The sequence below is a fragment of the Buteo buteo genome, chromosome 10 (genome assembly GCF_964188355.1).
Source record: "Buteo buteo chromosome 10, bButBut1.hap1.1, whole genome shotgun sequence".
NCBI lineage: Eukaryota > Metazoa > Chordata > Aves > Accipitriformes > Accipitridae > Buteo > Buteo buteo.
In genome coordinates this window covers 4,002,730-4,072,609 of record NC_134180.1, presented here as the reverse complement: position 1 = coordinate 4,072,609, position 69,880 = coordinate 4,002,730, and the positions used below count along the sequence as shown (strand labels likewise).

General features: G+C 47.3%; 4 protein-coding genes and 1 non-coding gene across 5 annotated transcripts; 2 read left to right on the top strand and 3 right to left on the bottom strand.

Moving 5' to 3' along the window:
- The first annotated feature begins 14,027 nt into the window (after window positions 1–14,027).
- ATCAY (ATCAY kinesin light chain interacting caytaxin) lies at window positions 14,028–24,944 on the top strand. Its single transcript, XM_075037415.1, has 11 exons — window positions 14,028–14,104; window positions 18,687–18,751; window positions 19,108–19,329; window positions 20,127–20,312; window positions 20,989–21,091; window positions 21,645–21,776; window positions 22,200–22,286; window positions 22,779–22,877; window positions 23,152–23,187; window positions 24,051–24,086; window positions 24,836–24,944. The coding sequence occupies exons 1-11, from the start codon at window positions 14,028–14,030 to the stop codon at window positions 24,942–24,944; spliced, it is 1,152 nt and encodes a 383-aa protein (XP_074893516.1).
- A 16,866-nt stretch (window positions 24,945–41,810) lies between these two features.
- NMRK2 (nicotinamide riboside kinase 2) lies at window positions 41,811–48,714 on the top strand. The gene is made up of 8 exons (XM_075038111.1): window positions 41,811–42,005; window positions 43,445–43,535; window positions 44,935–44,983; window positions 45,179–45,350; window positions 47,021–47,092; window positions 47,616–47,722; window positions 48,138–48,223; window positions 48,329–48,714. The coding sequence occupies exons 1-7, from the start codon at window positions 41,980–41,982 to the stop codon at window positions 48,221–48,223; spliced, it is 603 nt and encodes a 200-aa protein (XP_074894212.1). The 5' UTR covers window positions 41,811–41,979; the 3' UTR covers window positions 48,329–48,714.
- A 4,977-nt stretch (window positions 48,715–53,691) lies between these two features.
- Window positions 53,692–59,880, bottom strand: DAPK3 (death associated protein kinase 3). Its single transcript, XM_075038110.1, has 9 exons — window positions 59,789–59,880; window positions 58,901–59,044; window positions 56,828–57,188; window positions 56,490–56,619; window positions 56,261–56,309; window positions 56,077–56,103; window positions 55,823–55,975; window positions 55,136–55,181; window positions 53,692–54,912 (listed from the first exon to the last, which is right to left on the bottom strand). Exons 2-9 carry the CDS (start codon window positions 58,960–58,962, stop codon window positions 54,370–54,372), a joined length of 1,371 nt encoding a protein of 456 aa, XP_074894211.1. The 5' UTR covers window positions 58,963–59,044; window positions 59,789–59,880; the 3' UTR covers window positions 53,692–54,369.
- Window positions 59,881–60,278: 398 nt separating this feature from the next.
- EEF2 (eukaryotic translation elongation factor 2) lies at window positions 60,279–69,561 on the bottom strand. Its single transcript, XM_075038109.1, has 15 exons — window positions 69,441–69,561; window positions 68,425–68,639; window positions 67,537–67,718; window positions 67,241–67,452; window positions 66,242–66,420; window positions 65,749–65,854; window positions 65,319–65,432; window positions 64,982–65,120; window positions 64,354–64,549; window positions 63,906–64,164; window positions 63,468–63,575; window positions 63,010–63,363; window positions 61,858–62,040; window positions 61,639–61,771; window positions 60,279–60,695 (listed from the first exon to the last, which is right to left on the bottom strand). The coding sequence occupies exons 1-15, from the start codon at window positions 69,441–69,443 to the stop codon at window positions 60,502–60,504; spliced, it is 2,577 nt and encodes an 858-aa protein (XP_074894210.1). The 5' UTR covers window positions 69,444–69,561; the 3' UTR covers window positions 60,279–60,501.
- Window positions 65,622–65,690, bottom strand: LOC142036179 (small nucleolar RNA SNORD37). Its single transcript, XR_012652110.1, has one exon. It is a non-coding gene; the product is annotated as a small nucleolar RNA SNORD37 (small nucleolar RNA).
- Window positions 69,562–69,880: the final 319 nt, after the last annotated feature.

Here is a 69,880-nt window from a genome sequence, read left to right as displayed (position 1 = left end):
TGGAGATAATCAAAACCCGACTGGACAGAGCCCTCAGCAACGCCCTCTGGCTGCTCCTGCTTTGAGCAGGGGGTTGGATTAGACGATCTCCAGAGGTGCCTTCCAGCCTCAACCATCCTCGTTCTGTGCAATTTTATCACCAACACAAAAAGGAAGCATCCAGGCCCTGCAGTCTCCTCCCTGGGGATTCCCAGGGATACGCCAACCCCGTTAAACCACCACAAGCTGCGGCATCACCAGCCCTGCCTAGTCCAAGAGTCGCACAGAGCTTCGTGGTATTTTCAGGCTCCAGTTCCTGGGATTTTTGCAATTGAGTTGATGCTGTGAAAAGCCGAAATCAGGACTCAATACTCAGAAGACTATTAAGCAGGTATCCTTTATTGTAGCGCTGGACACACAGGGGATCTCTCTTCCTATTGTGTGAGTCCAATCAGGTTAATTGTATAGTTTATATGCAGGTTCTATATACATATTCATTAGATTCCCGATAAAAGTTTTGCATATTCATTAACTCGTTATCATATGTAAATGTCCCTCGCGCAGGCATATTCGAGGTCTTTGGTGGTCTTCAGGAGTCTTCTGTAGTCTTCTTCATTTGTCTGTTGTTTGACCCTTCTCGGATGATTCTGCACAGTGTGATCTTCTACATGTTTTGATACACCTTATCCTAAAGAATGCTCGTTAGTCTCTGTATTATCTATGTCTATATTAATGACGTAGTTCTCTAGACACTGCAAGGCCATCTGAAAGCAGTTTTTTCTTTGGTATCTTGTACATTGTGTAGCATACAGAACTCTTATCTATTACCGGTCAGCAAATAATTGGGTAAAGAAATAGCAAGACCATTGTGTTCAGAAAAACATCTTGTATCAGAGTGTTTAACATAAAATGCACATTTCTTACCCTCATAAATGAAGAGAAAACCTGTAACCTCTACCTGACCTGTAAGGGTGGGGGGAAACAGAAGACAGTTTTGTAAAAGAGAAAACCACAGGCATTTAAAGGAGCCATCCTGTGAACAGCTAATCTGAACAAGCCAGATTTCTGCAGACCTTACACCTCCTGCTTGGATTCTCCAGTGTCCAGGAAGGTATAAACTCTGAAAAGCTTCTCCCAGAGTTGAGTATTCAAAATGTCCTGTGCTTCTGTGGATTCTCTGGAGTTTAGTAAGAGGTTTAGCTCATGCTGGAGCATTGCACTCATTAGGGCACTCATTCCTTTCCTGGCCATCTCATTAGACCTCAACAACCCCACAAGCTTGAGCCCACTGTCAGCTTGCACTGAAACTGCTCACCATCAGCACCCAGCATTTGCTGGGCACCATCAGTGGTGTCAGCACCACGCAAGAGGTTTAATAAAAATGCCAGTGACTTTGGGAAAATTTGGGAAATGCCCAAGCTTGTCAAAAGGGGGTGGAAAGAAGAGTAAACAGTCTATGGATATTTTTCATTTGGGCTTTCGGAGAGCGTCAGGGTCTGTCGTCATCTCCACCTAAAGACCTCTGATGGGGTCAGGAAACAACAGTGTGAATGAAGAAAGGAGAATATGGAAATCTCAGTCTCTGTTCATTCCCTGGACCTCCCTCTCTGGGATGCTTTACCAGATGCAAACATTTTAATGTCCTGGCCATTAAGACATTTAAAATGCCCTAAGTTTCGACCAGACTCCTAGAAACCACACAGACGTGCATGCAAGCGTTGCAAACGTGCAGGCACACCAACAAGCCGCAGCCCTGCGGTGGGCACGCTGCAGTGAGCTCTCGGCTCCAGCAGCCTGTCCCTTGCAGAATTTGGGGGAGTGGGGGTTGACTTTAGCTGCCAGTAAAGTCCCACATCCCCAGTTTGCCCAGTGAGCATCTCTTAGCCCTTTCCTTTGCAAAGGTCCTTGGTCCAGCGGCGGAACCTTTTGGAAAAGCATCTCAACCCGCGTTTAAAAAGCCATAAGACTCAGCCTGGGGCCAAACCTACTGTTTCTGCTTTCCCCTCGGAGAAAGCCACCGGGACACTTTCACGTCTCAGCCCCAGCCATCTCCTGGTGCAAAGTGACCTCTACAGCCCGCTCCGTGGATCTCTCCCCACAGCCCGCAGCGATGTTTCCCGCAGGCTGCCGGGGATTCACCGCCCTCCCGTGGCAGATCCCAAACCAGGGTTCTGTCTTTTACTTCCACCAGTGTCCAAGAAACAGCTGGATTGGCCGTCATCATTGTGAACATCAGCACTTTCGAACAAGCCAATAATTTCTATCACAGGTTCATACAGGTAGGAAAGTAATCTGGAGCCTCTGGGTTGCTGCTGACCTGCAGGATTGCAGAAAGTCCCCATCAGCATGAGTTCTCACTGCTTAAAAATGAACATCGGACTCAGGGAAATAAAAGGAAGCTGTTCACATGATAGTCAGTGTCTTTCCAAAAGTAACATACCGTCCTTTTCTCCCCCTCGTGTGAGTATTTGGCTCACAGATTGAAAAAAACATGCTATCAAGTAGCATAAAAACACGCTATTCCCAGTAAGAGGAGCATGTGGAGATACAAGACAGACCGGAACAGGGTAAAAAAAGCTGCTCGGGAAAACACCCAGCACCAGGAAGGACCTGATCCTGCACAACCCATTCCCTTGCTTTGCTATTGCCTTCTCCAAATTGGCAAGGCTCTGCAGGAGTTGGGCTCAGCACAGGAGAATTCCTGGAGGAATTGCAGTGCTGACAAATCAGCTTGGTGCAGTATTCACTTTATTCATCCCAGCATACCTAAAGAAAATGGAGTCCCAACAAAACCATTTGGCCTGGCAAGCAGAGATGGGCTAACTCAGCCCATCAGTATGTGCTCAATGAAATACCTCCGTGACCAGACTGATGGGGTTTGGAAAAAGTACACTTGTTCCAAGTCCCGGGACTGCAGCCAGTAGATGGCATTCATACGCTATCGTATGCATACATATGCTATCATGTGCTGTCAGGCTTAAACTGCCTTGGAAAACACGAGAAGAACATTTTTCATATAAAAATGAAGGTAAATGACAAATATTCACCTTAGCCAGAGATGACCCTGCAGACTTTGCAATTAATTTTGGAGCCATCAAGTGTTACAGATTTCCTGGCATCTCTTTCTGTCCCCATGGATCTTCTGTCTGCTTCTGATATAGAAATATATAAAACATATAAAGAAATATAATGCATCCCTAAAGCATCCATAAGTATCTTGTGAATCCTGGACCACAGGTATGCCCAAAACATGAAATGTGAGCGAGGGACACCGCACCATCCCTCTGAGTTCTGACCCAGGATCTACCAGGCTGACCACACACGTGGCTAGGAGCTGCCAGCGTTTGGCTAGCACTGATGTGTGTCGCTTTCTTTACAGTGACATCCACTGGATTGAGGAAATACTGTCCTCGGCACCTTATCCCGCAGGAGCCACTCATCCTAAGAGAACAACAATGTCCACATGGAGCTACGCCGCTTGTGTTTTTGAGGGCTGGAAACCAGCCATCTCCCTGCTGAGGTACCAAAAATCCCTGTTCCCAATACATGGGACATGTGAGCACCCAGCAGGGATGCGTGGTTACAGATGGATGGAATGGGTGAAGTGATGGGAGAGGCATGGTGTGTCCTAGGTGGGCAGCCAGGGAGTGTGCCAGAGCAGGGCTTGGTGACGCTGTGACTTTACCTGCAGCACAGCTCATCAGCTCTTCTCCTGAGCCTGCAGACCTCGACTGGCACCGCTGGAGAGCCCCAGCACCATGCTGAGACCGCATGAGAGGGCTGGATGAGAGCCACGACCAAGACAGGACTCCTCTTCTTGCAGTAACAGAAAAAGAGGTGCAATAGGTAGACTCCTGCTTCCACCACACAGCACTCCTCCGACTCCCCACCATGCCCTGATCTCCACACCACCACAGCCCCTCTGCCCACTGAACAGCCCTGAAAAAAAATCCTATGCGTCGTTAGCAGATGGTAACACGAAAATCCCAGGGCAGCAGGCACAGGCAGACTTCGCTGTCCTGCTCTCTCCGTTGATTTAATAAAAGAGATGTCCTCCCTCAGACCGTTTCTGCTAAGACTCAGAAGACAAACCCTCACAATTCCTTCACCGGGGGGTCACTACTATACCTTCATCTTTGTACAGCACCAAGCACGTTGGCTGCACGATGCAAACATGGGGAGGATTTTTGACAGCAGACATCATGAAACTAACCCTGCCTCTACCAGCAGCTGGGTTGAGGCTTTGGCCCGAGCGGGAGGGAAGGCTGTTTGCTGAAGTCCAGGAACCAGAAGGCAGAGATGTGAGCCCAAGTCTGGAGCAGGTGAAAATCACTGCTTCTGCATTCAAATTTATGTTTGCAAAGGAACCAGCAAAGGTCTCAGGCTGTAACAGTTACACACATCCTGGAAGCAAGGAACAGGAGCTGATCCCCCAGCACAAGGATGACCATCTGTAGGGTCTGTCTGTACAGCCCCTGGCACCAAAAGCAAGACCAGTGCCTGAGGTTTAGGTACAAATCAGCTTTGCATGCGCAAGGCAAGATGGACCATTAAATCCTGCATCCTACGGCACACTGAGGCCACCTTTTACTTTCTTAGTGAATGATGCACTGTACTAAAAAGCCCTCCCCTTCCCACCCACCCTCCCCAGCTCCCACGCCTCCTCTAGGACCAGATCCTGCTGGATGACGGGCATCCCTCGCTCCCACTGAAAGCGGCAAGGAGACGGTGTGCTCAGCCCCTGGCAGCATCATTCATCCGGAGGAAGAGTGTAGGGAGATATTTGGTACCTCTCAGCCAATTGGAGGAGACACGACCCTGAAAGGGGGGTGCTTTCAGCTCCTCTCTCCACCCATCCTCCCTAAGACCCCCCTCCCTGTCACCACCACCACCGCCATCCTCCTCACACACAAAAGCAATACAATTAGCTGACTTAAGAGAGCTGAGGCTTAGCCAGCTGCAAGCGGAAAATAATAATAAAATACCTTGGAGGGGAGGGAGGCAGCAGAGGAAGCAGCAGCTATGGAAGAATACAAATAACTGCCCTCAATTCCCCCCACCCCCCAATCCAAATCACAAAGCAACGACTGCGGTGAGAAAGGCCGACCTAGATGTATCCCCACAGTCCTCCTGTGATAAATTTATTTTATATGTATTTGTTAATCAAACCGGTTCTGTAAGCCTTGCACAGTGTGTTCGTTTTGCAGGGCAGTGTTAGCCCTTGCAGACAGGTGCGATTGGAAACATTGTAGCTACAATGTCTGGCTGTCTGGACAAGATGTGTATTCTAAAGTACGCATGCTCCAGATAACAAAGAAACACAGAAGAAGACTACAGCCTTCATCCCTCGACTCCCCCCCAGCAACAGGGCGCGCAATTGCCCACGTGAGCCCGGACCCTAGACTTTAACCTGGCAACAAAAAAACTATAAAAAGGGAACTCTGAGGGAGGGGGGCGTGCGCCGTTGGTAGAGCGGAGACTCCCCGGCCGCCCAGCGCTGTTTTGCCTGTTTGTCGCTTGCTTTAATAAACTTTAATTGGATTATCCGTGGGCTGGCGTACAATTTTTCGTCGCCCCTTATAACAAATTTGGTGCCGTGACTCGGATAAGGTTAACTTGGTTCGGAATCTAAACTCTGGGGAGGCGCCCCATCCTTGGATGGCCCCGGAGTGGACGATATCCTTTCCAAGACCCTTACCTCCGAACCCTAAATTTGGCAAGCAGGCAAAAGAATACTGCAGTACCCCATAATTTTTGTGCACGAAGATCCGGACGAAGACTCCAGGTTAAGTGAGTATTGAAAGCGTTTCCCGTTCGGTCGGGGTGGGTTTCCCGAAGTGTGCATGAACGAGACGTCCACCGGGCTTAGTAGCTCACCGGGCGAAGTGAGTGCGGACCCTCTTGTAGTGCGGTTCTCACTGCCCGCGAGGGCGTGAGCCACGAACGAGGGGCGCGTGTGTGTGTGTGTGTGAGAAGGCACTTCGGAAGATGGGGCAGAAGAAAAGCAAGCCTTCTGACTCCATGGAGGGGGGGCCCGAGGTGAGGTTACCCGACATACAGGTAGATGGCCCTCTAGGATTAATGATTGCCCATTGGGATGACTGGCCGCTCAGTCAAGGCAAAAGCATAGACAAGATGATATATTATTGCATGGAGGTGTGGGGTGGTAAACAAATCAGAAGAGACAGGGTATTTTGGCCTGTTTTTGGGACATTTGAGGATTGGATATGTCAGGCCTTAAACATATATGTAAATTCTAAGGAACCCTTTAGTTTAGAAGAGAGTGAATATGCTAGTTTATGGATAAGATTAGATACCCGAATCCATGTGTTTGCTCTGAGTGAAAAGAACCATAGGAAAAAAACTAAAAACTCCGAAGAACTTCCCACACCTCCTCCCCCTTATGTTCCCCATGCACTCGTGCCTGACCCAACCCCCCCTTCCTCCTCTCTCCCGACAGCCCCAGACCCCGACTTGTTCCCTCCTAGTTCCCCTGAGGAGATTCGGAGAATAACAAGGAGTCAGACTAGGAGGAAAGAGCAGTCAGAGGAAAGACTATACCCCCTAAGAGAAATAGCTATGGGAGGCCCACAACCCAGCATGGGATTTGTGTCAGTGCCTTTGAATTCCGGAGATGTAAGGGAATTTAAGAAGGAGATGGGAAACCTTTTAGAAGACCCCTTGGGAGTATCTGAAAGTTTAGACCAATTTTTGGGTCCTAATGTATATACCTGGGAAGAGTTGCAGGCAATTTTAGGTATACTATTCACAGTAGAGGAAAGGGAAATGATTCGAAGAGCAGGAATGAGAGTTTGGGATCAGCAACACCAACATGGTCCAGGCGCAGATATTAAATGGCCACTACAGCGGCCAAACTGGGATAACCAGAATGCAGAACATAGAACTCACATGGCAGATCTGCGTACTATAATTGTTCAAGGCATTAGGGAATCTGTTCCCCGAGGACAGAATATTAACAAAGCATTCAATGAACACCAGAAGAAAGATGAGACCCCCACTGAATGGTTAGAGAGATTGAGAAAGAATCTGCAGCTTTATTCTGGGCTGGATCCTGCCACTCCGGTGGGGCAAGCCCTGTTAAAAACTCAGTTTGTGGCGAAATCATGGGTAGACATTAGAAAGAAACTGGAAAAATTGGAAGATTGGCAGGAGCGAGGATTAGATGAGCTGTTGAGAGAAGCTCAGAAAGTGTATGTGAGAAGGGAGGAAGAGATTCAGAAAAAGCAGGCAAGGATTTTGGTGGCAGCTGTCCGAGAAGGACAGAGAAGAAAAGAAAGATCTCAGAGAAGTCAGGGTGACATAAAGGATTTGAGACAGGTTGAGTGTTTCTACTGTCAAAAGAAAGGACACATGAAGAGGAATTGCAGAAAACGTATACAGGATGAACAAATGTTTAAGGAAGATTAGGGGGGTCAGGGGCTCTATTTGCTGGGGACCCCCAGGAAAACAGAGCCCTTGATAAAATTAAAATTGGGTCCCCAGCATCAAGAAGTAGAGTTCCTTGTGGACTCTGGGGCAGAAAGATCTACTGTCCAGTTAGTGCCCCGAGGATGCACACTATCCTCAGAGAAAATACAAGTAATAGGAGCAAAAGGGGAACCGTTTCAGGTACCAATAATAAAAGGAGTGGAAATAGAAACTCCATCTCAAATTAGAATAGGATCCTTTTTGTTGATACCTGAAGCAGAATATAATTTATTAGGAAGAGATCTAATGATTGAATTGGGAATTAACTTACAAATAGAAAACAAAGAAATAACAGTAAAATTGTGTGTTTTGACAACAGAGGATGAAGCTAAAATCAATTCCGAAGTATGGTATACCCCGGAGTCAGTAGGACGATTAGACATTGCTCCCTTTGAAGTCACTATTAAGGACCCGGAAATTCCAATTAGAGTCAAACAATATCCTATGTCACAAGAGGGCAGATACGGACTAGAACCAGTGATCGAAAGGTTGTTGCAGCAGGGATTATTAGAACCTTGCATGTCACCACACAATACCCCCATTCTGCCGATAAAGAAATTGGATGGGTCCTACCGTTTAGTACAGGATCTAAGAGAGGTGAATAAGAGGACTATTACTAGATTCCCAGTGGTAGCCAATCCATATACTTTACTAAGTCAACTTTCCCCTGAATTAAAATGGTATAGTGTAATAGACTTAAAGGATGCATTTTGGGCCTGTCCTCTAAAGGAGAAGTGTAGGGATTATTTTGCCTTTGAGTGGGAAGATCCTGAGACCCATAGGAAACAACAGTTAAGATGGACTGTACTCCCACAAGGGTTTACAGAATCACCAAATTTGTTTGGGCAAGCTCTAGAACAAGTATTAGAAACTTTTGAATCAAACCCAGAAGTGACTTTAGTGCAGTATGTAGATGATCTGTTGTTAGCTGGGGAAGATCAAGAAGCTGTTAGAAATGAGAGCATTAGGTTATTGAACTTTTTAGGCCAAAAGGGATTAAAGGTTTCAAAGTCTAAATTACAGTTTACTGAAGAGGAAGTAAAATACTTAGGACACTGGCTAAGTAAGGGAACTAAGAAATTAGATCCTGAACGAGTGAATGGTATTTTATCCCTCCAGGCACCAACAAGTAAGAGACAGATAAGGCAATTGTTAGGACTTTTAGGGTACTGTAGACAATGGATTGAAAATTATAGCAGCAAAGTGAAGTTTTTGTATCAGAAATTAGTAGGGGTAGGATTAATAAAATGGACTCAGGAGGACGAACAGAGTTTAGAAAGCCTCAAAGCTGACCTTGTAAATGCTCCGGTGTTGAGTTTACCTGATATTAGACGACCGTTTTATTTGTTTGTGAATTCAGAGGGAGGAACAGCCTTTGGGGTATTAACCCAAGAATGGGCTGGAAGAAAGAAACCCATAGGCTATTTTTCCAAATTATTAGATCCGGTTAGTAGGGGATGGCCTACTTGCCTACAAGCTATAGTAGCCACGGCCCTTTTAGTTGAGGAAGCTGGGAAAGTAACTCTAGGAGGAGAATTGAAAGTATATACGCCTCATAACATACGAGGAGTATTACAGCAGAAGGCAGATAAATGGATCACTGATGCCAGGCTGCTAAAATACGAGGGTATCCTAATACATTCTCCCAAGTTAGAGCTTGAAACAACTAGCTTGCAAAACCCAGCTCAGTTCTTATATGGGGAACCAAGCGAGAACTTAATTCATGATTGCATGCAATTAATAGAACACCAAACCAAAATTAGAGAGGATTTGGAAGAAGAGGAACTACCGAATGGGTTAAAATTATTTGTAGATGGGTCATCACGAATGGTAAATGGGAAGCGAAGGTCAGGGTATGCGATAATAGATGGGACCACCCTAGAGGTAAAAGAATCTGGCCCCCTTGATGCGACGTGGTCAGCCCAAGCTTGTGAATTATATGCAGTACTAAGAGCCTTGCAGTTACTGGAAAATAAACAAGGGACAGTATTTACAGATTCTAAATACGCATTCGGGGTAGTTCATACATTTGGCAAAATTTGGGAAGAACGAGGGTTAGTGAACTCTCAAGGGAAGGGCTTAGTACATGAGGCCTTGATAAAACAGACTCTAAAGGCTCTAAGAGGACCTAAACAAATTGCAGTAGTACATGTAAAAGGCCATCAGAGGGGTATCAATAAAAAAGTAAGGGGAAATAATTTGGCTGATGAAGAAGCAAAGAAAGCCACCTTACTAATTGTAAGGGAAGTGGAACAAACACAGACTCAAATAAAAGCCAATGGTATCATGAGTTTTACCACTCAAGAAAAGGAGAAACTTAAACAAGCAGGAGTTATTGAAAAGGAAGGGAAATGGTTTCTCCCTGATGGAAGAGAAGTAATTCCAAAGGGGGCAGCATGGAGAATAATGAGAGAATTTCACAGGCAAACTCATTGGGGAATACAGGCATTGGTAGACCAATTCGGAACTAAGTATATGTGTATAGGGATACATGATATAGCCAAGAAAATCGTTGGAGAATGCCTAACATGCCAAAGGGTAAATAAACATCAGCTCAGGGAAAGAGTACCGGGAGGGCGTGAACTGGCTAAAAGACCATTTGAAAGAATACAAATCGATTTCACCGAACTTCCCAAAGTGGGCAGATACAAATATCTCCTAGTACTGGTGGACCATTTGACCCACTTTGTGGAGGCCTTTCCTGTAGCCCGAGCCACTGCAAAAACCGTAGTTAAGGTACTGCTAGAAAACATCATACCACGATATGGAAACATAGCAGTAATTGATTCAGATCGAGGACCCCATTTTACCTCCAAAGTTATCAAAGAGGCCTTGGATCCCTTAGGGACTAAATGGGAATATCATACCCCATGGCATCCACAGAGTTCAGGAAAAGTAGAGAGAATGAATGGAGAAATTAAGAAACACCTGACTAAATTAATCATTGAAACTAAAATGAATTGGATAAAATGCCTGCCCTTAGCCCTATTAAATGTAAGGACACAGCCCAGAGCAGATACTGGGATCTCTCCTTTTGAAATGTTATATGGGATGCCTTATGACCTAGAAATGCCAATTGAACACCCAAAGGTAGAAGAAAAATTCTTACAAGAGTATATCATTGAACTCATGAAGAGACGACAAAAACTAATAAAGAAGGGACTGATAGTGCAGAGGCCACCCTTAGATATTGCAATACACAAGATTACGCCTGGAGATAAGGTATTGATCAAAGCTTGGAAAGAATCATCTCTAACTCCCTGTTGGGAAGGGCCGTTTCTTGTTTTGCTTACTACAGATACTGGAGTCCGGACTGCCGAAAGAGGGTGGACTCATGCAAGCAGAATCAAAGGACCAATTCAGAGTTCTCACTGGGAGGCGACCAGAGACCCTGATAGTTTGAAAATTAAGTTCCGAAGAAAAGCGGATGAGTGAGACTATCTTTTGTAAAGATCCTAACTGTATATGTTATCCCTTTGTATGTTATAGGTGTAAACTCTGTAGAGAAAAGTGGTGGACACATTGCTCTTAACATGCAGACGAACTATGGCCAGAGTGAGGTGTGGAGTCTGGGAGGTGAAAGATAAGAGAGCTATAAGTCAAGGTGGACAAAGGAGGTTCCCCTGAAGAATACGACTGCTGCCGAGAAGATGGTACACCTCGCTGCTCTAAGCAACAGAGTAGGCAGAGAAGGCAGAGGCGTACTGCTGTGGGGATTGAGGTTGATGAACCACCTCCAGAAATGGCACACGAGGCCCCTTGACTCACAACTCCCAAACCCAATAACCTCAGGGCCACCCCAAAGTCTTCCATCTCCCTCGGGGAATAAAACCAAAAACCAAATTAAATGTATAAAAACACCAAGAAGGCACCACTTTTCTCAATCTTATATCTAAGTCAGTGGATAATAAGTTTGTTACATTAAATAGAGTTGTTGGATTAGTACCTAATGTTATTGAGAAGGCAATGTGAGTACTTAGGGGAAGCCAAGGTTGTTGAAAGAGACAAGAAACTGTAATTCGGTTTGACCAACAAAATGATGAAAACAAAAAGGGGGGATTGTGATAAATTTATTTTATATGTATTTGTTAATCAAACCGGTTCTGTAAGCCTTGCACAGTGTGTTCGTTTTGCAGGGCAGTGTTAGCCCTTGCAGACAGGTGCGATTGGAAACATTGTAGCTACAATGTCTGGCTGTCTGGACAAGATGTGTATTCTAAAGTACGCATGCTCCAGATAACAAAGAAACACAGAAGAAGACTACAGCCTTCATCCCTCGACTCCCCCCCAGCAACAGGGCGCGCAATTGCCCACGTGAGCCCGGACCCTAGACTTTAACCTGGCAACAAAAAAACTATAAAAAGGGAACTCTGAGGGAGGGGGGCGTGCGCCGTTGGTAGAGCGGAGACTCCCCGGCCGCCCAGCGCTGTTTTGCCTGTTTGTCGCTTGCTTTAATAAACTTTAATTGGATTATCCGTGGGCTGGCGTACAATTTTTCGTCGCCCCTTATAACACTCCGCTGAGAAAACTGCACATATCTGCATCCGGATCCAGGCGCTGGACCTCCTGAGCAGCCCGTCTCCGTCGGGAGGAATGCCTAGCTGGGATACAGGCAGGATCTCCTTTGTTCCTCATTAGCCACAAGCATCGGTGAGTACAGCATCATCTGGGCTTCCATACTGCTGGGCAATGTCTGGTATTAAGAAACATCAGACTCCAGCCTGGGATTTGCTTCAATATCTTTCCTTTCTCTTCCTCCCTCCATGATGCCTTCAGGGTTAGCAGAAAGCAGATGACAGCGGTGGGGAAGAGGGAGGGAAGGTGGGGGCTCTCCGAGCCCCAAGGTATCTCCTTTGCCTGCATGTAGGGAAATCAAAAATGGAGACATGTGTGACCGTGTCATGGGCATCGCATGCAGCCAGGCGTGGGGGGCGAGGACAGAAGACATAATGTGCGTGCTGGGAGGAAAGGCTGAGAGACACCGGGCAGGGAGAGAGCCCTGCAATGCTCACAGCTAGCTCTTTGCCCTGATTCCTGTCTCTGCCAGTGCCTGTAATAAAGACGGATGCTGGATTTACTCAGGCCTCTATGGAGTTTCATTCCTTTAAAGCAGATATACACAGACAGATTTATGTCCCTCCAGATCATCACCAGCGACACCCTCTGTAAATATAAGCCTCCAAAGGAAGCAGAAAAAGCACTGGCTCTCTAGAAAAGCCTTATAGCAATGCGTCAAACTCTGCTAGATACTGATTTCTCTGACACCAGGAGACAGACAGAGCAGCCCCATCCACTTGGGAAATCACCCTAGGTCCCTTATCCTAAAAAAAAATGTTACTCTCCAGCCAGTGACTGGGTGCATTTACAGTGTAAAGGCTGAGCTCAGGAGGAAGATTCAAAACTGCCCTGCAGTGGATGGGTTAATGCATGTGCCCAACATATGAGCTGGTTTCACTTGAACATGTTCTATGTAAAATAAGGCCTGACCTTGTCCCCTCCAGGCTCAGGTGCTGCTAAGCTCAACTGCAGCAGCATCCAGCTGAAAGCAGCGTATCTGCGCCCTCTGACCAGCAAGGACTGGTCCTGAGCCCTCAGCCAGACTTTGTTAGGAGTTGTAGGTGTGGTCCCTGGGAAATAGGTACGAAGGTCTGATTTTCGCTAGCTGGCAGCATAGGAACCTTCTAGTGAAGGCAAACAATATATATGGTCCTAAGAGCCCCTCGCGCTGCTGGGGTGTTAGTATGAGTTAAAACAAGGCTCACTGGATTTGAACTTCTCCTGTTCATACCAGTGCAGAAGAAAGCCCAGACTGGGAACAGCACACCCACCTTGCCTCCATTTGAGGTGCTCCAGTTTTTTGGCATCTGCTTTGGTTTACCTGGGCGCAAACAGAGACGTGAATTCTTCAGGGGCGTGGAAGGACATTCAACATCCCTGCGAAGGCCTCCTCGCCCTCCTCCATTTCTCTCTGGGTGCGGGGACAAGCGTGGGGTTGGAGCACAGACCAGACAGCAGCAGTCGGGAATTTCTCTGCAAAACCAAAGCCATTAACTTCTGCCCAGGCCAGCAAAATGGAAACTGGTGCTACTGCCAAACCAGCCTGAAACCAGCCTGGGAGGAGCTCTTTCTTCTCTTCCCTTTCAGCCACATTTCATTCTCCTCAGCAGAGGTGCTTGTTTATGTTGAGATTAGTATTGGAAGAGAAGCAGCAAGGGAAAAACGGGTGGACACCAGCCCAGACAGTATTGATCCTCAGGGAGAAGAGCTAAGGTCACAACAAAGCAGAGGTACACCTACTGCTTTGATCCAGGGCCAACCTCATCTCCTCTTTCTTGCCCAAGTAGCCACAAAACCCCACATCCTTGCCTTGTTGCTTTTGCAAAACAAGCAGCTATCGCGCTGCTTCTCTGTGGAGCGTGGTATCAGCATACCTGCTCCGAATGGTTTGGATTAAATGTTCCCCGGTCGTGATGCTCAATGCCAACCTCTCTGCCTTCCACCTTCCAGCCTGTGCCCTTCCTTGAGGCAACTGCTGTGCAGCCAGCCCTTCTCTGAGCGCGATGGGAACCACAGAAGCCACTTTGCGGATGGAAAACGTGGATGTGAAAGAAGAGTGGCAAGACGAGGACTTCCCCAGGTTTGTTCCCTGCAAAAAAGCCAGGGAGAATTTTATTTCTTCTTGTAAGGAACCAGCGGGGCATGGAGCATGCAGGTCCCTCCCACCAACCCAAGAGGCAACAGGAGTCTTAACTCCAACAGGGCAATTCTGGCCAGAGAACAGAGCTTTTGTAGCAAGGCTGCTCTGAATGCTTACAAAATTTTGAGAGGCTGCTGGCAATCCTCTGTGAGCATGCCAAGGAGAGGGTAAGGAGTCAGGTGCGGAGGACAGGGAGATTATCATGGATGGATGCATGCATATAGGGATGGATGGATGGATGGACTGATTCCTTCCCAGTCTCTGAATCAAGCAGTGTCTCCCCAAACAGAGCCATGCTGCTTTGCCAGGAATTTGCCACAGGAAGCAGAGTCATTGGGATGCAATGACCACTGGCATTGACATGCAGAAACTGAGTGGTGGCAAACCTTGTAAGGAAAGATGTGCCGGTGACAGAAGGTGCCAAAGTGGCAGCTTTCACCTTCACAGACACTTTATTAACTGCACAGAGTGCCAAAAAAAAAAAAAAAAAAATCCCCATAAGCTCAGCGTGCGCAGAACTCCCTGCAGCCACCCAAAGGGTGCACCCACCCTCATGCCCACCCCAGCGTTGCCCCACACATCCAGTGCTAAAGCCCAGCAGCAGCTCGCTGGGGCACACACAGCACGGCCAACGCCAAGCCTTGCTGCAGCTGGGGTCTGGGCTGCTGAGGGGCTTTTCAGGCCTGTCTCGCCCTGTCCCAGCTGCAGCTGAATTCTCCCGGGCAGCCCACAGAGCCCCTGTATTCCCAGACAGTGGTGCAGTGTGCCGCGCGGGTGGGCATGCACAGCCCCTGCCGTGCTAGAAAGGGTCTCCTGTTTCCCTCGGCACCGGCGGATGAGTTTAGCTCTGTTTACCCCGGGTCCAGCTGCATCGCTAATCTAAGCACCTCTGTCTGCCAGCCCAGCACCCAGCTCACAGGACACGGCTTGTCCTTCCGCTGGCCCCAGAGGTGGGCTCAGCCAAGCCCTTGGGTTTCTCAGGATAGAATTTTTTCTTTCCTGAGAGCAGAGCTGGGCAGAGCTTCGGGTTGATGGACCTCTGCCAACCTAAGGCTCCCCCAGAGTGTTGTGCTGACAGGCTCTTAAGCGAGGTATAGAAAGGAAAGCGAGGTATAAAAAAGAAAGCGAGGTACAGAAAGGAAAGCGAGGTACAAAAAAGAAAGCGAGGTACAGAAAGGAAAGAGAGGTACAGAAAGGAAAGTGAGGTACAGAAAGGAAAGCGAGGTACAGAAAGGAAAGCGTTGACCCAAGGGTCCCTAGAAAATCCAGAGACAAAGCTGGACTAGCACCTGGACACCTATGCACTAACCCACACCATCATGTTGGAGCAGGAGCCGCCAGGCTGTGTTTCACATTTGCCAAGCAAGCAGCAAACTTACCCCAGCCACAGCCAAGCCTTCAAGGGGCATTTCTTCTGCAGAGCCCACAGCATCACCTAACACAGGCATCATCACTCCTGCCTAGAAAATGAAGCGCAGGGAGAAGCAAAGGGATGTGACCATGGCTGGGTGGCAAGTCAGTGGCAGGGATGAGGCCAGAGCCCTAGAAACAAGCTCCCCAGCCTGCTGATAGACTGCTGCAGAGGGATTAAATCAGGAATGATGCAAGTGAAATAGAGCCCGAAAAGCCACTATGCAAATGAGTGAATGCTAGCTGTGTTTAACTGGCATTAAAAATAAATAAATAATAATTTTCAAGACACTTCCCCCTAGAAGCATTCAAATAATAGGGCAGAAGCTGCTGCATGTGGGACAGTAGCTCTCTAGCAGATGATTTGCTGCATAGCTATTTTTGCTTAGCTGTGATTAACCACTCTTGCCACAAAAAAACCCATATCCTAGACAAAGATCTGGGCTGGGGAAACTGAATTCAGCTGCTCATTAAGGCCACAAGGCGACATTCCCATCCCTCCCCGTGAAGCTGAGCTGCAGAACAAGCTCCTGCCTTGCAAGCTGCAAAGGTGCAACGCCAAGGCACTGAGCAAGCAGCGAGGAAGCGGAGAGGAAAGGGTTCCCCCTCCTGCTGCTCCCTGAAGGTTTAGCCTGTCGACAGTCTGTCTCAGCTGTTTGTGCAAGTGCTGTCCTGCAATGATGCTGTAGCGGTGCCGCGGGGCGGATGCAGGAGCATGCTCACGCCATCACGCATCCATCCCATCATGGTCGGGGAAGGTTCAGGCTGGTTGGAGCCCGAGAGAAGGTGCTTGTAGAGGGAAACTGGGCAGCACGCTAGCAGCAGAAAGCAAAATGGTGGCACTCAACCTCTAGAAAACCTGCTTCATTCCGAAAATTTGGCATCTGGGGCTAGCTGCGTTTGGGAAGGAAGATTTACAGGAGAGACTGGGAGGTAGTGACACGAGCAACCTTTGGGAAGGTAAGAAAGCCCTTTTCTTCACCTCTGACTTTTGAATTGTTTTTTCTTAAATGATTCCTAGCAGCAGAGAGCAGAGTGCCTGGCTGCAGCACGTACTCGGGTACAGCTGGGCCTTCCCCCCTCCTCCTTTTGATGCTGTATCACCAAGTTGTGCCAGGCGCCAGCTCACAGTCAGATAAACAACCAGCCAGGCTCCGTTCAAGACAAAAGCAAAAGGGAGGAGGAGAAGCTGGAGGGGGCAAAGGGATCTTTCTGACTGCTCAGGAATATTGTGGTAGCCCCCCTGGGGTCCGGGTACTGCACAAGCGAGCAAGGAGCAAGCGCCTTTGATCAGGTCTCCAACTCTCATAAATATACAACAACCAGCTAGGAGAGGATTATCCCTTAATCTAAATATTTATAGGGTTTAATTTGGCTGGTGGCTCTGGTGTCATGGCAGCACGAAGAGGAGCCTTTGTAGGGCAGAGCTAGGCTGTATCCTCCTGCGGGCTCAGAGGAATCGGTCCCCATCATCTCTCTCCCTGCCATTGCTGGACCGTAAGGCCAGCAGCTGCTGGACACCAGCCCTGTGCGCAGTCCCATCCCCATTCTTACAGCACTGCCTTAAAACTGGCAGTTTTATATGGGTTTTCCCCCATATTCAAGGCCAGGGCTGTCCCAGCACCCAAGATTTTACACCTGGGGGCATGAGGTCTTCCCCCTGTTGAGGGGGAGCTGCCAGCAAGGGGCAGGTGAAAGGAGGATGGATCAGAACGTCCCTTTTAAATAGGCTTTCGACAACATGAACTGGTCACGGGGTTGGTGGGGTTTGATCATGCTGCGCAAGAAGTTTCAAACCAGCTAATGCCAGGGGACAGGCACAAGTCCCAACTCAAATTAAGGGGAAAAGTGTCCAGAAAGCATTCAGCTCAGGGTGGGCAGTGTGTGGCTCAGCCACCAGCTAGGGCTCCTCACCGCAGTACTGGGGGCCAGATTCTGACTTCACTGACTCCAGTATGGGTCAGGAGCAACTCCAGCAACTTCGACAGCCACGTAATGAGATTTGGCATTAGCATCTGTACAGGAAAGCCAACTTTTAAATCAATTGATGCTTCTAGCCTCTGGCTGGAGGCATGGTGATTTATACCAAGAGGGTGCAGGAGATGCTGCAAATCCTGACCTCTGCCATGGAGCCCCAAGAAGGGAGCAGTGGGTCAGCCTTTGGCTCCGAAATATGGGTTTGAGTGCTGGTGCCTGCATCTTAGCTCAGAATGAACCTGATTCCAAACCTCAGCAGGCTTTGGGTATCGCTGTCAGCTTTTGTCAAATGGGGGCTGAGGTGAGGACGGGGTGACCATTCTGGGATCACACCTAAGGTTTGATCCTTGCCTTGAACACCGACTGCCTTAGAGAAAAATCACTATAGACCAAGGAGGCAGCTGCCTCCCGGGAGAGGTGGTTATGGCAGGCGCTTTGGGTAAAGTTTTGCTCCGCTGCAGCCGGGGCCTGTGGCAGAAAGCAGGATGCACTTGACAAAACCATTGGCAGAGAGTGCAAATTGCTCTTGTGCTACTGCTAGCTCAGCTGCTGCTGGGATAAAAGCATCCCCCACTGGGCCTAGGAACAGCCAAATTCAGACTGTCTGGACAGCCCACTGCATTGCCTACACTGTGCAGGGAACAGGAATACAGACAACAAAGTACCAACTGCAGAAGATTTTCCCTGGTACCCTTGATGAGGGTTGGCACTGCCTCTCAAACTTCTGACAGAGATAAAAACCGGGATAATATTGAGAGAGTGAAGATGTGACCAGGCTCTTCTGGGGACAGGATTTGTTCTCGTGTCCCTGGCTGGATTTTCCAGCCTCTTGGCTGAATGGCAGCATGAGGGATGTATTGAGGGGGGTAAATGCAGAGATAGTTTGGAGGTTACTAGGGATTGCACAGTACTCCAGTAAGAAAGCCCAGCTGCTGGGTTGCTTTTGGGCAAATCACCTGAGGGTGTCCCTCAGGCTGAGCTCACAGGCAAAAGGGAAAGGGCAGAGCACATATGGGGTTGTATGTTTTTCCCTGATGTCCCCAGTTCTCTCCACTGTCTGCCATGGAGTAACTTTCTCCTAAACATCACCGCTTACCTCCTGTCTTTTTACCTCCGCATCTTGGCTTGCCTGCAGACCTCTCCCAGAAGAGACAGGAATGGAATCTCTGGGCAGCCCTACAGAAGACGAGAATACATCCTGTAAGTACCAGCCTGCCTTATCAGGAGTTCAAAGGAAAACAAACCTGTGGGAACGGCAGCTTGCAGTTAGGGCAAAAGCCAGTTCCCTTGGAGTATCCACAAAAATTCCCATGTGGGAGAGGAAACCAGCAAAGATTTTAATTTGCTAATCTTTCACAAGAAGCTGGGGGAGGAAATAAGTATCTCAGAATTGTGGGTACTTTTATCCAGCCATACCTGCAAGCATCCAGTACCTCCCAGCTATGATGCACCACCCTTAGCTTCCAAGACCGTAGCCTGAAATACACATATTGAGAGCACCATGTCTTGCACTAATGACAAGGACAACCTGTCAGTTATTTTCCTTTTAACTCCAGCTCCCCCAAATACTTTAAACTTTAATGGGGCACATCGTAAGCGGAAGACACTTGTTGCACCTGAAATCAACATTTCCCTGGACCAGAGTGAAGGCTCCATTCTCTCCGATGACTTCTTGGACACACCAGATGACCTGGACATTAATGTGGATGATATTGAAACTCCAGATGAGACAGATTCCCTCGAATTCCTGGGGAATGGGAACGAACTGGAATGGGAAGGTAAAAGGCTGGTTCTGGGTGAATGTCTACAGGGGCCGGGGCTTTTTTTAGCCTCATTTTAATCACTTTTGACACCACTCACCATCAGCAGCTGAGGACCGACTTCCCCAGCAGTGAAGCACAGCACACACAACCAAGCCCCATCTTCCACAGAGCATCTTCCCCGCCAGGACCCCAGCTATAGCCCAGGAGTTTCAGTGCTGCTCTCTCAGCACTTCCATCTGGGGATAGTGTGGGCAGAAGTAGTTCAGGGATTTGCAAACACTGGTCTGGCCATAATTCAGTATAAGGCTGTGGACACTCATTCCCTTCCAGCTGCAGCTGGGCCACCAACCCCAGCCTGGAAGGTGCTCGGCTCTGCCAGCAAAGCCGTCACGTGAATGTTCAAACATATTGAGTAATGGGGTCTTGGCTAACCTGGCTGATTTTGACTGAATTGGGCTAAGAAGGACTCATGCAAGCAGCTCTGCTAGCAGATCAGAAGGCAACCCCTCTTGGCACAGGCAGTGCCCTCTTCAGCCAGGATAGACGGATCTGAAGGAGGATCCAGCAAAAAGTCTGGTGCCCGACCTGTGACTGCAGGTACTATAAGCAGCATGAGATGTTAAGCTTATTTCTATTACAATTTGGCAATGGAGGAAGATTATTAAGAACCACAAACTTACACAGGTCAAAGCTGCAGATGAAATAGGTCATTCTCAGCCTGTGGTGGTTATTGTCTCTTACCGCACACCAAAGCTCTTGCAGACCTTCTTCATACATTATATGAAAGGCAGAAATGTTTGTCCCTTTTCCAGATGACACTCCCGTAGCCACAGCCAAGAACATGCCTGGGGACAGTGCGGACCTGTTTGGGGATGGTGGGACTGAAGATGGGAGTGCTACTAACGGACGGCTCTGGAGGACTGTCATCATTGGAGAGCAGGAGCACCGCATCGACCTCCAGATGATCAAGCCCTACATGAGAGTGGTGACACACGGAGGTGAGGGAGAGGGAGGCCTAATCCTGGCTTGATGGATTTCTTTCAGTCCATCTTTGTCAAGCTGGAGGGGATGCCATGACTGATTATTTTGACTGTCTTTCGGGAAAAATTGCTATTCGTTTTGTACCACTATGTGGCAGACAAGCACAAAAGCATCCAGCTCATGCTTAAAAAAACATACAGCCGCTGTAGCAGTCTTTCAATAAACCAAAGCAGTGAAAAAGCTGCCTCTGAGCAAGACTGAATATACTGCAACCCTCAGCCCATCGCATTGCCAGCGATGAAGGGACTGCAGGTGCTTAATCCCTCTGTAGCTCAGTGCGTGAGCTGTCTCTGGAGGCGCAGCTAAAGGCCATTACGTCCACAGTTAGTGACCATTTCTGAAAGCTGAGCAAAGCCAAGCAGTGACCCAGGGCAAAGCTCTTAGCTCTGTGCTTTGACACGCACAAATTCCTTCCCTGAACCCCACACGCATGTTATAGCTAAAACCAGGATCAGAGGCAAATCTAGCTGTGAAAGAGGTCCGTAAGAGGGACAAACACCTAGAGCTGAAGAGAGGCACAAAAACCAGCCCGGGCCCAGATTTGGCAATACATCTTCGCTGCTCTTTTTCCTTCAACTCTTGTGTCTCCCCCTGGAAAGAGTCACTGATGCTGCCTGTGTCTTTCTTTCCCAGGCTACTATGGAGAAGGTCTCAATGCCATCATTGTCTTTGCTGCCTGCTATCTCCCGGACAGTAACCTGGCTGATTACCACTACATCATGGAGAATCTGTTCCTGTAAGTGGCTGGTCAAGGTCTATGAGGGAGACAGGGGCAAGGAAGGTCACTCAGGCTCTGGGGAAACAGTTTCCATGTATTCATTGCATCAAGAACCTCAGCTGGAAATAGTTTGAATCCAGGCCAAATGTAGCCGGTGTGCAGCTGCAGACTGGAGCGAGCATCACTGGGTGACACACTGCCCACAGCATTCGCATCCAAGTCCAGTAAGTCAAAGCGTTCAAACATTCAGTGTTAATTATGCCTGTGATGGACTCACAACCAGGCTAGAGCATATGTATACAATGCTAAACAGCTGGTAGATGCTACTGCTAGGCAGAGGAATGGCGCAGGGATGTCCATCAGTGCATGCTCTATGCTAACAAGCACAGGCAATCCCTGAGAAATACCCCTAGGCATCCTGCACAGGTGCCAGGAGTATCTGAAACCTATTCCAAAGACTATAAAGAAAGGGTCTACAGGCCTTCTGGGGTGACACACAGGCACTTGAAGAAACCTCAGGGGACCTTTTCTGAGTCTCACGTCTGCATTGCTCTTGATCACCACCCAACAGATACGTGATCAGTAGTCTGGAGCTGCTGGTGGCTGAGGACTATATGATTGTGTACCTAAACGGAGCAACACCCCGGAGGAGGATGCCAGGCCTTGGCTGGCTGAAGAAATGTTATCAGATGATAGACAGAAGGTAAGAATCCTTTTGGTGTTGCATCTTCATTCTTCCCAGTCTTCTTCTCACATCTCTTCCAGTGCTTCCTTACAGCCTTCCCAGCCACCCCTCCTTCCTCACTCACCAAATTCTGTAATTCTTTCCTCTGTCACAGCTTTCTGACTTACTGCAGGTTCTCTTCATCACCGCTTCTTCCTCCTTCCCTCACAAACACCTTCACAGGGGTCAGGCTAATACAGCACCCAAGCAAAGCAGGGCTCCTACAGCCTGCTAGGTCTGAGCTTAAATAGGGTTCCTAAGGCCATGGGCAGGGCTTTTGTCTGGAGACACCCAGCTGAGGCTGGTGAGCATCATAACCCTTATTAGTGCCCTGACATGTTACAGGTGAGTTTAAGAAAAGGTATTTTGAATCTGACTTTTTGTCCCATGGCTTTTCCACAGGCTGCGTAAAAACCTCAAAGCATTGATAATTGTGCACCCTTCATGGTTCATCCGGACAGTGCTGGCTATATCCAGGCCCTTCATCAGGTAAATATAACATGTTCCCAAACTTGGCTGGTTTTGGAGTGGAAGTTTAATCTCATGAAACAGATCTTAAGCTCACCTTTAACTAGGAGCAACCAAGGTGAGACTGTTCGTCATTTGTCCTACATCTCTCTGATACTTCCAAGAACAACTCTAGAGGTGGTTTTAGGAGATGCTGTGATGGTTTGGATCCAGATAAAGTTTGTCCCAGTGGGCAGCACATAAAGACTTACTGGGAAGTGCAGGAATGGTAGTCCTTTTTCCCTCCTACAGATACTGAGAGGCAGGGGTCAAAGCAAAGTGAGGCACAGCAATGTGCCATCTCACCACAATTTTTAGTCATCAGCCTATTAGCACTGAGAGGAGATGGGTACACTCAGACTACAGAGGATACAGAGATGCAGAAATTCCCACTTCCATCAGGAAAATTCTGACTTCCTATGGAGAGAACATCAAAACAAGACCTCAAGCACACACTCTTTCTCTCTCTGCCAGTGTGAAGTTTATCAATAAGATCCAGTATGTTCACAGCCTGGAGGAACTGGAGCAACTTATCCCAATGGAGCACGTACAGATTCCAGACTGCGTCTTACAGTGAGTATCGGAGGGACCCTGGGGCGCACGTAGCTCTGAGGAGGTGCAGGACAAAAATCCTATGTAGCAGGATATCATGTTGAGTCAAAATTCATGTACTGGAAATGCAAAGCCTGGGGCAAACCTTATCTTACTCATATACTGGTGTGAAGCAAGAGCCTGCATACCGTGCTAGTTTGCAGTTTCTGTCACCTTCAGGGCAAACATTGCATTTTACTAAAAGTGAACAGTCCTGACTGGGTAACATTTAAAGAATGTTTCCTGTTTGTTGCAGATATGAAGAAGAGAGGATCAAGGCCAGAAAAGAAAGGTAAAATTAATTTCGGGGGGAGGGGGTGTTCATTTTCTTGGGATGTTGTTGCTTTCTCTCTTCATTGTGTTATAACCAGTCAATTCTGTGTTCCTCCTACCCTGATATCTCACATAGCCTACACTTATTTTCCACTGATTTTCTCAAAATAAGCAAAAGCTGCAGGAGGGAGGAAAAGCTTGATTAAAAAGTTATTCACCCATAGAACTGTTCCTTTTAACCCCACGAGTGCACATATCCTGAACACACACTGTATGTGCTAGCAAAGGTCGTCAGAAATCACTCTATGTATAAAAATGGCACATTTTCCCCATATGACCATGCAAACTGACCTTAAAGTCAGAGCTAGTGCTTATTTTAAAAGCCACTTCATTCTGCTAGAGCGGCATAAAGAGGGCCATTAGTTTACAGTTTGTGTTGTTTCATTTTCTAGACCTGTTCTATCACCAGCGATGTAGGTTAGAAGTGCTGGCCATAAATAGTGATAAGTCGGCTCCACTAAAAGCAAAAAGCAATCACGGACAGAGGAAAGACCAGGTGGGTCAGTACAAGAGCGGTGTGCTATAATAACACCTCCTCATGCTGGTGAACTAGATGGGAGATGCCAGTTTGGGAGGATTCAGTTCAGTAGCTGCTGAAAAGTGAGTTGTCCAGTCCGAATTAGTCAGCAACCTCCTTCTAGGGCCAACAGAGGCATCCTGAGAGCATTAGGATTATTAAGGCTGTATAACACAGGGACAAGAAGCTAATAATAATTTCTCTGTCTGAGGTCCAGCTCTCTCCCTAGAAAGGCCTTAGATACTCTACTCTTTCACACTGCTTGCCTCTAGATGATAGATTTCAAATGTGATTTGTGTTTACAGGGCAGAAGAGAAACAAGACATGGCTGAGAGGGAAAGGTAACTACTCTTTTTTTATTTATCCTTCACTTACAAAATAGCTTAAACAGTCTTTGATGAGGAGAATGACCCTATTACTTGGTACCATCCCCTGGGGAGCCAGGCTTTGCACTCTCAGGAGACGTTTGGACCCAACAGGACATTTCTAAAGCGTCTGGGAACTGATAAAGCCTCTCCTCTCCCTAACAGCACCCTGTGCCATCCCTTTTGTGATGTTATTGACCTTCACCTATGCGAATGGATTCCTGACGCTGCTTTTTACCTCTGTAAAAGCTAGCGAACCTGTTTGGTCATGGACCAGAGCCAGAGATGCCAGGGAATGTTCTCGTGACATTCAGTTGTAGCATTTGAATGATGGTGCAATGCAGAGGGCCAAATACTGCTGTCGGGCACATCTTGGGTGTGCGTAAAAGCAAGATATGAGGCTGTAACATTAGATGGGAAGGAAGATTCTAGGGAGTTTTGGAAGACAGTGTCAAAATCCTATGCCAGGATAATTTGGCCTGGTTTTGGCCCTGTTTCAGAGTGATATAGCCTCTCTTTTATTCTATCTAACTAGCTCCTGAGGGGGAGCAGTGCATATTTCTGCTGTTCTTTTCCCAGAGAAAAAGGAGCTTTGATCAAAATTGCCAAGGTCAATTGGATGAGTCTGAATTGTTCTGAGAAACAAATGGGACCTCAGGGCCAAAAAAGAGGGTGATTAGTTTGTGGTGGAGATTCATTTAATGTTTTGTTGGTTCTCTTCCAAGCAGGCCTGTGCCCCCAGCAGAGGATCAAGAAACCAGGTTTGATTTGTACCTCACTCTTTTGTTTGTCTCTCTCTACGTGATAGATTTTATTGCGTTTGTAACCCACTAACAGAAAAGGCAAGATGGGGTTAGACCCAGAACCTCTTTAGCCCAGTGCCACTCACCCGGCACAAAAGAGGCATCAGCCACTTTGCAGCAGCGGGGTACAAAGCCGGGAAGCTGTTAAAACCTTCACCCCGCTGCAGCGCTGCAGCACGGCTGCAGTCGCAACCACAACCTCTGCAGTTTGTCCCAAAGCACGGACCGGTCACAACTGCAGCTGCTATGGAGGCACTTAAGAAAAGCTGCCCCTCAATAAAGTACCTGGCACTTGCCACGTGGTAAAGGTGTGCACATGGGCATTTACTGCAGAACTGCCTTCCTTTACCCTACAGTAACTTTTTCGCAGTCCTATGACTCAGGAAAAATCCTTAGAGAAGAAGAAAGCCCATTAAAGCTATGAATGACATTATCTTTGGCCCTGATACACTTTTGTAAAGGATTACACCCAAACACACTCATATTTTTTGACATAGTGGAAATAATAAAAATTTTACTACAATTTGCTTTCTAAAAATAACTCTGTCTTTCTGTTCCTTCCCAGTATGTCATGAATCGAAGTAGAGTGGAATGAATGGAGTAGAAGAATGATGCAGCCTGGCAGTCATCCACGTAAATGACCTTTTGGTGTAAGACCTTGTCACCATCTTATTCCGAGTTCTGTAAGATCACGGAGCCTGCCTCCCCTGTCTCCAAGATGCAAAGTCCTTTAAACTTTTTGGAAACATTTTACTTCAAAACAAAACAATAACAAACCAACCACCCCACAAAACAAAGCAAGCCAAGAATAGCACTTTTCAGGACAGGTTCCAGTGTGTTTCAATAATGGTCTGTGGAGAGCTATTAAGTAGTGCAAATAGGTACCATGTTTCCTCTTAGTAAGTTAAGAGCATCCTGTAGTCCATTAGTCACCAGCCCAGAAAGAGATATATATTTTTTGTTTAAATTATAAACCCTTCCCCTAACTTGCTGCTGGCCAGCACTGAGACATTTTGCTTTAAACTGCGCACCCCATTTCCTCCATACAGACAATACAACAGCCGTTGCCCCAGGGAATAACTAAAACAGGCAATGAAAAGAGTGCATTCTCCTCCTTTCCATAGCCAGTGTACGTTTCTTCCTGAAAATACCAAGTGCCCACCGGTCTAGGCACCTCTTCCAGCCTTGACTGCCTCAGTTAATTCATTGCCAGTTCCTCTTAAATCATGCTGAACCATTCCTATCAGTAAATGCCACGTTTTTTTCCTGATTTGTTCTGTCTTAGTTTGTAAGGCACTCTGATAACTTTGATAGAGTCCCATATGGCATGGCAGCCTCCACAGAACCTTCTTAGGAGCATCTTCTCATATCAACGCACACACACCAAGGTCTGGTTTTAAGAAGGAGCCTTACGGACAGGAAAGTTTTTCACGCCTTGTCTTTGTATTGATTTCATGACACTGGACAATCATTCACTATTAATACCTCCTACTGCGGAGACAAGCTGCTAAATGTTTGAAATTTCCTACTTGCCGTCCCTGGGTAATGAGGGCCTCATCTATAAACACACCTGCCTGGGAAAACCCCAGGTGGAGAATGCTGCAGATGTGGAGGCAGGACACTGTGTCTGGGTTCAGCTTCTCAGCTAGCCAAGAGATGCAGACATGATATCGAGACTCTGCAATTTGTATTTTGGACTCATGAGGATTCTGTGAGCAAAGAAGGGAAGAAAATTTAAGAAACAACTATCTGGCCAAAACCGTTTGGAAACTCCTGATTTCACCAGAGCCAGCTTACATAAACTGTCTCAAATCCATCACGTAAAACCCCTTGCAGACTACTGCAGATGAAGAATTACCTGCATATTTCACCACCTAAGGAATATATCAAACCTGGCAACCCTAGCCCATGGCTATTTGAAATTGCCACCACTTCACCAGGTTCTGAAATCCCCTGGAGGACAATTCTGGGAAAGCAAGATTTTCCTCAAGATAGGGATGCCTCCTCTGTATAGATAAAGCTTCTCTTTTTTTCTTTCAGTGAGCAAAACTGCTACAGATGAGATCTTTATTTTCCGGAATGCTACAAAGGAGCACCAAATATGCTTTCTAACTTTACTTCCCATTTGATGTATGTTTTTCTCATGCACTTCCATCGCAGATGTATTTACCGAGCAGACCTTTGCATGAAAAACAGAGCACTGCATCAACAGCATTAACCCTAGAAGCTGAAGATGGTAAAAACTCCATATTCTGTCTCACCGGCTTGTTAATAATAAGCACCAAGGAAGCATTGACCTCCACGGCTTTCTAGAAATTTCATTATGACCCAGTTATTGACAAAGTGAATTCTATGCTACAAGGAAAAAATAGCACTTCAGGTTTTTGGGAGTTTAGGTTTTATGCCAAGTAACACCTCCCTGCAAAAGGCATTCTGTCCCAAGCTTTCCAAACAGTCAGCAGACATCTGTTTCAAGACAGAAGCAGCAGTCAGAAATTTTCAAACATTAATGTGTTAACCCAATCTGCAAAGCTGGGTATCCTTTTTCACACATGGTCTGTCAGATGGACTAAACAAACCCACTGAAATTAAGAAAGAACTCTTCCGATCAAATTAATTTTAGCTCAGACTATAAACAATCACAAACCTCCTTGTAGTATAAGAGTATGTGAATTCACTATCTCCCATTGATAAAACCCAGATTTTCCTTTTTTTCTTTTGAGGCCGTTTTTATGCATTTAGATTTTAAAAAATCATCTGCTGTGCTTTCCACAAAAGAATGCAATGCAGTTGGACACTGAAAGGAAAGTTTACAATTATATAATGAACAAAATTGATAGAACATATAATAATATTTTAAAAGTACAACTCCAGAAACATTTAATGCATATGTAGTTACTAAACACTTCAGTGAAAAATGTTCACAACACCTTGGAGAATACTGCTATGATAGAACACATGGAAGATGAGAAACCTTGATTACATTTAGTCTTGGGACCTGAAGAAATAGACTGCTTCTTGATCCTCAGCAGTAACTGTACCAGAAGAATGTGTTTTTTGGTTGTTTTGTTGTTTTGTTTTTTTCCAAAGAAAAGACTCTGTCTACATTTTCAGAAAAACTACAGAATGAGCAGACCTGAAGATGAAATTTAGTATTTTTTCAAGTAATTCCTTCAGGGCAACCTTAAGACTTCAGCTGTGAAAAGAACAGATTAACAATTTCATTTCAAGACACAAAGGAAGTAATTTGTTTGAATACAAAAGTCAATTTGTAACTTCTTTAAAACAATTTTTCAAAAAGTGCACTTTCTGATAGAGCACTCTAAGTAGTATGCACTATATTTTAATTTTTAACAAAATTTTATGAGTGTATAAATTTTATGTTCCTGGATGGATGGATGTCTGTGTGTCTTTTCAACATAGAAAAGAGCCTGCAACCCGTAATGGATAAACTATAGCTAAATGTAAAAAGTGCATTTTTGTAGCAACAACAGCAAAAAGTATCATTAACTTCTTTAAGACAGTGATTTTAGATGCTACTTGAAACCAAAGTAGCTACAAATTCTTTGACAGAAACACAGAAACAATCAAGTTGGAAGTGTCCCTTTACCAAACGCAGAGCAACGTACCTAAGTTTGATGTTGATAGACCTGCACAGGCTTCAAACAAAATCAGATCTACATGCTGTAATAAACACAACACCAAATATGCTGCATTCATCTTTAGAAGATCATTACAAATTTAGATCCATCTTGCAGTGGAGGCGAGAGATTGACAGTAACTCTCAAGGACAGCTGATGAGTTTTGGAGGCTGCAGACAGATGATAAAATTGCACTGGTGGGGAGTTGTCAACCAGCGGCTTAAACCCAAGGACTCACCTTGCACAAAAGTCAAGCAGTGACGACAGACCAAACAGAAATTTGAGGTTGCTGAAGCCATTTTACAAATTTCTTTGCCAGTTCCTTAAAGAGAGATGCTCTCAAAGCCTATTTGCAAAAGGTTTTACCAGCTGAGCTCTATATTTCCACTGGAGATGCAGTTTATAAGAGATATATGCTATACCAGCAAAAAAAAAAAAAAAGTGTTGCTAGTAAAAGTGCATTTACATCAGAACTTTTGCCAGTATATATACATATGTTTAAAATATACAGTGAAATAAACTACATCCTTTTAGCAATACTGCTATACTGGTCAATGTTCCAAATGTACACCAGGCCTTGTTTCTGCCTCATAAAAACATCTCTGAAGGATAAATATTTTGACTTATGAATGCACTGTATTATATCAAACAGCAGGTATTGTCAACAACATTTTTCTGGTGTTGGATCCCACCTTTCATGAGATTTTCTAATGGTGAATCCATGGATAGCTGCATTTTAGCTGCAGAAAAAATTATTTTACACCCATGATAGCATATTCAGAGAAACCACGGTATTCTGACTCACAGTTTAATTAATGGCTGGATTTCAACATTCACCCAGCATCAGCCTACAAACTGAAAAATCAGATCCCTTCCTGCACAACTGATGACAGACTAGGAAATACCTTCCCATCTCTTTAAGGTAGTCACAGGACTTGACCTAGCCTTTGGAAATGCAGGCACTTGTCACTGCATTATGCAGCAACTGTCAGATTTATATAGTTAAAACTTTGTTTTGGCACATGTAGGAATCATCCAGGTTTGGGACTGTCCAGTAATTTTCATTTTGATTCACAAGGAAGACACAGGAAATAAAACTGAGATGCTGCTGTATATTCCAGTTGGATAACTAATAATTTCTTCTGTACAGTACTGTGTAAATGTGAGTGGATATTTAGAGCATACCTCATTGCAATTTTTCCATCAATTTTTTTCCAAAGATTATTTGCTTACAGATGTGCATACACATGTATGAGAAAACCTAAGTGGTAAAGGTTTTAAAAGCAACACATCCTCTATTTTACATATCTAAGGATGAAAAAACAAAAGAGTTAATGAAATGCTAGTGGCAATAAGCTCAGATTGGCCTGACAGCAGGTGAAGTGTACAGGCAAAATTGCTATAAATACAAAAGCACATGTTTTCTCTTTTGTATTTCCATATTTACTGGCAGTCAGAAATACAGCATGCTACTGGTAAAGTGAATTTTAAAAAGTCACCATGACAATATAACATAATCTATCTCAGTTTTTTTTTCCTTTGTAGTGGGCCCTTTTAACCCAAACCTACATGTAAAAATGTGTGAACTGTCATTTTTCTAAAGTGTTTGTAATTAAGTGGTTTATGCTAGAAGACATAGATTGCTGTTAAGTATGTATTATTTTTGCTTTGTATTATTCCATAAGAATCTGTGGATATTCAATTAAAATGAGACTAATCCTTAAGCAAAAATGCATACCCCTCTTTTTGTCATTACCTTTTATTTAGGCTTTTGCTCCATATGGAAAATATGATGAAAATTTTTGTTTGGATGCTATTCCTTGAATAAAGCAAGTCAAAGTCCTTCCTGGCAATTATGATACTGCAAAATGGACCTCTCAGAATGTTTTTACTAAAATAACTTCTATTCTACCAATATGGCATATGATCTTTCCAAGTATCCCCTCAGTGTTATGCTTTAGAATAGCATCATGGAAAAACTGCTTCCCTTGGATTTCTACCAACCTGTACAGAACCATACTTGTTGCAGATTTTTTTAATCTCACATTATTTTTACATATCTTTTTACACTCAAATTGATAACATGACTGGGAATTAAATTGTAAAAACAAACACACACACACAAAACCAACCCAAAGCCATTTAAACAGAAAAAATACCCAAACCCTTATAAACAAGTATTTACAGGAAAATGTCTGAGATGTCTGAGTGGGGTTTACATAGGTTATTAATATATTTCAATTAATGAATTGGAAGTATGAATACAAACAAGTCTAATCCTATAACAAGCATTACTGTATTAACGCTGTGAAATAACGCATTCAGGAAATGCGTATTAGTTTAAATGAGTATATATTCGTAGGGCTACACTTTTACTGTATGTATGTATGAAGCGGATTTTTTGCTATGATTATATTTTCACCAAAAAACTTCTACCCTGATCATATTAGTATCGACAACATTTTTTTCTGCTCATCCTCTCTGATTTTTTGTTAAATTTATATACAACAGTTTGTAGAAGGAATTGCAATGCTGTTTCTTAAATATTAAATTTGTGTGGACAATAACAATGTAGAAACCTGTCGTTCCAGGAGTGTAAGAGCAGTATGCTGCTAACCCTAGGCAGCGTACGATAAAATAATGTAGTTACTTGCTTTCGCAGTGCCTCTAATGTTGGCACATGTTTTTAGGTTATGAATGAAACACTTTTAAAATATTTCAAGTGGCCTTGCACCAAAAGGCCACTAGCATCAGCGGTGTGTCATGAAGGAATCTGGTCAATGTTGACCAGACAAAAGGAGACAGGGAGTCTTGGTTGAGATATGCTAAAACCCAGCTCTAAGCACAAAGAATGCAACCAATACAGCAGACAAAGTTCAAAAGCTCATGGTGTTATGACTACACCATGCCACAAGAAATGGGATTAGCTGCTACCCTACCAAAGCAACAAAGTTTCCCAATCAGAAGACAAGATGTCCTTCCTCAAAAGAAAACATACCCTTTAATCACCCTTCACTGTAGTTTTCCATTAGACACATTATATTCCTCTATTGGACTGATTGCAATTTCATATTATTTTCATTTAGCAGGCTTTAAAAGCTAAGAATATTCCCTAGAAGAGACATTTTAACAGACCTCTGCCAGCAGACTGGCTGTCGTTTAAAAGACAGAGAGGAGAAGCGCTCAAAAAACCCTAGAATCTTGTAAATATATTAAGATTACATTGGTGGTTTGAGGGGTTTTGGCAGTACAAGAAAGAAAAGATTAATTGTTTACTGCTCTTGTCGCTGCTTAATTTACCTGTGCTATATTTGTCTTAAGTGTGTATCTGCAAACCTCTGCTGCAACACTCTGTGTTGGATGCATGGCTAATCCTGTGAATTAAGTCTGCTCTGAAGGTACCAGATCAGGCCTTTCAGCGGACGTAAGAGTTAGGACAATTACTTCACTTTTATTGATAAGACATGAGATCCAGGTATATTTATATTCCTTTTAACCAAGATGGTGGCAACTGTGATTAAGATCAATAGCAGAACATCAAGTAAATTTTCCAGATATTTTTCTAATGAAAGTTTAGACACTATAAACTCTCCATCAATCGCACAGTTAGTTTTCATGACTCATTTTCTTTGAATTAGGTGCCTGAAACCCCCTAAATACATACTGCCCTTATGAGTCTCACATTTATTCCATCATCAGCTCTAATTTTAAGACAGAAAAAAACACTGTAACATCACCATATTGTGTGATTCTAAATATTTTAAAAAGCTTGCCTTTCCTCCAAAACATAAAATCACCTTCCACCTAGACCTCACCTTTGCAATTTGAATGAAAAGTCAGTATTTTCCCACTCCTGCTCAGTACTGAAACCTCTTATGTTACCAGACTTGTGAAATAAACTGTCACCCAAGTGGAAATCTCTTCTCCCACATGTGCATTACGCGACTATTCTTCCCTTCAAAATGACTGAGGTTCCTGAATGAAGCAATATTCAAGAACATGCTAATTACAGCACAGAATATTCTAAGGTGTTTGCCATCATTGCTAATCATGATGCACCACAGATAGAAACCAAGATTCCCAGCTTAAAACAATTAACATCAACACTAGGGATGAGATTCATCTCACCTAATTTTATCAGTCTAAAAATTAGATACAGAGTCTAAATTAGTTTTAGCTTCCCTCCACAGTTGATGAAGAGAGATTATTTCACCTGTTTTAGGATGGAATGAATCACTCTGTGGTGAGGCCTCTTTCTCTCCACTGATAAGAGATGTAGCTAAATACCCAGCTTTACACTACGCATGTATCTTTTAGAGTGCTAGTTGAATGAATCACAACCTAGGGGAGGAAACTGAAGTGATAATGCAACTGAAAGAGAGAAAGTGATAGAACATTCCTACTTTTTTTAGCACACAGGAGTTCAGTACTTTGATCATTCAACTTGTCACCTTGGGTTAACTTCTCAGGGTGTTTGAGACTTTTTGTTTACTTGACCTTTTGTTTAACAATCTAATATGATCAAAAGCAGTCAGTTTCCCTCAGTAACATAAGACAGGAGATTAACAAGGGAATGCTAGCTGAAGAGCTGAGTTTTGAGAAGAGATTTGAAGCAGGAGAGAAAGCCAATACATTCCAGTTAAAATTCATTTTAGATTGGTTGTACTTTTTTTAGTCCATCAGAGAACAGCCACAACAGAAAGCTCAGCCTCTAGATAAAAGTTAATAATGCCCAAATGTGAGCTGTTAGAATTAGATTTTGTACCTGGAATAGAAAGAAAGGAGAAATTATGGGTAGGGATTGGACAATATTGCTAATACGTGCTCAGAACATAGCTTTGAGAAAAACTAATTGTGAGAGCACTTGAGCTAAAGACTGACTGGGCTTGAATGTAAAGGCAGTGACTCCTACTGTTATTGTTAAGCAAGCAGCACAGCATCAAAATAAACTTGATTCTGTTCTCAGTGCCCCCCATCCTGCCCCAAACAACCTACAATCTCCCAAATCCGGATAACACCTCACATCAGACAAAGGACAGTCAGTATTCTCACATCATATTACTCCATTTTAACATTTTTTTAATTCTTTAAATGCCCAAAATTTCTATTCCCTTATTTCTTGTGTTTTGATTGTTATTAGTACATCATACTGCAGTCAAAAAAATCAAGGTTAATGATTAATAATTCTAGCACCATGAACTATGTTCTGAATTCCAAATATAGCCTCTTTGAGAAGATTACATCCACAAAAATCCATCTGAAGGAACATTTCTTAAAATCAATATTAAGAATGTAAAGGCTATCAACCTTTTCCGTTTGTGTCTTACAACACAGTCATTAATTACATGATAAATGAAACATTCTTTTACACAGGGCACCCAGCTCATAGGTGTGTTAATTTTGCAGTGTTAAAATTCTTTTAATGTAGCTTGTTGTCTACGTCTATTTTTGTGGAATTTTTTTTCCAAAGCAAACTAAAAGTAAATGAATTGTATAGACCTATAATCAAAACAGTGAGTTTTTGCTAAACTCATTATATCAAGCCCTCAACTTATTTTGGCAAAAACTTATCAAAACTATTAGCCTGAGGCAGTCACTCAGCATGGGAAACTGCAATATGAACACAGTGTGTGTGACCAAATTTTAACCTATCACAAGAAAAACCCCAAACCCAAAAACAAAAACCACACCAAAAAAAACCCCAACCAACTGGTAATGAAAATAACTGGTCTGTGTATGGTGTTGCTGTCACAAGTTTTGACTAAAATTGAAGACTGATATCCTTTTTCTGTCTGTTTGTCTTTAACAACAAAAATAGTCTTACAAAACGTTAGTCACATCACTAAATCTACCACGAGAATTGAATTTTTTTTATAAAATACCTCCACAGCAACTTAATTTATTCAGTGAAGATCATCTTCCTGCGCAGGATCTTTCCCTAAATCTTAGCCATCATCGAGTTACAAGCGTAAGCTAAGTTTGTGCGGTCACTGTAGTGGCCCATGGCCAACAGGTAGAAATAGGCATCTCTGGAGGATGACTCAGCCTATCCATCCCACAGCCAGCTCTGGATGGCATCGCTCCGTGAACTTTGGGATGGCAGAGCAGGATGAACCCCATCTTCAGGTTGACTCGGGTGGATGTAAGAAACGATCTTCCTACATCACTGGAACTGTGCTCCCTTTGAGACAGAACTGGTCTGTAAGCCCCTCCTGGCATCTTGCAGCTGTGGCAGATGCAGCCCAGCCCCAAGCACCTTCGTGCCCCTGAAATGAGATCAAATGTACAAGGACTAGCACCGAGAAGTACACTGATTCAAGAAAGCAGGAGGGAATTGTTCTGCCATCTGATTTGGATCCCATATCTGCATGTCACAATGACCATGAAGGCAGGCAGTTCACTCCTAGTGAAGGGAGCATTTTGTTCTTTTTTTCAGCTACCTCTAGCCAAGGCAGACGAGGGGAGCACAAAAAGGCAGCATGGGCTCTGTTCTTAGCACAGAACTGGACATATCTAGCATGGCCATAAGTGAAGAGTAGCAAGACAGGTATTAACGGCATCAAACAGAAGAGAACCACACAGAACAGAAATGAAGAGAAATGTGCATTCATTAACATGTCTTCTATTTACAGCATTTCCTTTCTAAAATATTTTCATAGTGTTAGCCCTGCACATCCTGCTGTGTGTACTTGTCTTTTGCCCCAGGGTTATGTCTGGATAAGCAGCTACAACACACTGAAGCACCCTGATTTTTCTTACATGTTATCAGAAGAACGAGTGTATACTAGAGTATACACTATCTGTGTATATCCTATATGAGGATCAGGACTGATATTCTCTGTTTCTTTAAAACAGAACTCAAAATAACCCAAACTGAAGCCAAAATAACTCAGAGGACAAGTTACCCATTGTAAACTCTATGGCAAGTGGCTTTCAAGGCTGAGGCTGAATGCGCTTAGTTCCATATGTCTGAGTGACATGGGATTAAAGGGCATCATGACGTTCTGACAGGGACCACACTGAAGCATCTCACAGGAACCAGTCATTCAGGAACCAGGACGGTGCAGGAGGAAGGGTCAGCAAGAAGCAGCAAAGAATGCTAAGAATGCAGAAAAGAGCAGAAAAATCTTTGGTAACATTTACAATTGGTAAGAAAGTTTAGAAGAGACAATTTACCCAGAAATGCACCCACATAGGTGGCATGGTAGGGACGAACAACACACAAAAGCTAAAGAGAAAAATGGGAACCCTGTGCTTGCCTTTCTTTCCCCTTTCCCCAACCCCAGCTGAATTCCTTGCTCTCTCAAGGCTCCTTTTTATCAGCTAAACCAATGCAAAGAGCTTCTCTGTTTCCTCTTGTGAAATCCCATTGAGACAGAGACTTTCTCCAACAGGCAGGTGGAGTGTGGTGGAGTGGGAAGATTGTAGCCTGGGAATTTCATAGACAACAGGGTAGCAAGGGACAGAGCACAGGGAAATCTCAAAACCTGCCTCAAAACCTGAGAGCTGGCTTAGCCCTACCAACCTCAGAATGAAGCAGCATGGGCAAGGATGAGCTTTTAACAGGAAGAAAAGGAAAACCTTCCTCTATTATCTGTGTATTACCTATTCAGACTGATTTTGAAAAGCCTGTCAAACATACCTGAAAAACTGTCGGAATATTTTGGAGCGCTGGATGAATCATCACACATTAACAACATGCCTTATAGCTCAGCTTCTTCACTGTGTGTGTGCTGCAAAAAGCTTGAACGCTTACTTCCTGCCTTATTCATTCTCCATCCTTCTTCATTTTCCAAACTACCTTCAAGTTTTGCTTACTTCCTCTCCTCTCATCCATCAGTACAATCTACATTGGCCAAAAGATTCAACTGCATGGGGAGCAAGATTCAACATTATCTCTCCTAGAATATAAATCAGAGAGTTAAAAACTGGGATTCTATTACTTTTTAAAAATGCTTCTAATTCATTGCTACCGACTATACAATTTATAGCAACACACAGATCAGGACTAACTAATTTAACAATGTCACATATCTACAAACATACGCCAGCTGTCAAATGACACTAGAAATGTCTGGCATCTTTTTAAAAATTTATCCCTGGAATTACTGGCACAGGAATTTTACCTGGCTGGTACCATGCAGATACAAAATAGAAGCATTTCTTGCACATCTTAATTCTTTTTGCCTCTATATCCACTAATCCCATGAAACAAATTCCTCATGTAGGCCACTGAAATCTAAGGAGGATCCTTTCTTGGAACATTGTGGTCAACAGCTCCCAAGGGCTCCAGTCAGGAAGTACAGCGTGGGGAGTAAAACAACTGCAGAGCCGGATACTTTGGGAACTGAGAATTTAGAAGAATTTCTCCATCTCTGATTGGACTTCTTCAGTAATGAGCTGGCTGCCTTTAGGCTCCAGTTTTCTCTTCCCTCACTGAGTCTTCACTTCAGATTACCTCTTAATCTGTTCCCTTTACACATACCCTCTTGTCCTTTCATTCAGGCCCCATTGCTTTTCCTTCCATCTAGAATATTTTTTCTGGATTAATCCCACATCCCCAAAGTGATGATACACTGAAACGTTTTCACCTGTATTTTCCTTGTGGGCACAGCTGCTTCTCCTCAATCCCATCTTGTCTAAATTCCCAGAGTGTGACCTGTCTGCCACTCTGTCCCTGCCTCCTCCATGGGACTACAGATCCTCTGCCATCAATGGCAGCCATGGGATCAGCTGCAGCAGTGGCAGAAAATATCACCACCGACAGTGGCAGCTCCTGGCTGCCAGCCACTCTGCATATCACTGTGACAAGATGCCAGCTAGTAAAGCATTATACTATTTAAGCTTGTTATTCTACTAGCCTAATTTTCCTTACTGTTAGCTGTTCTAGTCACTGGCAGTTCACAGTGAAGTACTGTTCTGTTGATGTTCTCTCCCTCCTTTCTGTTTAAAATAAAAGCTTACCTTCCTCCAGAGGGGGTATAACAGTTTTTGCATTGTTGAGATACGAGCAGCCTCCAAAGCCTTGGAGAAGGACTCTCTTAGCAACCCAGCTAACACAGTGTTCTGGAAAGAATAAATAAACCCATTATTTAAAAATTCACAAGTGAAAATTACTCTCATTCCTTTGCCTGTTCATTCACTAGTTGGTATGTCATCTCATCCAGACCCCTCCCCCGGGTCACTAGCAGAAGGAACCTTGGTATAACCTTGCTCATACCATAAACAATATCTTATGATTAGTGAACGATTTAAATTCTGAAATAAAGCTTTAGAATAAATGAGTCATATTCTGCAACAGAAAGGTCAGTGGACACACAGAAACTAAACTATTCCAAGGAAATGATGTCATGATGCCTCCATGAATATTAAATTTGGCAGAAGCCAAATTTATCTTAGTTTTAACAAAGAATAACATTAAACTTTTTGTAAACATTAGTATTCTAAAAATAACGTAAAGAGAGGGAACATTTTCTATCTTTGATTGAAGCACATTGTTGAATGGTATTTGTATTCGTAAAGTGTGAAGTAGATAACGTATCTGCAGGATAAACAAGCCCCAAAAAAAGGAAGTTTCAGATGACCAATACATAACTCACTGAGAAATGTGGCTAACAACCTGCTAAAAAAAGCATATATGAACACTTGGCATTTGCATAGACATATTTTTATGGGTTGGGTAAAGTTTGTTGTAGCTGGCAAGTGTAACTGTCACCATTCATTTCCAACAGTTTTTTGTACAAGGTCTTTTTTGTTCTTTGGGAAGCAGACAGCTGAAATGCCAGAGATCTCCAAATACAGGCAGGCACATGCCACCACCTAAAGGAACAGCAAGTCTGAGGCCATTCAGGAATCTGAGAATTTGAGCTATGTGGGTGAATACAATTTCACTGCATGTTTGGTGCATGAGTATGAATACAGGTGACAGAAAAACCATGTCAAGTAGTTTAAAAACAAACTCAGGAAAAGCCAGACACATCCACAGGAGCACTGAAGGACTATGAAGAAAAGGCTTAAAAAAAAATGAGCTTTGACACTGAGGGCTACATGAACAAGATTTGCAACTGTAAGCTTAAAAAAATTAAAAAAAACAACAAAAACAAAACCCAACAACAAAAAAATGTGCCCTCTGTCCTTCATTCCTCCAGTTTTCAGAAGAAACAGAGTTTTAACATTCTTTATAGAGATAGTGGGACTTCACTGTTCTGGAATTCACTGATCCCACACAACTCAGCCAATACTTTATAGTTTCTGGAATTGCTGCTGCTACTACTGCCAGAATTATTTTTTGTTTGCTATCTATACTAGAAACGTATTGTTTCTTTTGACACATCTTAGGCCAAATACTCATTTTTTTTAATGCAAAAACACAACCTATATTTCTGAAGCCCATTCATATTAGTAAATCCAACAGGGCAGAATACAATTTTCACTCACCTCAAGGATGGCACAGTCCAAAAATATTTGGATTAGCATGGCTCCAATGTAAAAAGGACTGGATCAGAGGTAGCTGAGACCAGCGTCCCCTCCTAACTTTTATACAACTTCCAAGCCTCCCAGTTTTTGCCTAGCATATCAGGTCAAATGTGGTAAAATAAACACTGAAGTAACACACTGTTTACTTTCTTAACCAAAACACCTTCCTATCTCACCGACAGAAGAGAAACACAGTGAAGGACATGAAAAATTTGAACAGAGAGCTAATCTTAGGTCAAATTTTCAGTTGGTGTAAATTAGCATTGCTCCACTTCAGTGCACAATGACAATTCACACCAGCTGAGAAGCTGACTTGGTGACTCTCCACTGCAAATGCTGTGCTGTGCTTAAAGTGCTGGGCAGCTGCTGGAGATTTAACTTCCCTGAGAGTCATGTCTCATTCATATTCAAGAATTCAAGCTCTGAATTTCTCTGGAGCGATCATTTTACGTAGCTACCTTGGAAATGATGATGAAGTATAATTTGCAAGTGATGTCTCCAGGATCAATCAAATAGTGTACAGTTGAAACACTGGCTGCGGTCTATTCATTAAACACACAGAATTAAGACAGCATAATAAACTGGAAAAGACCATTCACTATAATTCCATTCATAAATTTACCAGGCTCTATCTTAAAATCAGTTTCTTTTCTTGCCTTCAATATCTCCATTGCAAGACTTCCAGAACTTTACACCTCTGACAGTTAATAATCTTCTAAGTTGCAGTCCATGTTTATTCATGATCAGCTCATTTTATCAAATGGGCTTGACCTCATGGCTGATGAGCATAAAATAGCTTTGTAGGGAAAAGTAACATCTTTTATTAGATCAACAGACATCGCTGGGGTGAGACAAACAAGATTATAGGCCACAAAACCCTTCTTCAGGCCTGAAATAGAAGCAGAAAAATTCAAGTTAAATACAGCTTGGGAGCAGTTGTTCTGAATAAAACTTAATGATGTCAAACAATTACTCAGTCTGAGGAAAAGGTATGCACAAAATACTGGGGATATTAATAAAGGTGTGAGATGACTAAGCCACAGGATACCATGTGGGCCAAAAGAGATGCCATTAATTGCAAGAACTAAAATGTTCTATAGGCTCCTAAGGATATTGTATTACTTGGGGAACAACCTGCCTATATAGCTCCAAAACCACTGTATATGGGAAAGCTCCACAAAATGTACCTCTGCACATCTAGGCAGCTGTGAGCCCTGAGATGCATCTCAATAGCCTGGATTAGCGACTGCCTGTGATGCTGGAGCTGCACCCCACCCCACCCTCCGGAGTGATTTTTGGGAATACTCCTTCAAAAACACTTTCCTCAGATTCTTGATGGTTAAATTCTGGATATGTGGATTTTACCCTGTAACAGCTGAAAAGCTCAAGGGACAATACTTTGTAGCCAGCGAGCAAATGATGGAAGCACTACAAAAAAAACTAGAATAGGAACAGCGTTGGTCTATTCCTTCAAGCACAGTGAAAACCACCTCACTGTAACAACAGCTTCTGTATTCACCTTCAGCCAGGGGCAAGCCCCACGCCAACACTCATATGCTGCACACACATCTATCAGTACAAAATCATGATGCAAGAACCAGCTCTGCAGACTCCAAAGCTGTAAAGAAAATGAACAGGACACCACACACCTAGACATTTGTGTCACTAAGTTTTTTACAATTACTTCACAAACCGCTGTAGGACAAAGAATCTTTAAGTATGCCTTTTAATGCTTCCATAGACTGTTTTTATAAAAAGGAAGAACAAAGGGATACAATGGTTTGGATGATTTAAGCTCCATTAGAAAAGATATTAATTAAAAATGTATACCATATACTTCACATGTTCATCTGAAAAAAAAAACCCAAAAACCCAAACATTCAGAACTATTGCTAACTCTACCTTCACCTAACATCTCTCAAGACAGCCCTGATTTTAGAAGCATCTGAAACAACTAAAATTAAAGCACAGATTCCACTACATGTACACATGGTGAGAGGTATTTACTCAAGGAAGCAGTCCAGCTAGAGTTAACTTACCTTAAAAAGCTCTACAATACAGGAGTAAACTGTGGAGGAGGCAGCCCTCTGGAAAGCTAGTATCATTTTATGACTTTGTGTCTATGTATAAAGAATAAGCTGTTCAAAAAGCTCCTCCTAAAGGTTCAGAAGAAAATGGTCCAAATGGATTCACTCATCAGCTTCTGCATGTTCCTTTCTCTGAACAACTTCACTAACAAGAGTAAAAAAAAAAAAAAAAAAAATTGGCTCCCTTGCCTTCCCTATCAAGGTTACAGAAACAAAAAAATTCCTTCTCGTGACGTTCATGGATGCATTGCAAATAATCAAATAGGAATTGGGAAAAATGAAGAGGAAGGCAAACAGATAGCTTGCCTGGCTTGAAGGAAAAAAAAAAAACCCAATACTGAATTATATCCTCACACACCTCTGTGCCTTTCCCAGAACTCCCAAAGGAATTGTGAAAAGGGGTGACATTTCTACCTACCCCATTACTAATTTAGGCAAAGGAAGAGCTTGCCAAAAAGCTATTTATAGCAAAGCCAGCAAGGGCAGGGGAGTGGGGGTCCACAAGGGTTGCAAAAACAGGTGCAGTTGCAGCGCGCATGACCCCATCCGCCGAGGTGAGGATTGGCTAATCCCGGGTCGAAAATATGACATCTTGGGCTCATGATAGTCACAGGGCTTTTCCATCAGCAGGCAGGGCGGGGAAACGGCGGGGAGGGAGGGCAGGGCGCTGCGGTGGGGCCCTATAAATTAGAGGCAAACCCGCCTTTTCCTTCAATGAAAGAGTAAGGCAGGCAGAATTAAGTGGGTGGGAGAATAGAAGGAAGAGGATCAGCTGTAGGGTTTTTTCTGCTGAAAGTAATTTCAGCGCTTCTAAATTTGTTTTTTCTCACTGCATTCCTGCTAAGGAGGCAACTCTACAAAGATGAAATACATCATAGGCATCGGAGGGTGAGTTCCTGTTAATATTGTGTATTTATATACACACTGCTTTTTCTTCCCATTTAATTGTTGTATGTAAGATGATCTAAGGCTTAGCGATTATATATTTGACTATAAAATAATATTACAGGAGTCTAGAAATGATGCAACTTGCTGACTCCTCACTTGTACTGCTTAAATACAGAAAGCTCTGCAGGGTGGCATTTACCAAACTTTTATAGGATTAACAGGAGATATGCTGAAATACAAAAAAAATATTTCAGGTAAATTTGTAGGTCAGATGGAGTGGTGTACCTCAAGTGTGAAAAAGGATGTTTTCAACACTAAATTAGGCTTTTAAAGCTTCTCTGAAAGACAAAGAGGAAAAAACCCTGCTTCAAAAAAGGGGGGGGGGGGGGGGTACAAGAAGCTTTTCTTTTCTCCAGCAAAGTAGAAGAAAGCCTGCGTGTGCGCTAGGACAGGGCAACAGAGCTTGGCACATCCCTGCCGACTGCAGAAGGGTTTGCAAAACTGCCACCGGGCAAGACCTTGAATTAGAACATGGGTTAAAGACAGCGTGAGACTTCTATAGCCTTTGAATAATAAATTAGGAATAAGCATATTCAGACTTGATGGCTCCCTGCTTTAGAGAGGAAAATTATTCAAGCCTTTTATATTAAAACGGGTTTTGCAGGTATAACGAAGTCTGAGTCATACTCTGAGAAAAGAGAGAGCTTCCCTCATTCATTATTCATTTAAGGCATTTTTAAAAAGCAATTTTCGCAAGCCTTACTTTCATGGGCTGGCTTCTTAAGCTGGTGACCGCAAGCCTCCTAACGAGCCAGGGTGTTTTCGGGCAATGAACGCCGGCAAGGGCTTGTACCTCGGAAGCTGCCAGCTCCCTGCGCGGGGGCAGACCGGCCGGGCCCCAGCGGGGAGAGGAGCCAGCGCTCACCAAAGCCCCCCGCGGGGGCTGACAGGGCGCCCGCAGGGAGGGCAGCTGAGCGGTTGGAGCCGCCCAGCCTCCTCCATCTTGAGGAGAGTGCCCGCCGAAGCTTAGCCCAGCTCGGGCAGATTGGCGGAGAGGCAGAGGTGGGGGAGCCCCGGGCAGCCGCTCTGAGGCGGGCAGAGATGGCGGCGCGGCCCCCGCGCTCCCTCACAGCGCGGCCGTTGCAGCGGGCGGGAAGCGGGGCGGCCGTTAGGAGCGGCGCGAGCCGCCCGCCGGGCTTACGAGAGGGCGCGCGCGCGCGCCGGACGCAGCCAGTTGCCGGCGGGGAAAGGGCGGGGCGGAGGGTGGTCGCAGCCAATCGGCGGCCAGCGCGCGCCGTGGCGCCGGCGAGGCGGGAAATTCAAATGGGCCGGGCGCGGGGGTCGCCTCCCCTCAGAGCGTCCCGCTGAGGGCTATGGCGGGGGGTCGTCCCAGCGGCTCTAATGCGGTTCTCCCGCCTCTTTCTCACCTCTCCGTGCAGTGTCACCAACGGTGGCAAAACCACCTTGACCAACAGAATCATCAAGGCGCTCCCCAACTGCTGTGTGGTCCATCAGGATGATTTCTTCAAGGTAAGCTGAGCTCCTCCCCTTGTTTAAAACATTAACTGCTGCTTGTATGCATAGTGATAGTTGTAGTAGGTTCTCCATGGAAGTTTTATATACTTGTGCATGCTTTCTAAGTAAGTTTTGACAGCTTAGGAGCAACAAACTTTCTGATTTTTACCTTTTTTTTTTCCTTAAATATATGTATTTAATTTTTTAAATTACTTTGGACAAGTGAAGCGATGCTGACCTTTACAAATGTATGTGTCGGCTTCCACAGAAACAGGCACAGCCAAGCACAGAACAGTTGCAGCACAAGCTTCCTTTAATTTTCACAATGGATCTAACTTTAGGTCAACCGCTGATTTAAGTTAGAGGTTATTTAATGTACTCTGCACAAACCATTTTCTCTATGTTGGGTTTTCCTCCTTATTTAATTTAAATAAGAATGTTGCTTCTAAATACTACTTCAGGATTTAAGCACTCCTACGCTGCTTTAAATATAGAAGGACAGTTGTATTGGGGAGCTTTGACAGCTCCATGTCAGAAACCCAATTAAAAGATAGCTAAAGATCAATACAGAATAACTGTGCTGACCTGGTGCCTTCTGCACCAAGCCTGGGAGAGCAGCAGGGGAAGTGGTCAGATCAGAACTGCGTTACTAAATGCTGTAGGCTTCAGCCATGCTGTGGGAATTACTATACAGCTGGACCCCACCATATGTGGAAGTCCAAGAAATGTGGCAACATGCTTGAAGTTGCGTGGAGCTCCACGCCACCACACAAGGTGCTCTGGCATCGGCAGCCACCTGGTCGGTTTGTCCTGCCTTTGCAGGAGCATGTGACATATGTTTGGAAGAGCTTCTTTGCAAGAAGCCTCATGCACAAATTTGGTCAGATGCAAGCCCTTAAAGTAGAAGAGGAATTCTGTCTGACTTTCCATAAAGATCTATAGCTTCTCACTTGTCAGTTTAGCTGGCAAGTGCTAGTACAAGTAAAGCTGTAACTAAGTGACCAAAAGTCATGCTATGCTGACCTGCATTTTTCTTAGAGCCGTTAGGAGTTAAAATAGCTATTCTTGAACATGTAAATTTTAGCAGTTACTTAACACTGTATTTGCATTTTACGTTCTTATGTTGACTTACGAACACGGGCTGTAGTATTTTGGCTAATACCACCATATCAAATCATTAACCTAGAACTCTTTGTCCAAAGTGGCTTGACTGAGCCAAGAAAACTTTTCAAAGTTCTTGGGGTTGGTGAAAGATGGGAACTTAAATTTTAATGTAGTCCAAACAGGGTCTGTAATTGTTTTAAGTGAACACTTGCTTTGTTGTGTATTGCAGTAGTGTCCAGGTTGTGATCGGATCTTAGGTAACTGATCACGCTGAGTTTGCAGCAATGTTTTATTGCTCACTATATTTCAGCCACAAGATCAAATAGAAGTCGGGGAAGACGGCTTTAAACAATGGGATGGTAAGAGCAGTGTTCGCTATAGGATGCAGTAATGTATATTTTTCCTAAGTATTTCTTTTTAATTATTAAGATTTAACAGTAAATTTATGTAATTTCAATTTTACAAGTTCATTCTATATTATACTTTCAAGCCTCTGTGGTTCGTGGTATTTGATTGTATACCTTTTTCCCACCCACCCCCTTTCTTCTAACTAGTGTTGGACTCCTTGGATATGGAGGCAATGGTGAGCACTGTGCGTGCATGGATTGAGAACCCAGTGAAGTTTGCCCGTTCCCACGGGGTGAATGTTACGCCTGGCTCTAAAGAGCCAGCCTCCAAAGATATCCATATATTGGTCATTGAAGGCTTCCTGCTTTATAATTACAAGTAAGGTTTGGGGAACTATTAACGGTTTGCCAGGGAAGAACACTAGATCCCTAGTGCCAGGACTAAAACTTCCTTTTTACTAATATACCCTTCCTGTCTTGTTGTGAGGTATTATGTGTAAGAATTTGTCTCATGTAAAATGTAAAATTTACCAGTAAATGCTGGTAAAAGTGAAGTGCACAAGGTAACTTTCTCAAGGTAACGTAGGAAGTTCTCATTTAGGGCACACCTTTGAACTCTAGGGCATGGGGAGCTTTAGACCAAACCTGTAAATACTGAGCCAGCAGTGAAGACACAGGCTTCCCTCTTGGTCTCCCACCACCATGCCTAAACCTTGACCTGAAAAGGTCACTGATGAGAACAAGGAGATAATCCATTCTGCATCTGGTCCTTGGAATCTCTCCTGGAATTTAGGAATAGTTCTCATGTGATACACGTGCTTCTTTAACACTGACTAAATTGAGCTTGGTAATTAATTGTACATTGGAGCAAAGATCAACTGGGTTTTTTTGTTTGTTTTTTTGTTGTTGTTTGTTTTTTATATGGGGAAAAAATGCTTGGCAGGAAGATGGGGAGACTAGACTAGCAGTGAAGAGAAAACTTCCAATAGCTAAATATATAAATGTCAGAAAATTGCAGGCTATAAACATGACAAGCAAAGGATTATTGGCTCCAAACTAGACTGTTGTTTACAAAACTTTTTCAAGAGAACAAGCTGTGCATGACACTTAGCAAAACTGGAGTTGTTTATAAGCTGTACCATAAGACAAGCAGCACTATTCTGGCTTTCCAAACTGAATGGAAAATATAAAATGGCAGTCTCAGACTATCATGCCAAGAACTGCCAACTGGAGATCGTGCTGGCAAACTGCCGGGTGTTCTTGGCCTGTCCCTGAGGAGGTAACTCTCGGTGTCTCTCCTGAAGGTTACAAATACCTCTGAAGCGCCCTGACTTGTTAATGGGAGCCTTTCCTTAGTCCAAAGGGAGTATTTAATCCACGGACCTGGAGCTTGCTCAGTTCATACTATATCAAGTGTTTATGCAATGCTCAGCAGGCTTTTAGAAGTCTGTCAGTCCCACCAGGTTCGAACTAGATTTGCTTTAAGGATTTTTCAGGGTTTATTTTCTTCAGCCTAATAGGAGTGCAATGCAGTAAGCTGCGGCAAAGCTAACCCCCTGTATTTCTGGAAAAGAACATGAGCTGATGAGTTGCCTTGTGCATGGGCACACAGATTTGGTACATTTTGACAGCTTGCTACAGCACAGCAGGCCAGGTGGTTTGATAAGTCATTTCATATCAAATTGATGAATCACAACTTTGGTCTACTGCAAGCAGAATCTGAAATTATCTAGAAAGAATCACGGTTCATACCCCAGGTCTTCCCAGCCTAGTGTCTAATCCTCCACAGTAACTAGTAGCAGGTATTTGGGTGGTAAAAGTACCTGGCATACCATTCTGACCTTCAGAAAACAGCATTCTCCATGTTTTGTAGCTACAAATAAACCTACTGTATGTTAGCTTGTGTCTTAATGAAAACACTTATGCTTCTGTTTATGATAGACACAAATATGAGAGATGTAGAAAGATTTGTATGGCTTTCAGGGGTGTTTGAACACTTTTTGCTGTCAGAAAAAAATAGACACGCTCTTTCTTTCTACCCTACCCTAGACCACTGATAGACCTATTTGACATACGCTACTACCTGGCAGTTCCATACGATGAATGCAAAAGGAGGAGAAGGTAAGAAGATTCTTTGTAAGTCTAATCCTTCCTTCCAATAAAGACTCTCTACTAGAGGAAAGCCTTCAGACTACCTTTAGGTTACTATTAATGGGATATATTGGAATTATGAATTGGCATTACAGTTGAAAATTTTAATGTAAGTGGAGAAAGAGACTTTTGTGTGGCATTTTCTGAAACTTTAGATCTGGCAGTTCCCTGTGTGTGGGTTGTATGGACATCAGCACATCGGTGCAAAACGAACAAGAGTCGCTGCATGCTTCCCTGTGAGCATCAGTGAACCCTCAGAGACTGCTTGCTTTGCTTTCATCGGCTACCTGTAGCTTCTGTATTCACTTTGGGTGCTAAAATAAACTTGTTGCAAAACACAGGCCAGTATTGATGAGAAATTGGACTGTGACAGTCAGCTTTTACATAAATGCAACTGAGCAGCTGTCAGATGAACTTCAGGCTTCAGCAGTATGCAAGAGGCAGTGTGATTCCAGTAGTCCCAATGTTCTTTTTTCCTTTTTGATATTTGCAGTACACGTAACTACACTGTTCCTGACCCACCGGGTCTCTTTGATGGACATGTCTGGCCCATGTACTTAAAACACAGGAAAGAAATGGAGGACTGTGGTGTTGATGTTGGTAAGCCTTCCTAAATACAAATCCTTTGGCACTGTACTTTGGATTTTAAGGAAGTCAGTAATTTAATTCAAGGAAACTTTAACTGTAATGATGCAAGGCACTATTTTTACTACTAAGTTGTAATCCTGGCCTACTTTCTGTCAAGATAAATATATGCAGTTTTATAGCTAAGAACTTCCTTCCTTTGTTTCACATTATAAGCATTCGGGCGGGGGGCGTGGCAGTGGACATGGACAAAACCCACATTCTTTATAATGGGATAAGAGATTGTGGGCCATAGCTTTTCAGGATGGTTCTGGTTTTCTAATTGGAAAATGAGCTGTCATTTGGGTCAATAGAGCATGAAAGATTTTTAAACTACATAAATTTTTTTCTGATTAGAAGCCTACAGCCTGACTCCATCTTCTTCTTTCAGTTTATTTAGATGGACTGAAGTCTAGAGATGAACTTTACAATCAAGTCTTTGAAGATATTCACAACAAGCTTTTAAATTGCTTATAGGTAAATACATCCCTGCTTCTGAGGGGGTAAAACATGAGGGACTGACTGCTGGAAACAACCTGCCCTTAAGCTTGGATAGTCACACTTTCCCCTCTTGCTTTTCAGGGTCTTGGAAGACCTGAAAGACCTGTGTACAGAATGATGTAAATAGTACTTATTAGTTGGAATGAGGGGTTTATTTATGTAAACTCTTCTTATACTGTCCTTTGGAAAGTATCTTTTGTATATAATTGAAAAATGAAGATAACTTATTCACAACTGTGATGGACAGGATTGTTTTGTTTTGTGGTTTGTTTTTTTTATTATTTTCTTATTATGTTTAAGCCAGTGGAATACAAAAGTGGAAAACACATTTTTATAATAGAACAAGTGGAGCTGTATTAGGAGAACAACTGACTCTTCTGCTTATGTGCTTCTGCAGTTAAGTCTTTATGTAACGGCTTGTTTGTAATGTCATCTCTAAAATTCAGTAAAAATCAACTTAAAATCTCTCTTCTTTTTTTTTTTTTGAGGTCCTGTTTTAATATGTCAGTCACCTTTGCTGTAGTAGAAATAGGCAAAAAAACCTCCCCCCAAACACACCAACAGCCCCTGCTTTTTCATATGACATTTGAAATGTCATATCTGTGTGGCCTCAAACCTCATTTTGTGTGTTGCTGCTTTGGTTTAAGTGATAACACTGGCCTGGAAGCCCAGTTCTGACATCCCAACAAGAGTGAGATTCTTGGAGGTGATTATGGGAGGTGAACAGCACTTCAGCTATTTTTAAAGTGCTGGTATGAAACCAGGTTTATATCAGCCTCAGCTTTGTGGTGTTTCTCACTTCACACTCAAAACAAATTAGCGTGTAAAGATACTACGGCCTGTTTTGCACAATAGTCGACTGCTCCCAGGGTGGGAAGTTTGGACAGAAGCCTCTAGTTCTGCCTTTTGTGATCCAAACAAGAATGTTATTTGGTCCTAAATTCTCCAGCTAGCTGAGCCTCAAGAGGTGGAAATGGCTCTATGTGTGGATTTAAAATCCAGAGGGCAAATTGGTGGGATTTCTCAGGGAATGAGAGTAGCAGCCTCATATTAAAATTGTGCTACCTTGGGAAACTCCCTTCAGGAATTTGTACTGACAATGCCATCCTAATTTCAGTTTGAAACAAACAGCATTTAAACACATCCTTGGAGCACATGTGCAGTCTATTTACCAATGGACTTTTCATTAACTTGCTGTGAAAAAGTTGTAAGGAATCTGTGCTGTAGGGAGCTGTCCTTTATATCCCTGTGTAATCTGCCTTCAAAATGTGTCCCACAAAGGAGCTCACACCCAAGCAGGTTATACACTTTTGGCAAAATCCTGTGTTAAAGTGCCGGGCACCACATTCCAACTCTGTAAAATGTAGGTACAGGAGCTTCTGCTTTTGCACATGCTTCTGGTAAGTTTGTAGAAAGTCCACAGGCTTCTTGTTCATCCACGTCCTCCCTTCATAGCAAAACTGTAAGTAAAATATCAGTGGCAGTAGTTTTACTGCTGATGATGGGCTTTTTCTCAGTATTTCAGTGAGACAAAAAAAGCCTCCTACTCCAAGCAAGATAGCACAAGAGTAATTTGGCAAACACACACAATTGGAATACTGAAATAAATCATAACATGCTTGAGAAGGAATGGGGATATTGTTCCTGAAGCAAAACTGAGTGGTAGCCCTTTATCTTCCTGCTTATCACGTACTTTCTTTGAGAACAACAATCTGCCTGAGTTTCCCCCTTTATGAAAAGCACAACTCCTGTTCTTCACCAGGCTTTTAGGCAGAACCTCCGCCCACGAGCCAAGTGGTGACCTTCACCCGGGCAGCCTGGTGGGAAGCATGAGTGGCACAATGGTAAGCGCCACAAAAAACATCATCTCCTCTTTGCCCTGTCCGCTCACATTGGTCTGTGCTGCCACCAGGCACACCTGGGGCAACGTCTGCACTTGCGTGAGCCAGGGACAAATGCAGCTTGCCGTGGCTGTAGAATAGATTAGAATAGTTCAGTCGGAAGGGACCTACAACCATCATCTAGTCCAACTGCCTGACCGCTTCAGGGCTGACCAAAAGTTAAAGCATGTTCTTAAGGGCATTGTCCAAATGCCTCTTAAATACTGACAGGCTTGGGGCATCGACCACCTCTCAACGAAGCCTGCTCCAGGGTTTGACCACCCTCTTGGTAAAGAAATGCTTCCTGATGTCTGGTCTGAACCTCCCTGATGCAGCTTTGAGCCATTCCCAGGCATCCTGTCCCTGGATCCCAGGGAGAAAAGCTCAGCAGCTCCCTCTCCACGTCCCCTCCTCAGGAAGCTGCAGAGAGAAACAAGGTCGCCCCTCAGCCTCCTTTTCTCCAAATGAGACCAACCCAGAATGAAGACCTGGTTGCAGCGTTGTCCTCGGCTGGCGGGTAGCTCCAAGCTAATAATAAACTCTCCACACCACTCTGTGCCTGGTAACTAATTGAGCTTAAATACTGTGGTGAGATAGGTGAGTGTGTTGAGATCTGTCAACCCTCTATCGAAATACACCAGCTAAAGATAGGAAGTGCCATTAAACTGATGTACTAAAGCACATGCGGCACACCACGCATAAAAGGTTCACCACGTTTAAGTACAAAACCTCTCACGTGGGATGAGTGTGGTGATCTTTTGGGCACTAAAATAACTTGGCTGTGATGTTAACACAGCTCACTTAGAAGATTTTTGAGCGTGCCTTAATTAGAAACATTGGTCCAGAAAAGCAGCTGCCACAGATTAGCAAGAAGTCACCCAAAAACCCACCAAGCCTATTTCAAGGGATGTCTTAAACAGCCTCATGAAGCAGCCAGAAGTGAGACCAGCAGCAAGTCAGATCCACTACCCTGTCCTTGTGTTACACTGATATCTTCTGATTGTCTGGCCGGAACAGGGATGCCACAGCCAGAAACGAGACACGGATACTGATGGCATCACCCACACTTCCACAAGCTATAAAAAGGCATATTTCCTTGTGTGCAACCCATGCATGCCTGGAGAGACCCACAAAACTATAATTACACCATTACACAGCCAGGCGCTCGTCAATGGCAAAGCTGAGGAATGCCCGGGCCAGGGACAGTGTGCTGCGACTTGTCACCGATACCTTGTAAGTCCATTTGACATCGTTAACATGGAGTGTCTCCCACAGATTAGCTGCAGCTTTGCTCGCCGGCAGAAGAAAAAGCAGCCCCAGCTCTCCAGCAAGATCTGGCATATTATTTCCATCAGGGTTTCCCCCGTCTTAACAGATAGGTTTGACCCTCACCTGATAAGCCGTACAAAACCATTTTGCTTTCATGAAGACATACAAGGGAAAAGAAATCATGCTTGCTTCAAGCCAGCCTCTAGGAAGCAAAAATCAAAGGCTAAAAAAGGCACTTTGGTATTCTCTGCCCACAGAGAATATAAAACAACCTAGGGCAGCATTAGCTCCAGTTGCAAAGAGGGGAACTGAGGCAGAACATCCCAGTACCTCACATCACTGAAATCTCCTGGGGACCAGCACACCCCCTCGTTTCTGAGCACCACCCTAGTTCCTATAGTGTTTAGTATTAGCTGAGTTCTCACAGTATTTATCTCCTGAACACTTTCTCCCCAGTAAATCCCCCTCCACAGTGAGCGGTAGGTATTTTCCCCCTTCTTTGCAGCTGTACGTGGTACATCGTGCAGCCTACTGAACTCATGCCAGTACTCTGCAACTTAAAACCCTCTAAAGTAGGTCACCCTTGAGCACAGTGGCAACAAAACCCACCCCGAATTCTACTTTTTAAAAAACATTCTGGTGTTATCTTGTGAATCCACCACGATGAGATCTCTTGCCTCCACCCCCTCCAGAGCAGCATACCTGCCAGGCAGCTGGGGAGGAGATGGCCGTGTTGGCCAGGGTGAACGCCCAGGAACTTCCAAGAGCCTTTCAGGAGTGTGAAACAGAAACCCACGGCACGCCGAGCATCTGAGAAGCCTTAGCACTATGTGAACTTTGCACAGCTCGAGAACAACTGTTGCTATAGGATTTCCATACATCCTTTCACACATCGGCTCTGGTGATGAATCAGCTCTGCAACAGCGGATCAAATGCCCAGGACTCCAGCCAAATCTGGACCCCAAAGCTTATTCCCAAACCCCAGTGCCCAGGGGGAGGATGATGGTCCCAGGCCCCCCCCAGCCAGGTTCTGGTGTCCCACACCATGGCCGGAGCCTCCGTCCAGCACCCTGGAGCCACGGCACAGATCCTGCTCTGCCCTGGGACGATGCCACCAGCCACGCGGTCACGCCGTCACCCCTGGATGCCAAGCACCTTGGCCTGGAAAAACGGGGCAGACTAAAATTATCCGTGTGCCCGCATGCCCCGCGGGTTGGGATGAAACCTACACCTCGCAGGACGTCAGCAGACAGCGGCCGGCATGCGGGGCTGTCCGATGGCTGGCACAGATGGGGGCACTGGGCACAGCCCCTCTGCCCAGGCTGTGCCCATCTCACTGCCACCCCAGTCCCCCGGGGAGCTGGGGGGAGCCACTGGAGTGACAAATAAAGCCTAAATTGAGCAAATCCCCTCAGCCTACAGCTCGGCCGGAGGAAAACCCGCTGCTGCCCTCCCCGTCGTGGGTGCCGGCGAGCCAAAAGGACGCCTGCCATCTGCTGGGATTTGGCCGGTGATTCCCCCAGATCAAATTCAGCTGGATCTTGGCTCCATCGCCATGGAGCTGAGCAGCCGGAAACCCCCCGGTGCTCCCGGCGGAAACCCGGCCCTGATGCTCTCATGCATGCTCTGCAGAAAACAGCGATTCGGCACCTTGTCCGTCCGTCCCCCCATCCCCAGGAGGCCAGGGGCGAGGGGACAGGGTCCAGCCCCTGCTGGCCCCCTGGCCCTGGCCACCAGCTGCATTCCTGCACTCGCTGGCACATCTCCTGGTGATGCCAGAACCCAGCAGCCCTTCCTGGCCCAGACAATATTGGGGCTAATTCCTTATCCACTCTGTTCCCATGCAAAATGGGATCTGGCTGGTCCCCTGCAAAAGGAGGATCCCTGGGGAAAAGGTTAGGGACTCCACAGAAACCCTGGGATCCTCCCCGCACCAAGGGCCTTCCCTGAGCCCCAGGGACCTCCTCAAACCCCACAGACCTTTTCCAATTCCCAGGACCAGCCCCCAACCTCCCCTGAGCCCCCCAGACCTCCCCCAGGGTCCAAGGCAAGGGGGGCTGGGGGCTCTCCCAGCCCAGGAGCATCCTGCAACCCAGCCCCATTCCCAAAGCCCCCTCCAAGGCCACAGGGAGCTCGCCCATCAGCATTGAGGCTGATAAGGCGAAAAAAAAAAGCCTTTCTCCTCCCAGATTAACAAAATCCCTTTTGGATGGGAGTACAAACACCATCTGGGGGCACAGCAGAGGAGCTGTCACCCCCCAGCGTGTCCTTGCCCCCTTCCCACCACCCGTTCTCCCATGGCAGGAGCCAAGGCGGCCGCCCCGGTGCACGGAAACCTTTATTCTGTTAAAAGGGGGAGCGCCCGGTGGGACCAAGGGCTGGGGTGGGGGACAAGGGGATGCAATACCCCCGGGGAGAATGGGGGACGGCCAGGGTCACCCATGGGGCTGCGGCGTGTTGGATCACGCAGGAATCAGTCCTTGGTCATGGCTCACGCGTGGCAGACGCTGAGCTGCTGCGAGGGTTTAGAGGAGGGGTCTCCCCACCAAGCTCCCCCCCGCCAGGCAGGGCACTGCAGCAGCTCAGAGACCCAGGCCCTGGGTGGGACGGGGAGAACTGGTCCCCAAGCCCTGTGGCAGCGAGTGGGGGAGCAGCCAGGGGGAGCAAGGGGAACACGTGGACAGCAAGCCAAGCAAGAGCCACAAGCAGAAAGCCAAAACCCAGGTGAGCACAACCCAAGCTCCCTGAAGCGAGGGTCTCCAGAGAGGCACAAGTCCCCGGCACACCACCGCGAGCCCAGCAGAGCCTGGGAACATTTACCGAAGGCTGTCTGTGGACCGGCTCCTTGGGCAAGCAAGGGGCAGAGCCACTGAGGTCCCTTCAGTGCTACCTGCCGCTGCAGGTCAGCGGGGGGGAATCGAGAAGGACGACCCAACCTCAGCCCGAGGGCAGCCAACCCCGGCACCGGCCGAGCTAGCGGATGCTGCCATCTCCCTCACCGCTCTGCAGCTTCTCCCGCTCAATGGACCACACCAGCTCCTGGACAAACTTCATCTCTGAAGCCACCTGCTTGGCCAACGCCTCGTAGTGGTTCTCCAGCTTTCGGTAACGCCTCTTGAGGCCGTTGGCCACCTGTACCACGCTCTTGGTCTCCTCCTGCGCCTGCTTCTTCAGGGCCTCCGTCTTCTGCAGCTCCTGCCGGATCTGGCGGAGGTCCTGGCTGATGCTCTCATTCTCCTCTTTGTACCACGACTCCTTCTCCTCATAGATGGACAGCAGGGCCTCGATGTCCTCCTGGAAGGACTTCTTGTTCCTCTCCAGCTCTCGGAGGCTCTCCTCGGCTGCAGCCACCTCCTCCATGACCTTGGAAAAGCGCTCGAAGTTGATGTATGTGTTGTTTGGCGGCATGCTGGAGTGGGACTTGATGGTATACTCCTTCAGGCGTGTGGTCTTCAGCCGACGGCGCTCAGGCTTCTTGCAGCTGTCTTCATTGCGGACGTTCCTCCTCTTGATCACCTGAGGAGAGGAACAGCCACAGGCATGGGGCGCAGCCGGGACAGTGGGAGCCGGACAGCTTCGGCAACCACCCACAGTCGCCTGGCAGCCCGGCCACCAGCGGCACCAAACCAGCCCCAGCTGGGGGTTGGAAGAGCAGTGGAGAGCTGCCAGTGCGTCAACACCCACCCCCGACTTCTTGGATGTTTGACACCCAAAAAGTGCCGATTCTTTAACTTCTCACCTTAATCCAAGGGTGTTCCAGGCTTTGAGCAATGGTCATCCGCTTCCTGCAATGACAGCAAGGTTGCAATCAAGGGGCAGAGGCTTTGCTGCCTCTTTCCCTGTTAAAGTCCTGGAAAGGCTGCTTGGATCCTATCACCTTTGGGGCATGGATGAGCCCAGACAAACTCACTGTACTCAGGGGCCACCCCAGACAGGGGCTGCATCCAGCTCCCATGCCCTCAGCCAGCCTCCCAAGAGCAAATACATGCAGAAGAGCCTGCAGCAACCTCCCAACCGATGTCCGATCATGCAGCACCACTGCTCCTGCCCCAGGCCAAGGTCCTGGGTGCTCAGGTCAGCCCTTGATACCTTCCAAACCCCTTTCCCTCCTTTTCAGCCGAGCTGCTGCACTCTCAGGCTGATCCCAGAATTCACCGCATGCCTGACATGGGGGAGAGACTTTGGTTTCCAGATGTCTCACAACATCAAATCCTACAAGCAGCAGTAGGGAAACACCGGGATGAATGGGATTTATAAACAAGCAGCACAACAGGGATGGGGAAAGGCCTCTGGGCTGGCAGCAGGCAGGCTCAGAGCTAAACCCTAGCATGGGCAGGAGGTATGGGAGCTGCCTGTACATGGAGGGTCGGGCAGGACGGACTGTTCTCTCTCCCAGGGTCATCCCCAGCTCTGCTCCGTCTCTCACTTGGGGTCCTTGACGAGCAGGCGGCGGATGAAGTCCTTGGCCAGCTCACTGGTGTTGCTGAAATACTCCTCATCGAAGTCGTAGTTGACGGCAGATATGTTGGTCAGGGTCTCTTGCTTTGTTTCCCCCAGAAAGGGGGAGGCTCCGCTCAGCCTGCAGCGAGAGTGGGTTGTGACACCCCAAAAAGGTGACGGCCCAAGGCGGAGGGACTCGCCCTGCAGCGCCCATCTCCCCCAGACTCCCCCTATACTCACAGGATGTAAGTGATGACCCCGATGCTCCTGGAAGAGAGAGGAAGATGAGGCTGAAGCCCCACGGAGCGCCATCGGTCCCCTCTCCCTGTGCTTTCAGCAAGAGGGGAGATACACCGGCACGACCCCAGTCCCAAGGACCGGCCACTGGTGCCACTGGAAGGTGCTTGGGAAGGGACTCACTCACCACATGTCGGCCTCCAGCCCCAGGGGTTCGTAGTTCACAATTTCTGGGGCTTTAGAAGGAAAGAGGGGAGAAAACAGGCTTATTCTGGGGGAAAGAACCCTGTCCCCATGGACACATCCCGGCAGCTGCCCAGCCTGCTGCACCAGGGCTTTGGGCATCTCTCTGCGGTTAAGCCAAAGCTTTCAGAGCCCAGAGGAGCCCCACAGGAACACCACCAGCCAGGTCTCACCTACAAACTCCGGGGTCCCAAATATATTCTTGAATTCATTCCCAGCTTCAATCTTGTGGGCGATCCCGAAGTCGATGAGTTTGATGCGAGGGTTTGGCACATTCTTGTCCAGCAGCATGATATTCTCCGGCTGTGGGGGAAAAGGAGCTGGCATTTACCCCCACACACTCACCCATGAGAGCCTTGTGCTGCCCTGGACTCCTCTCCTAGGAGGAGAGGACACATGCCTGAAGCAGGGAGAGATCCCAGAGCCAGCCCCACTGCTCCGCAGGCATCTGAATGCTTGTCCCGGCTCCCCAGCTGCCAAGCACAGGGTGTTTGCACCTCCCAGACCTCACCTTCAAGTCGAAGTGGGCGATGCGCTTGGAGTGCAGGTAGTGCACCCCATCCAGGATCTGCTTGAGGAACTGGGTGGCCTCCTCCTCCGTCAGGGACTCCTTCTCAGCCAGGAAATCAAAGAGCTCACCACCCGAGACCAGCTCCAGGATCAGCACCACGTCCGTCTTGTTCTCAAAGATGTCATGCAGCGTGATGATGTTGGGGTGCTGAATCTCCCGCAGGATGTCCACCTCCCTCTCGATCTCCTCCCGGCTCACGCCCCGACGGCTGGACGACAGCCGACGCTTCTTGATGAATTTGGCTGCATACTCCAGACCTGTTTTCCTCTCCCGGCATTTTCGTACAATGGCAAACTGGCCGCTGTGAGATGCAAGGAGGAGGTGAGGAGATGATCTCCTACATCATATATGCCGACATGTGCTCGGCAGCGGGGTCAGCACCGGCACAAGGATGGGGGACGCTGCGTGCAGGGACGCTGCGCTGTGCTGCGCAGGAGGACACATGGTTTTGCCCAGGACTGTCAGGAATCGGGGTCCTCCCATACACGGCTGATCATGCCCACCTGCTCCCAACACGCTCCCAGGGTTTACGCATCCTGGTACCGCCAGAGCAGGCATGTAAACCCCAGCACTGCCCAGGATGGAGGAAAGAAATTCTTCCCAGGGACGCAGCAGCCACTGACACTCTCTGGGCTGTTCTGGTGCTGCTGAGACTGCCAGGGGTGCGAGATGCCCATTGGCCTCTGTTTCCAGCCAGGAGCCCCCAGGCTGCTCCCAGGAGAGAACCCTGGAGTCCAGTGGTCCCAGGGAACCATAAAGTTTTGATAGGGAAGGTGGGTGGAGGGGTGGAAATGGCTGAAATAAGAGTAACTGACAGTTCAAAGCATGCTTGGGTCAGGGGCCGGGGGGAGGCAGGGCTCCGGGCATCGACAAGCACTTCGGAGAGCCGGGTTCTGCCAACACCGGCATTGCTGCTACGGCAGGATCCCAACCCTTGTCCCTCCCCTCCGTGGCTGAGCCCCCTGCTGCCCTTCTGCCAGGATCCACAAGGGCCCCTCAACGCCTTCCCCTCCCAGAGGACCAGATCTGTCCCACGTCCCCAGGCTGCTCCCTCCCCGCTGCCCCGGCCATTGGCCATCCCTGCCAGCACACGATGACGTGCGGTCCCCGTCACCGGCCTCCGTCACTGGCCTCCGCGCACACCCGGACCCAAGACTTCTTTATGCGTCCGGGGCCACCCACAGCTCCCCCCGGGGCACAGACCAGCCTTGCCCAGGTGGGATCCAGCCCCCGGGCACCACATCCGTCCCCACGGCTCACACCGGACCAGAACTACAGCGCAGCCCTGAAGGCGAAGGGGACCCAGAGCAAGCCCCTGGAAGCTCCCCCTCTTTTAAAAAAAATGCTAAAACCACCCAAAATGTTTCCGCTGCACAATTATTTTCCACTGCCCAAGAGGGAGCACCCCTAGGGAGCCCTGCACCCAGGCAGGCAGCCATGGCTGCAGCAGACCCCGAGTCCCGGAGTGCCGGCATGGGGCTGGCGTGGCTGAGGCAGCGCTGGAGGATCCAAACCCAGCCCACACCCCCCCACCGCCACCGCCTTTACATCCCGGATGATTAAATCCCATTTGCATGCAGTGATTCACCCCCAGATCTGTCCCGCAGGCGCAGAACCGGGCGGCAGCAACTGAGAAGGGCCGGAAGACGCCAGCACCAGCCCGTCAGCCCTGGCCAAACACGGACAGGATGGGAGCTCTGCAGGGAGCTGCTAGGCCTGCCCTGATATAGGGTAGAGTTAAATGCTAATTAACACCGTTTGTTTTAATAGAGAGCTGCTAGAGGTGCCTGGCTCTCAGTAGAGCACCTGGCCTGCAGACCCACTGCCTGCAGGTAGCCACAGAGGTGGCACAGGGGATGTTACCGTCACGGGGACACCACGAGGGCTGCAGCAGGCGGGTGAAGTTCCCAGCCCAGTGCTTGGGCAAGGGGTGCAGCCACGGAAGCCCCTGGTGCTTGGGCAGGGGGTACCGCCATGGAAGCCCCCCCGGGAGCGCAGCGGGATGTTACTCACCTGCCCAGCTCTTCCCCCATCTCATAGAAGTCCTCCACGCTCTCCTGCCGGAAGGTGGACATGGCTGCGGGGCCCTCACAGAGCTGAAACCGCCCCGACCCTGCGAGCGGAGGGGGATACCGGGGGGCAGCCGGGGATCAGCACCTGCAGCACCAAAAATGGGGGTTTATGCCCTGGGAGCCACAGGCCAACACCAACAACAGACCTACTGTGGCAGGTCAGGGCCAGGACCCAGCATGGGGACCCCGTCCCCCCACAGCGACAGAGGGCAGGGACCCCCAAAGCAGTGCAGCCCTACACTGTGCTGTGCCATGGGGCGGCCGGGGCTAAGCCGTAGATTTAGTCCCCGGGACAACCCCCGATCTTATCATCCCCCAAGGCCCGTGGGAACCCCCCACCCACCCTGGCCCTGGTGGGGACACCCTGGGGGGAGAGAGAATGGAATAGGGGTGGTGGCTGGGTGGGCCCCAGGCTTGTGGGCCACGCTTGATCCCAAACCTCTTGTCACTGCAGCCAGCAACACCCGGCTGTGGTGGAGGGACCCCCCCAAACACATCCATCGACACCCCACTGCCCCCCCCGCCCCATAGCCTCCACACACCCCCCACCCCGATCCCCCACTGCCCCACAACCCCCCATTCCACACACACCCCCATCCCAATCCCCCCACAATCCCTCCCTACCCCACAGGCCCCACACAACCCCCCCCCCTCACCCCTCACAGCCCCATCCCACCCCTCACAACCCCCCACCCCGCCAAATTCAGGCCGTCTCCCGCTCCCACAGGCCCCTAAACTCCCTCCTCGCCCCACAACCCCCACCCCACAGCCCCTTCCCGCCCCACATCCCACACACAAACATTCCCCCCCCTCCCCCCCCCCCCCAAACCTGGGCCGCCGCCGCCGCCCGCGTCGCCGCCGCCGCATTCCACCACTGCTACCGGCTCCGCCCACTTTTTTTTTGCTCCGCCCACCCTCCGCGCGACGCCCCGCCCCGCCGGTAGGCGGGGCGGGGCGTCGCGCGGAGAGTGGGCGGAGCGCGCTGGTCTCCCCCCCCACCCCGTCGCACCGTTTCTCCGCTAGGTCCTCCCGCCCGCAAGGGGGCGCCCTATTTCCACCTGGGAAAGCAGCCCCCGAAGCACATCGATCACCATTATCCAATTTTTATTAATTCCAGTGGCACTAATACAGGCGGGCGATGGGCACGACGGACAGTCACACTGCAGGCTGGCTTCCTTCTCCCTCCCCCCCCCCCTTTCCTCATTTTGCATCATTTTACCGCAGTTTGGAGAGAAATGGAAGGAGCGTGGCCCCTCCTCTCCCCCCGACCTTCTGCAAAACTGCTTTTTGAGTCAAATAAATACAGAATTGGGCAAATCTAGTGGAAATGTTTTAGTTACAATGGCAAAGATGAGTCATGTGCAACACAGAAACCTATAAGGCTTTTTTCCCCCCCCTCCCCCTCATTTAAAGTCTCAAATCTCTATGAAACCGATTAATTAACAATGCAAAGAGATGGTGGTCACGGGCATCTCCCCCTTTGCACGGGCCTTAACGCTAATTTAATTAATTCTCCCCTCCCCAAGAGTCCAACGAGTTTAATTAGAGTTTGTCGAGGAAGTTGTCGAGGGCAGGGATGCCTTCCTTCAGCCCTTTGCGTTTGCGGGTCTCGGCCACCACCTGGCAAGGACGGCTGGCACTGTCGAAGGGATCCCCGGGCAGGATCTGCCAGTGGTCGAAGACACACTGGGGGAAAGCCTGGCCTCCTGTGTTGGACCTTAAATCCGCTGTAAAACCTGCAAGGAAGAAGAGAAGGGGTGAGGTGGAAAGGGGAATGGGCGTAATTTGGCATCATTTCTAGCAGAAGTCATGTGCCGGACCACCAATGACACATCTAGAGCAAAGGGATTCAAAGCAGCACCCAAAAGCCCACAGAGATGGCAACCCTGGGGCACCTCTCCCAGGAGAACAGCTGGGAGTTGGGGTTGGAGAAGAGAAGGGGCTGGGGAGACCTCACTGCAGCCTCTCCAGACTTCAAGGGGGCTCAGAAGATGGGGACAGACTCTTCAGCAGGGGCTCTAACAGCAGAGCAAGGGGTAATGGTTTTAAACTAAAAGAGAGGAGATTCAGACTAGGTGCAAGGAAGATATTTTTTATGATGAGGGTGGAGAAACACTGGCACAGGTTGCCCAAAGAGGTTGTGGATGCCCCATCCCTGGAAACATTCAAGGTCAGGTTGGAGGGGGCTCTGAGCAACCTGCTCTAGTTGAAGGTGTCCCTGCTCATGGCGGGGGGTTAGACTAGGTGACCTTGAAATGTCCCTTCCCACCCAAACCATTCTGTGATGTCACTCTCTTTTCCCAAGTAAGAATTGGTGGGACAAGAGGAAACAGCCTCAAGTTGCACCAGGGGAGGTTTAAATTGGGTATCAGGAAGAATTTCTTCACCTAAAGGGCTGTCAAGCACTGGAACAGGCTGCCCAGGCAAAGGGTTGAGCCACCATCCCTGGAGGTAGTTAAAGGACGCATAGATGTGGCACAGAGGGACAGGTTTAGTGGACTTGACAGCATTGAGTTAATGGTTGGGCTCAATCTTAAAGGTCTTTTCCAACCTAAGTGATTCTACAATCGTTGTGGTCAGAGAGCTGGACACAAAGGATCCCCCTCCTTCCCAGGGTTGGCACCAAGCTCCCAGGAGCTGCCGCGCGCCCAGGGGAGCACCCAGGACCAGCGCACTCACCAAAGGACTCGTTGACAGGCAGGTAGGCCTTGACCACGAACATGGGTGTGCCGGCCACCTGGGTCTCCTCAAACACGTGGCCACGTTTCCTGTTCAGCACGCCGTAGATGCCACCCACCACCTGCTCTGGGCACTGCAAGAGAGAGGTGTCAGGACCACAAACCACCTGCTCGTGTTTTCTTCACACAGGGTTTTCCGGGCTGAGGAGAGGTTCCTCACCTGGATTTCCACAAGGTAGATGGGCTCCATGAGCCTGGGCTGAGCAGTGAGCACACAGGCGTACAGGCATCTCCTGGCAGTGGGAATGATCTGTCCGCCTCCGCGGTGGATGGCATCGGCATGCAGGGTGACATCATGCACATCAAAACGCACAGCACGCATGTTCTCCTCACACAGGACCCCCTGGAAAAGCAGAGCAAGGGGTCAGCCAACACCCTGTCAGGGGACAGCTGGTGTTCCCTACCAGAAGGCTCCAGCCCCTCAGCTTACGGGCATTCCTTGGAAGCGGGTTCCAGAGCAGGAAGCACAAGAGCCCACTTGGCAGAGCAAGGAGCCATGCAGCAAGTCATCTCCCTTGCCTAGGACCCAAGAGCCATCTGCTCCTGCCACCAAGTCACCACTGCAGCTCCTCTGAGAAGGCTTCAGGCACTGAAACCATTCTTAGCAGTAGCTTCACGCAACAGCTCCAAGGCTCACATCATCAGCAGGAGTGCTGACACATTATTTATGGTGCTGCATAAGACCCCAAGAATTTGGACAGCAAAAGAAGTTTTTCACACTACTGGGACAAAAAAAGTTGTTGGCATGGCATCTTCTTCTTCAGACTGACACTAACTCAAAAAAAAGTAAACAGGAAAAAACCCTCTCCTGTTGCTGTTCCCAGTCTACCTGCCAACTTGTTATTTTGGAGTCATCTCCTGTCTAGTCCTGAAAAAATAATTGGTAAACAAGGCCAGATCTTTGCTGAGGCTCTCAGAGCAACTTTCATTTTCTTCTGATGCCAGTTGTGTTATTCATCTTAGTAGTTTCTGTCCCTGCTGTTGCATGCTGCTCTCAGAAAAGCTTTTAATAAGTTTTTAATTTTTTTAAAAAATTTTAAGTACGTGCTGCCATGATGAATTTCTCTGCAGTCCTGGGAGAAAGCTTTTTGTCCTGAGGTTCTGTTTTGTGTCCAAACTGATATGACATCTTCACTCCAGCTGTCACCGAGTTACATTTACCCTAAAAGATCCTTCCAAATTACAAATGTGTTGCACTGTACGTGACAGTTCAAAGACATTTTGGGGAAAAAAAGCTGTTTATGATGCTGCACACCACCTGCCCTGGAGCAATCCCAGCCCCACTATAACCAGAGCCAGGCACTGCCCCTACCTCCTTTGTTGCCCACTGGAAGCCAGCCACCACACTGTCCTTGATCTCGTTCAGGTACTGCACTCCTTTGGTGATGTCAGTCAGGATGTTGGGACCGGTGCCGTCAGGACCAAAGCACCAGATTTTCCTGGCTTCAGTGACATCCCACTCGTACTTCTCAGCCAGGTAACGAGCTCGTTGCTTCAGCTCCTGACGAGCAGAGACCTCACCCTTGTCAATATCTTCGGCCAAGCCATCTGGGAAGGGCCGGGCCTTCATGTACAGCCTGTTGTGTTTGTTGGGGGACTTGGAAAGGCACATCACGTTGGATTCCTCACTGACTGTTTCACGGTACGACACAACAGGATCTGATTTCTGTGGTGACGAAGAGCAAAGAACAGTGAGGCACCAACCAAACTGCAGCTCACCAGACACCCGCTCAGAGATCACCAACAGCTCTGCCACTGCAGCCCCTCTACCTTAATAGGAATGCACGCATGGTCCTCTTCCAGATCCTTCAGGCAGATCTCCAAGTGCAGCTCCCCTGCACCAGCAATGATGTGCTCCCCAGACTCCTCAATGATGCACTGAAAAGAGCATTTATACAGCAGGTGAGGCTTTCAACTGCAATGCAACAAAAACTCTCGCACATAAAATAAAATACTAGTGACTGTCTCTGATTTGTCTTTGACTCACAGAGCTACTTTTACATGCTCTTTCCACTGATCTGGGGATGACTCAGCACCAACCCCAAGGTGAAACACAGTATTCCTTCCCACTCTGGTAGGGCTGGGACCGATACTCAATTCAAGATTCTTCTGCCAGCATTCCCAGTGCAATCATGATTAGAGGCAGAAGCCTCCTGTGCCAGCAGGACCAGGGTTTCTCCTGTCCCTGAAACCATTTCAGACATTCACCTGCACCATAGGGTCAGACTTGGCAAGACGCTTCAGTCCCTCCACCAGCTTGGGCAGGTCAGCTGGGTTCTTGGCTTCAACAGCCACACGCACGACAGGGCTGACACTGAACTTCATGACTCTCATGTTGTGAGCATGCTCAAAGGTGGTGATGGTTCCAGTCTTCACAAGGAACTGGTCGACACCAACCAGACCAACGATGTTTCCACAAGGCACGTCCTCAATGGGTTCAACATAGCGCCCCATCATGAGAATGGTCCTGGCAAGAGAGGAAGTTGTTTTAATGAGGTCTGAAAGAGGCAGCCCCAAAAGGCAGCATCCTGGAGTTCAGTAGCAGACTTGAAGTCCACAGCCAAGCACCTTGCCTGGCCTCAGAGACGAGAAGAGACCCAAGACAGTACTAGAACCACAAATCTGAACCACAGAGCACACCCCAGCCAGGACTGACCTTTGAATTGGCTTCAGGTACAGATCCTCCTTCTTGCCAGGTGTGTAGTTTGGTCCCATGATTCTGACTTTCAAGCCAGTTGAGACGAGACCAGAGAAGACACGTCCAAAAGCGTAGAAACGTCCCTTGTCAGAGGTTGGCACCATTTTAGAGATGTACATCATCAGGGGGCCTTTGGGGTCACAGTTCTTAATACCTGGGAGGAGGCAGAGAGATCTACTTAGTTCAGTACCATTTCCCCCATTTGGTATACATGCCCTGTCCCCTCAACTCACCCCAAATCCCAACATGAGACCTGTACCCACTATTGTCCCAGTCCCTTCACTTCTGTCCGGATAGCTGGCCAGCCCACCAGAGAGAAAGATCGCATCAATCACCGAGAGATCTTTTCAACAAATACAAGCTCAGCCTGAGCCCTTGACATATACCTCAGCTACTCTCCAGTCACTTAGGTAGCTCAGTACTCCTGAGCAAAGCTCCTAAGCTTGTTTCATCCACACTACAAAAGCTACAGAATCAAGAATTACAGTAGCTACCGAGCTGTGTACTTGGAGAACAAGACGGCTACAGGTGTGTTGGAGCACTTATGTGAAGGGATGCCTGGCAGCAAAGCAGCACCTCATCATACCTATGGCAGCCTCATCATCAGGGGGTCCCTCGTAGAGCAGTTCACAGCGGTACTTCTGGGCTGTGACAGGAGAAGGCAGGTGAATAGTGATCATCTGCAGCAGGGCATCTCCAGCAGGCAGCCACCGCCTCATCACGGCCTGAGCAGATATCAGAAGAGCAAGACCCAGTCAGATTGTTCACAACCTGGTAGTTAACCTTCCCCTGCCTCCCTAACCTCCAAGCTGCCAACAGCACCTTCCCACCCAAGCAGCGTTAGTAGCCACTTAGTAAGTTGACCCAGTTGGAGCTACACAGTTACACATCTCCTCCCCACAGACACTTCAGACCAATCTCACCTTCAGCAGGGGTTTGCCCTCTTTGTCCTTATCTTCGCTGTCAAGCTTGATGTCCAGTTTCTCAATCAGTTTAGCCGCCTCCTCTTTCTTGAAGTTCATGATTGCATCGAAAACCTAGAACAACAGCAGCAGTCATGAATGTTGCCAGTGACCCAGTTTGAAGCAGCAGCACAAGTGTCTCTAAAAGAATCTCTGTTCTTGCTCATCACCCAGTTGAATCCATTTGGAGGCTCAGACACATACTTGCCTGCACAGTATCTACTACCAGCCTCCCTGCCCACACAGAGTAATGAGTTAGGCTTGTGTCAGATATTTAAATTTCTTCAATCAGACAAGTCAGGTCAAAGTGAAGAAATTTTCCATCATCACTCACTGTAACTGAACCAGAGAGCATAAGGCATCAGCAAGGGCTAAACACTAGAGAACTCACCTTGAAGATGGGGTCAAGGATGAGCTGGCAGAAGGTCCTGGGCAGTTTCTTTCCATCAGGGCTGGTAGCAGATTTGCTGAACTTGCCAGTAGCAGGATCAAAATATCTGGAGAAAGAATTGAGTCAGACAAGTATCAACACTCAGTTCAGCTACAGAAGCATGACTTGTTTTGCTTGCTCCAGCCAGAAGAAGGAGCCACTCAGTAAGAACCATCTTCATACGCTCCCCCATCACTCTCAGGTTTTCAGAGCTCACCAAAATGCATTAAACCATGTGGCCAACTCACTGTCCCCTCCCCATTTATCTGGGTGTTTCCTATTCTGCAAAGATTTCATGGGAAACAGTTCTTTTGCTAGCACCTGCACCAAGTCATTGAGCCAGGGCCATAAGCAGGCACAACCACCTCCTCCCTCCTTACCAATCTTATACAGCATCAGGTTGCAGCCACACAGAGCTGATTTGGAATTACAATCAACAGCCACAATTCCTCACCTGTCTCCCCACAGCTTCTTCATCATGTCTTCTACTTTCTTGGCACGCTCAGATGGATTCAGCTGGGCATCACCCTTGGCAGCGAACTTTGCAACGTACATTTCAGCAAACTGTTTCAGAGTGAAAGCCCAGCCATGCAGGCCAGAACCAAAGCCAACGGTACCAAGCACCGGATCAATCTGAAAGGGAACAGGAGAGCTGGGTTGCAGAGGAACAGCCACAGGTCTTACAGGCACGGAGCGTTACAGCAGTCAGCCTACTCCGTCCCAAACAACACTCAAGTACGAAAAGAGTTTGAAGATGGAGCTTCAGGACTATGGGACTCTCGAGCAGTTCTGTGACAGCCTGGCCACACCCCCACCATTTTAGCTTTGTAGCGCAGAACTAGATCGGTTTTTCATCACTTTGACCAACTACATACTCAAGACAGCTCAGCAGCTGTGCAGGTTTGCGTGCAGGTAAGATTCCTGTCCTTCACGGGGAGGATCAGCAATACAGGAAAACCTGCAGCATGCAGGAGAATGCTCAATGGGATCAAAGCGCAAGCTTTTTCTCAGAACCAAAAGCCCTGCTTGCTACCCAGGAACCCAGCAGGGAGCGGTGCTCGGAGCGCAGGGACTGGCAAACACCTACTGGCCTTCCATTTCAGAAGACAGCCGGGGGAGGGATGCTGCGTAGGAGCCTAGGATCTCGCATCACCTGACATCACAGATGTGATGTGGGCAAGAAGGTGTCCTACAAAACAAGGGCACCCTTGGTAAAGATAGAAAATACTTTCTTGTATTTATAGACTTTATTTGCTCAAGCCTTGAACTAGCAGAATATTTCAGAGAAAAGCTAGCGAGAGCTCCAACCAGCGCAAGCCTGGGTAGTATGGGCATCTTTGTTATTCTACTCTCACTTCTCCACTTGAGATAGGAAAGAACGACTAAGGAGGCAACTGCTCCCTTTCACTAAAGGGAATTATTTCCAACACAGCGTTCGCAGCCTCCCACTTACCATGATATTTCCCATGGGGCCACTTTCTCCTTCTCCATACGTGGAGATAATGACATTCACGTTTTCCACAATGCGCTGGAAGGTCTGGTACAGCTCTTCTGGCTCCAGCTGCAGCTCCAGCAGTGCTCGGTCCATCTTATTCATCATCAGGACAGGCTTGATCCTCTCAGCAATGGCCTGACGCAGCACAGTCTCTGTCTGCACGCACACGCCTGCCAAACAGGGGAATTAGTTATCCTTGTTTTCCAACTTGCCCAGCACACATTCCAGTTGCATATGGCTGCAAAAAACCTTACCAGAGACACAGTCTACAACAACCAGGGCACCATCAGTGACACGAAGAGCAGCAGTGACCTCTGAAGAGAAGTCCACGTGCCCAGGAGAGTCAATCAGATTGATCAAGAAACCAGAACCATCCTTGCTTTGCTTGATGAAGGCCAAATCATTTTCAGAGAGCTCATAAAATAGGGAAATAGCTCTGAAATAGAAGAAGAACTATTAAAATTATTATCTACACATTACTCCTCCCCAATGCTTAGAAACAGCCTTTTATCCCACACAGACAGCTTTGCCTGGGCTTAAGGATTTCCTGAAGCGTATTCCTGGGAGGCCAGTGTGGGAGATAACCAGGAGCGCAGGCTAAAATCTGCCCTTCCTACACTCTTCTGAAATCAAACTCTTCTGACTCCGTGCAATTTAAAGCACCCAAAGAGGGTTCCATTTCTTTCAAACAAGGATTTATTCTTTTTCTACTTGGCCCAACCACCTTTTTGATCCCTTTTCATGCCCCTCAGGGTCCTCAAACCACCCATGGTGACACAGCCGCCAGGTACGTCACCAGAGATGCTCCCAAAACAGTCTCTGCACCGCATCCGCGGGACTCCAGCAGACATCAGCCACATCCAACAGTCCCAGTGTTAAAATGGAAGGCTGAAGCTCCTGCTGCACATCTGTTTCCCAGTAGCCCCCAAGGTAGTGCTCCGTGATTCACCAGAAACCAACCAATACTTGCTCTTTCATTTAAGCAATCCTGACGAGCAAGAGATGAGCTTCTGAACTAGACTAGAGAAAGCCTGCCGCCGTCTTCTTTCATCTCACAAACAAGCCAGTGGAGGACTCAAAGCCCCCTAAGCTCAGACCACGCAGTTAGGAGCACAAAAGTGGCATGAGGGCAGGGAACTCACGTTGATTTGATGGTAATGCACCGTTCCTGCTCATCCTTTCTTGTGTCAGTGAAACGGGTCTCCCCCGCACGGGCAGAGGCGATGATACCAGCTTTGCATACCAGAGAATCAGTCAAGGTTGACTTGCCATGATCAACATGGGCAATCACAGACATGTTTCTGATGTTGGCCTTTTTGTCCATGATGGCCCGTATCTGGTCTACTGTGAAGTTCACCTTGAAGAATGAGAGAAGGGGGCGGGGGAAAGAGAAAAACACAGGGTATATAGAAACGGCTTTGGCAATCCCAAGAAGCCCGATCAACGCCACAAATACCTACCATAGTCACAGCAATATCAATTCTGCCTGTGCAGCCCATGTTACGAGACAACGCACAGCAAGGGCACCGCAGACACCGGCGTTACAAACAGAGCAGCCTGGGCCCCACAGCCCAAGCACCCAGCACGCTCCCTCTCTGGCTCAGTGTCCTACAAACTGCGGCAGTGTCAACGGTTCCTGGAGGCAAGCCCCCACTAAAACCGAACCCTCGTTCGGTCGCTGTTTCTCAGCGGGTGGGTGACAGCCCGGTGCGCCGCTGTGATTGCCCCCGCCCGGGCCGCAGCGTTACATAAGGCAAGCGCTGGCCACCGCAAAGGCCCGTTCCCGACGTCAACACCACCCCGGTGCCACATCACCGCCGCCGCTCCCCCTCCCCGTGCGGCAAGCTCCACCGGCACGGGCACGGCAGCCCCGGCACCGGGAAAGCAGGGCCCTACGGGGGCTGGCACAGACCCCCAGGGCCGCCGAGCCCCACAAGCCAGGCAAGGGCTCCGAGTCCCACCGGGGACAGTCCCCTCCCCTCCCCGGCACGCTTTCCAGCCCCACCCCTCTCCCCTCAGCAGCGGCCCAACCCGGCCCGGCAGGCCCCTACCGCCGCCGCAAACCCCCCGGCCCTCCCGGGGCAGCCATCCCCACCGACGCTGCGAGCGCGGTGCCCGCTCACCCCCGTCGGGGTAGCGGCAGGACGCGGGGTCTCACCATGGTGGCGGATGGCGGTGGATTCTCCGGGGCGGGGGGGTTACAGCAATGGCGGCGGCGGCAGCCCTGTCTCGCTGGCGAGCGCAGAGCGGGCGGAAGAGAACGCTGACGTCAACCGCCCCCTTCTTATACGACGGCGCCGGCCGGGGGGCGGAACCTGCGCAGCCGGCACCCAGGGCGCATGCGCCGCCGCGCCTCTCTGGCCCTCAGCGGCCGGTATGCTCTATGGTTGGGAGGGTTATTCCGCCGGGGCGGGACCACGTGGCCTCGCACCGGGGCTGTACCGGGGCCTGCGGGGGAGCTGGGACCGGCACCTCCTGCCCCGCCCTGCCTTGGGTCTACCCCGGCCGCGGCGGGGGAGAAAGTCTTCCCCGCCTACTGCCGGTAACTCGGGTGAGGACCGGCCCCGGAGGACCGGAGTCGGTACGGCTACTGCGGGG

Excerpts from the sequence above, each read along its gene's own strand:
- ATCAY (XM_075037415.1), top strand. The coding sequence starts at position 14,028 with ATGGGAACCACAGAAGCCACTTTGCGGATGGAAAACGTGGATGTGAAA. Across the intron at positions 21,092-21,644 it reads ATCATGGAGAATCTGTTCCT|ATACGTGATCAGTAGTCTGG; the intron begins GTAAGTGGCTGG and ends ACCACCCAACAG. Across the intron at positions 22,287-22,778 it reads ATATCCAGGCCCTTCATCAG|TGTGAAGTTTATCAATAAGA; the intron begins GTAAATATAACA and ends TCTCTCTGCCAG.
- DAPK3 (XM_075038110.1), bottom strand. The coding sequence starts at position 58,962 with ATGTCCACCTTCCGGCAGGAGAGCGTGGAGGACTTCTATGAGATGGGG. Across the intron at positions 55,976-56,076 it reads GGGGTCATCACTTACATCCT|GCTGAGCGGAGCCTCCCCCT; the intron begins GTGAGTATAGGG and ends CTCTCGCTGCAG. Across the intron at positions 55,182-55,822 it reads CTGCTCGTCAAGGACCCCAA|GAAGCGGATGACCATTGCTC; the intron begins GTGAGAGACGGA and ends CTGTCATTGCAG.
- EEF2 (XM_075038109.1), bottom strand. Across the intron at positions 64,550-64,981 it reads TGATGATGAGGCTGCCATAG|GTATTAAGAACTGTGACCCC; the intron begins GTATGATGAGGT and ends GCCTCCTCCCAG. Across the intron at positions 64,165-64,353 it reads TACCTGAAGCCAATTCAAAG|GACCATTCTCATGATGGGGC; the intron begins GTCAGTCCTGGC and ends CTCTCTTGCCAG.
- NMRK2 (XM_075038111.1), top strand. The coding sequence starts at position 41,980 with ATGAAATACATCATAGGCATCGGAGG. Across the intron at positions 44,984-45,178 it reads CGGCTTTAAACAATGGGATG|TGTTGGACTCCTTGGATATG; the intron begins GTAAGAGCAGTG and ends TCTTCTAACTAG. Across the intron at positions 47,093-47,615 it reads GAATGCAAAAGGAGGAGAAG|TACACGTAACTACACTGTTC; the intron begins GTAAGAAGATTC and ends TGATATTTGCAG.